Genomic DNA, 72,089 nt, shown 5'->3' with positions numbered 1-72,089 from the left:
GTACATTAAGGCGTGAACTACTAACTGATTATCTCCCCCCCCCCCCCAAAAAAAAACTGATTATTTTGGACATAATCAATCGTTAAAATACTATGATAGTACAGAACTAGTAATAATGTAATCAACCAAACTATTCTGAAGAAGAAACAATCGATGATCTGACAGTGTTGAATCTGGTACAACTCATACTAGAGACTGAGATTGGAACGAAGGGGAATGGAGAATTAGTTAGCTAGAAACCCTAGTTGCATGGTCTTCCCCAGTCCCATGTCATCACCGACAATGACATTTTAAAAAGTGATAAAAAATGATGGATAAAATTGACATATTTTTAGTAAACAAAAGCAGATATCAAACAAAAGGAAAAAATTGCACGTGTAAAAAAAACTGCAGCCCGATTACCGCTTTAGAGACGAACTCATCACGAATGTCGATCTTGAAGTTGTTATCAGCACCGCCATGGCAAAAGTTCCCACATAGCTCACAAGATAAATCCTGCAAAAAAATAGTTTTCTTTTAGTCAAACAAATTTGCAAAAGCTCTATAATTTCACTTTCTATCTGCACTTATTAATGCAAAAAGCTTGTTCATGAGAAAAATTCAGACATTCCCTCTTGCTCTGGGCATCACCGAACTAAGCTTTCAAAGTAATAGGCAAGTCCAACAATACGAGTCAAAACAAAGTGATATGAAGTTATGTTTAGCTGAGAGCAAACCGCAAGCTTTTTCTTATTTTAGGGAAAAAAATTAAAGGGAAGTGAGCAGACCACAAGCTAAAAATATGGGCCACTCCACTACAAAAATAACTTGAAAGTGGCATAGCAATCGGGTGCTCAAAAAAATTCGTGGATAATGGAGAAACAAAGCTAAAAAATGAGTGACTTGATCTGACGCTGTATACCCAATAAACCCAAGCCCAAATTCCCTAAAATTGAAAAATAAAAGGTCATCGCTAGTGTTTTCGAAGGCATGATAGCTCAGTAGAACAACCTTATGCACAAACAAATAGTGGCATCGGGATAACAACAGTGCCTACAACTACAAACAACCAAAAGCACAAAATAGGCTACATTCTCTTGGGGACCTGTCGGTGTCAAAACCGGCGGATCTCGGGTAGGTGGTCCCGAACTGTGCGTCTAGGATCGATGGTAACAGGAGACGGGGGACACAATGTTTACCCAGGCCCGGGCCCTCTCTATGGAGGTAATACCCTACTTCCCGCTTGATTGATCTTGATGAATATGAGTGTTACAAGAGTTGATCTACCACGAGATCGTAATGGCTAAACCCTAGAAGTCTAGCCTATAAGTATATAGTAATGAATCTGTCCTATCCGGACTATGCTCTCCGGTTTATATAGACACCGGAGAGATTTTGGGTTACATGAGGTCGGTTACATAAGAGGGAATCTTCATAGTCGGTCTCCTAGCTTGCCTTCCACGCCAAGGAGAGTCCAATCCGGACACGGGTATTGTCTTTGGTCTTCGTGTCTTCACAGCCCATCAGTCCGGCCCATGGATAACGGGTCGGACGCCCGAGGATCCCTTAGTCCCGGACTCCCTAAGTAGCCCCTGAATCTGGCTTCAATGACGAGGAGTCCGGCGCGCAAAGTGTCTTCGACATTGCAAGGCGGGTTCCCCTTCTTCTGAACTCCAAGATAGTCTTCGGATGCGATGATTGTATCCGGACCTATTACACAGACCATACACAACTGCAGAGAGAATATATCTATACCTAATATTAAAAGACGGAGACTTTCATAGTTCTCCATACGTCATCCTTTTATATCCATTGATTGTGTGTATATCATAAAAATTGATGGCCAAGATTTAAAGTATATAATGTCACGTGTCTAAAGTTATATGTGGACCTAACGCGTACAAAATTGCGTGAATAGGAAGTTGGAAAAAGAAGAGATTTTTTTATGAGTTCAGATCGACATATGTAAAACACGTATATAGTATAATCAATAACCATCAAAATGTCCTAGATAAAAACAACAGAGTTTCCATCCGTACGTTTAGCCGTCAGGCACACAAACTCCCTCCGGTCGTGCCTTTGAGTAATTTTGATAAATTTTTAGGCCACTGGACTGAGCCTTCACGTGGTTGCTTCCGTCGCTCATCTGGGCTGCCACCCGTGCTTAGAATTATGTGGATTTCGTCTTAAATAGTCATACCTCTCTCCCATAATTTTTTTTATCAATTTATATACGTTTATCTAAAAAAATCAATTTATATACATTTGCAGATTGTCAGTAATATCAATCAACCTTCTCAAGAACTACAAACAGACAGCCAATACAGAGGAGATAGCATTCATGGTGAGGCAATGAGAGGAGGTGGGTTTGAGGAAAGAGTAGAGGTCGCCAGAAATTCTGAATCGGGATTTGCCAGAAAATTGACGCCAAAAAATTCTGAAGATTTGCTAGAAAATTGAGGCAGCGCTGGTGAACGAAATAACAAATCCTTGGTTAACATCAATGCAGGACTCACTCGGCCAATGGAGTGGAGTCTTTGGAGACGAAGCGAGCCGAGGAACCAGGGAGGGATCCAGCAGCGGTCATTGACGCGCGGACGTCACAGAGGGGACGGGTTCTGACGGCGCAAATCCTTCAGAAACATCAACACGGGCGCATTGGAGCTTTGAAGACGAAGGGAGTCCGAGGAACCGGAGGGTTCCGACGGGCAGTCGTTGACGCGCAGACGGGACGGACGGGATCCGACGGCCGCTGGTTCTGAATCTGTTCTGGAACGGTGGCGCTCGCGACTTAGCTGTACATCGGGCAAGGAAACGGGCAGATGATGAAACGTGAGAGAGGAGAAATATGGGAATGGGGGCAATAGGAATAGAATGAGCGAGAGTTCAGGAACGTGAATGGATAACTCCCTCAATCTCTGCATGTACACGTGATGGATGTACGTACGTGGCGTCCACCGATCAGAACACACGAGGTGTTGGTAGATTTTAAACGAGGGATTGTGGACTGTATGCTTATATTTAACCTAAATTTCATGGGATGTGCACTCCACCGTCATCATTACCACACACTACCCAATATGGCAAACACTACAATTCCACAGGATCCGTTTTATTTTTCTGCTTGTTCGGACTCATTTGTAACTCAACTTTGGGGCAGATTTAGGTCGAAGCGGACACAAGCCAGACGTCTGTTTGTCCACCCATGTTCGTGCACTGGCCCTTATGGCAGCAAAGTAAATTCAACTTTTCCCCACCTGCCCCTCTTGTCTTTCTCCTTTCTCTCTCGAGCCCTCGGCCCCGCTGCCCCCACCTCCCAGCAGCATGAGGTCGTGCACTCGAGCCGCTCCGTCAAACGAACCAGCTCGTTGACGAGCCCCTCCCGGCTGGCGGCGGCCATGTCGAGGTCCACGCCACGGTGCTTTGTGTGCGGAGCAATTCTCTTTGGCCCGGAGGCGTGAACGGCAACGCGTGCTTCACTATGGCGCCACGCGTCGCCCTGGCCCCATTCGCCCGCCGCGTCGAAGAGCGTTTTCGCTTCACATCCTTGGTTGTGCTCTTGGCCACGCCGTGTGAGTACTCGCTTGCCGCCCCGGTGGCCGCAGTTATTGCCCTGGTGGTTGCGCTGGCCGCACCGATGGTCGCGCTGGCTGTCCCGATGGCTGTCCGGGAACAACGACAGCATGGCCACCGAGCTCCCGGCGCTCGGCGCGCCGGTCCGCATGGAATTCGTGAACCTCTCACCATCTCCCTCATCTCCGGTGGCAGGTGGTGTCGTCCCCGAGCCCCGTTGATGTCATGTCTGTTCCAAATCGTTCCTCTGTGTTTGGTATACCAGATGTGTCCGTCTATCCGTTTGGATACCCAAACCGCAAAAGCAGACAAAGTCCATGTCCATCGGGTACTTTCGTTGGAGTTGGCCTAAGATGGATTGACCACAAAAGCATTGACGCCATTACCGAATTGGAGTGGAGAAATGACTGCGCGGAGTAATTGTAGTTTTTTTCATTTGACGATTGGGTAGGTGGGACGGGTTAATTTTGAATCTAATTTAAATTGATTACAAGATTCCGGTAAGAGTTTGATAAATTCTTAAATAGTTGGGGTTTAAGCATACACCAATCCTTCCAGGCAGAGTAGCTTGCGGAGGGCGGCCCTCATGTCCAACCGGATAAAATTAGCTTTTTAAGTTTTAAATATTCTTTTGTGTTGTCGCAATTTATAATATGTGTGTCATGCCCAAGATTCCTTGCGGTGGAAGCAATCCATCAGGGTTCAACTCCTAGACTTGGCACTGGTACTCGCTTTGTCCTGGATATATTTGAGGCTTCCCAACGATATTCGTTCAGCGGGAGAAGATGTTCCCGTCGACTATGCCGCCGCATATGGTAGTTTCGTCAATCTCAAGATGTAGTGCCGGCTCAGTATCTCGAGGCGCTCAAAGGGGTAAGGTGTGCGAGCAGGCGTGCCTAGGGTGAGTGTATGTGCATGTTTGTGGGCATCTGCATTATATCGTGTTAAAAAAAAAGAGGTGTGTCGTCGGGCGGCCAACGTCATCGCCTTGGGATTGGCAACATTTAAACAAGTTTTAATCAGGTGAATCCCATGAGATTTTGTTTGTGAGTGCAGAGGATAAGTGGCAATACAAATATGATACCTCGTAGTATCAAAATAGAGGACGTGCACATGTGTGTGTGAGGTGTACTCCCACATTTACTGAGTTAGGTGCGTACATTATTTATTTTCTCCCGTTGCAATGCACGGGCATGTTTGCTAGTATATATATATATATATATATATATATATATATATCCGCACTGACGAACGAACTTGTCCGCAATCTTCTTAGGCGCTAATGGTTCGCCATTAGGTTTGAATGCCTCGATACTGTACTTTACGCCCTCCTTCAACTTTTTGTTCGGGCCTCGTTTCGTCCTTTTGCCTGAAGATTTGCTCGATCCGGATGGCTGAAAGAAGAAAGATCGATTCATTAATATATCTTCAACTCATTTAAAACATGCGATGATCACCAGATTCCTGCTTATATAAATATATATACCTCGCCGGTGTTTGTTGTTTCAGGATCAACATGTTCTTCGTCGTAGTTCATGACTTCATCTTCTCGGTCGTCGCGATCGAATATCATATCACCCTCTCCGGTGTTGTTTAGAAATTCGGAGCCGTCAAAATCTTCTTCATTCTGATCATCATCTGGCCCGCGTATGATATCGAACATGGTCTGCTCTCTCTCTCTCTGTCGGTATTGTCCGCCATAGCTTTTGTTTAACTATGCCAAAAGAAATATAAAACAATTTAGTATAATCTCGAATAATAGATATAATCTCGAATACATCGTCTCGAATCATAGATATAATCTCGAATACATCGTCTCGAATAATAGATTTAATCTCGAATACTAGAGAGTAATCTAGGCGGTGGACAACCAAAGTGAAGGAACCATCACTGGATCATAGCTCGGGTGATCTCCCCAAAGAACCTGCCAGGTATTGGAGAACCTGACGTCCATAGCAGCCATGTAGCGATGGACATGCTCGTCCTCCTCCCTGACACGGCAACGTACCACCTCCGGCGGGGCCGGCTCCCTCCGCACCGAAAGTGGCCCACGCGAATGCCACCAAAGGAGATGAGGGTCGACGACGGGACCCGGGGCCGGGTTCCTCACCAAGCGTCGCGCCCCTGAAGGTAGCACCTCCCAGTGCCAGCCCGGTGGAGCCCAGTCCCGGACATGGGTCCTCTGAAGCAGGACGTCGTCGCGAACGGGTCGACGGCGAGGATGCGGGGCAGGCATCGTCGACAACAAATACTATATGCAAATGTAACACTAATTATGCTATCATTGCATATGTCAAAATTCTATATGCTATTTCATACTAATTAAGCATCTATCACTAAAAACAGAAAAAACAACTTCTATACATCCATTAAAAACAGAAAAATAACATTATATAAAAAAATTCCATACTAATTAAACACTAATTATATCCATCTAACATGCATTCATACATATATACTAGTGAAAAAATAATAATCTAAAAAATCTAAACTAATTAAACATACAAAATACGTATATACTAATTAACTTAATTAAGGAAATGTGCGTGTGTGTGTGTTCATGCTTGTGTGTGTGTATGGGCTCGGGGAGGGGCGGCGGCCACCAGGGGCGAGGGATCGGAAAGGGGTTAGAGGGGGAGAGCTCACAGCGGGGCGAAGGCGATGGCGAGGCGACGGCCCGGGGCGTGATGGGGCGGCGACGCGGGGACGGCGCGACGTGGACGGGGACGGGCCCGGGGCGGCAACAGAGACGAGGGCGGCGACGGCGACGGGGGCAGCGACGGGGACAGGGGCGGCGACGGGGATGAGGGCGGCGATGAGGATGGGGGCGGCGACGGCAACGGCGCGTGACGGGGGCGGCGTAGGACGGGGGCGGCGTCGATCGATCGGGAAGAAACAGAGGGGGAGAATGAAATTTTTCGAAGTGTTGTATATATGGAAGGCACCTTTAGTACCGGTTGGAGCCACCAACCGGCACTAAAGGTCTGTTTTGGCTAGCCCAAGCGGCGGGAAGCGACCCCCTTTAGTACCGGGTGGTGGCTCCAACCGGTACTAAAGGCCCCCCCTTTAGTACCGGTTGGTGCCACGACCCGGTACTAAAGGGTGTGCGCTGCCAGGCGAGGGGCGCAGAAGTTTAGTCCCACCTCGCTAGCCGAAGGGCGCTCACACCTGCTTATAAGCCCCGCCGCCGTTGCTGTCTCGAGCTCCTCTCTAAAGCAGGCCTTCTGGGCCTACCTCTGCTACTCTGCCCTGTGGGGCCTATTGGGCTTGCGGGCCTGCATCCTGGCCCAACAACAGGTTGGGTTTCTAGTCGTATACAGGCCGCTGTGGCCCGGTAGGTGGGCTCTTTTCATTTAGTTTTTTCTTTTCTGGTTTATTTATTTTGTTTTATTTATTTTTAGTTGTTTTTTGCTGTATTTGGAGTTTCTTTGTGAATATTTTTGATAGTTTTTAGAAACTTTCAGTTAGTGCCGGTAGTTTTTAAATTTGAATAGTTTAAATTTTGAATTATTTGAAATTTGTGTGAATCACTAGTTTGTGAATAAATTAACTTTAAAAATACATTTTCCAGTGATTCTTTTTTCTTATGTTTAATATTAGTGTGTTTTATCATTATATTCAATTTGGTAATGCTTAAGTTATTTAAAAATGAAATGCCTTTGTAACGGATGAGTTTTCGTCCGAAACCCTGATACTTCGAAACAGATTGTCCATTTTGTACACGAAGTGCATCCAGTTTTTGCGGTAACCCTCTCTACTTTTTTGCACATGCAATGTGGGTGAAATTATGATACCATGCCAACTTTCATCCTTTTCTGAGTTCATTTGAAATGCTTTTCAATTTCAGGGTCATTTAGCTGAAAAAATCAATAAATGCATGAAAGAATTTGCTTGCACATAAAATTTCTTCGCGTTTCAAATGCCAAAACACATAACTAGCTACCCTAACTATTACAGAGATTCCCTCCTGGGTGTGAAACACAGAAGAAAGTGATGATAGTTAAGCCGATCACATCCCAGATCTTTGGGTGTGAAACTTTTTATTCACGTGTGTCCCTTTGCGTCGTAGCCATGGAAAATCTTCATCATTTAACGGGATGCTCGGGTCAATATTCACTGTGAATGGAGCAATTTCATCAAACTTTTCATAATCTTCTGACTTGTCTATCTTGTCATCCACTCCCACGATGTTTCTCTTCCCAGAAAGAACTATGTGCCGCTTTGACTCATCGTACGATGCATTCGCTTCCTTATCTTTTCTTTTTCTTGGCTTGGTAGACATGTCCTTCACATAGAAAACCTGTGCCACATCATTGGCTAGGACGAATGGTTCGCCTGCATACGCGAGATTGTTGAGATCCACTGTTGTCATTCCGTACTGCGGGTCTTCCGTTACCCCGCCTCGTGTCATATTGATCCATTTGCACCGAAACAAAGGGACCTTCAAACCACGTCGATAGTCAAGTTCCCATATTTCCTGTATATAACCATAATATGTTTCCTTTCCCGTCTTGGTTTCTGCATCAAAGCGGACACCACTATTTTGGTTGGTGCTCTTCTTATCTTGGGCGATCGTGTAAAATGTATTACCATTTATCTCGTACCCTTTGAAAGTCATTATATTCGAAGATGGTAACTAGGACAGCAAGTACAGGTCATCTTCAATAGAGGTGTCATGCATGGTACGTGCTTGCAACCAGCTGGCGAAACTCCTGGTTTGTTCACGTGTAATCCAGTCATCAGACCGCTCCGGGTGTTTGGAGCGTAGAAAATTCTTGTGTTCATCCATATACGGAGCCACCAAGGCGGAATTCTATAGAACTGTGTGGTGTGCTTCAGTGAGAGAATGTCTGTCCATATATATTATTTGTTCCCCTCCTAGCGTGCCTTTTCCATCCAGTCTGCCCTTATGCCGCGATTCAGGAACACCAATCGGCTTAAGGTCAGGAATAAAGTCTATACAAAACTCAATGACCTCCTCATTTTGACGGCCCTTGGAGATGCTTCCTTCTGGCCTAGCACAATTATGAACATATTTCTTTAAGACTCCCATGAACCTCTCAAAGGGGAACATATTGTGTAGAAATACAGGACACAAAACGTTAATCTCTTCGCATAGGTGAACTAGGACGTGCGTCATGATGTTGAAGAAGGATGGTGGGAACACCAACTCGAAACTGACAAGACATTGCACCAAATCATTCTGTGACCTTGGTATGATTTCTGGATCGATTACCTTCTGAAAGATTGCATTGAGAAATGCACATAGCTTCATAATGGCTAATCGAACGTTTTCTGGTAGAAGCCCCCTCAATGCAACCGGAAGCAGTTGCGTCATAATCACGTGGCAGTCATGAGACTTTAGGTTCTGGAACTTTTTCTCTGCCATGTTTATTATTCCCTTTATATTTGACAAGAAGCCAGACGGTACCTTAATACTGAGCAGGCATTCAAAGAAGATTTCCTTCTCTTCTTTGGTAAGAGCATAGCTTGCATGACCCTGATGTATGCCGTCTTTTCCGTGCATACGTTGCTGGTCCTCCCGTGCCTCAGGTGTATCTTTTGTCTTCCCATACACGCCCAAGAAGCCAAGCAGGGTCACACAAAGATTCTTCGTCACGTGCATCACGTCGATTGCGGAGCAGACCTCGAGGTCTTTCCAATAGGGCAGGTCCCAAAATATAGATTTCTTCTTCCAGATGGGTGCGCGTCCGTCAGCGTCATTCGGAACAGGTTGTCCACCAGGACCCTTTCCAAAGAGCACCTTCAAATCCTTGACCATATCATGTACATCAGCACCAGTACGGTGGCGAGGCTTCGTCCGGTGATCCGCCTCACCTTTGAAATGCATGCCTTTCTTTCTTACGGGATGCCTGCTCGGAAGAAATCGACGATGTCCCAGGTACACATTCTTATTAGCCAAATATATACTGTCAGTACCGTCCAAACAGTGTGTGCATGCGCGGTATCCCTTGTTTGTCTGTCCTGAAAGGTTACTGAGAGCAGGCCAATCATTGATGGTCACGAACAGCAACGCCTTTAGGTCAAATTCTTCCCCCATGTGCTCATCCCACGCACGTACACCTGTTCCATTCCATAGTTGTAAGAGTTCTTCAACTAATGGCCTTAGGTACACATCAATGTCATTGCCGGGTTGCTTAGGGCCTTGGATGAGCACTGGCATCATAATGAACTTCCGCTTCATGCACAACCAAGGAGGAAGGTTATACAAACATAGAGTCACAGGCCAGGTGCTATGGTTGCTTCTCTGCTCCCCAAAAGGATTAATGCCATCTGCGCTTAGACCAAACCATACGCTCCTTGCGTCATCTGCAAACTCCTTCCCGTACTTTCTTTCGATTTTTCTCCACTACGACCCGTCAGCGGGTACTCTCAACTTTCCGTCTTTCTTACGGTTTTCTCTGTGCCATCGCATCGCCTTGGCATGCTCTTTGTTTCGGAACAAACGTTTCAACCGTGGTATTATAGGAGCATACCACATCACCTTGGCAGGAATCTTCTTCCTGGGGCGCCGTCCCTCGACATCACCAGGGTCATCGCGGCAGATCTTATAGCGCAATGCACCACATACCGGGCAAGCGTTCAAATCCTCGTACTCACCGCGGTAGAGGATGCAATCATTAGGGCATGCATGTATCTTCTGCACCTCTAACCCTAGAGGGCAGACAACCTTCTTTGCTTCGTATGTACTCTCGGGCAATTTGTTGTCCTTTGGAAGCATATCCTTTATCATTACCAGCAACTTTCCAAATCCCTTGTCAGATACACCATTCTCTGCTTTCCATTGCAGCAATTCCAGTGTGGTGCCCAGCTTTTTCTTGTCACCTACGCAATTCGGGTACAACAATTTTTTGTGATCCTCTAACATGCGCTGCAACTTCTTCTTCTCCAAATAACTTGCGCAGTTTCTCTTTGCATCGGTAATGGCCCGACCTAGATCATCAACGGGCTCATCTGATGCCTCTTCTTCAGCTTCTTCCCGCATTGCCGGCTCAGCTTCTTCCCGCATTACCGGCTCAGCTTCTTCCCCCATTGTTGTATCATCGTATTCAGGGAACCCATGGCCAGGATAGCTGTCGTCGTCCTCTTCTTCTTCATTGTCTTCCATCATAACCCCTCTTTCTCCGTGCTTGCCCAAACATTATAATGGGGCATGAAACCGGTCTTAAACAGGTGGACGTGAATGGTTCTTGACGTAGAGTAATTGTGACCATTCTTACAGCGAGCACATGGACAAGGCATAAAACCATCCGCCCGCTTGTTTGCCTCAGCCGCAAGCAGAAAAGTACGCACGCCCTCAACGAACTGGGGAGAGCATCGGTCATCGTACATCCATTGCCGGCTCATCTTCATTACACAACACCGAATAGACCAAATTAATACAAGTTCATACATAAAGTTCATACAACACTTAAATGCAACAAACAAATAACTCTCTAGCTAAAGCATTTAAATGCAACAACAAATACGATCAAGATCGCAACTAAGGTAACGATGGATCCAACAGCATAATGATACCAAGCCTCACTATCGATGGCATATTTTCTAATCTTTCTAATCTTCAAGTGCATTTTCTCCATCTTGATCTTGTGATCATCGACGACATCAGCAACATGCAACTCCAATTCCATCTTCTCCCCCTCAATTCTTTTCAATTTTTCTTTCAAGTACTCGTTTTCTCTTTCAACTAAATTTAACCTCTCGGCAATAGGGTCGGTTGGAATTTCTGGTTTAGATACCTCCTAGAAAAAATTTCTATGTCAACTTGATGGGCATAATTTTTCATAAACACGAAATGCAACTAGTTTTAAAAGAGAATATACATACCACATTCGAATTATAACAAGGACTAGGGCCAACGGGGACGGATATCAAAACCATGGCACTATATGTATAACAAACAACGTACGGGTAAGATAATTATACGAGTAACTATATATCCAAATCACACAAACATCAATTTTTATATAAAATTTCATGAACAAGAGGCTCACCACAAGGTGGTGCCGGCGACGGGACGGTGCGGGCGATCGACGGTGGCTACGATGGAGATTTAGAAGGCACTAAGTAAACCACACCTACATATGCAAACTAAGTGTTATTTTTGACCTCAAATTGCATATAAATCAAATACTAGCACATATATATATCCTCCCAAATTACTAAAATCACAAATTAATCACTATATAAACCAATGCAAGAGCTAATCTAGCAATGAGAGATGAAAGGACAAAGTTGCTAACCTTTGTGATCATTTGAATGGATGAGGGCCTTCAAATCTTGACAAATTTTGGGCAAATTTTGTGATGAACTCGAGAGGAAGAAGGGAAGAACAGAGGAGAGGGCCGGAGAGGGGAAAGGGGGAAGAACAGAGTGCTGGTGGACGAAGGGTTTATATAGGACGACCTTTAGTACCGGTTCGTGGCACGAACCGGTACTAAAGGTGCTGGAGGGGCCCCACTCTGACAACATCCTGCCACCACTCTCATTAGTACCGGTTCGTGGCACGAACCGGTGCTAAAGGTTCGCCACGAACCGGTACTAATGAAAGCGGCCCGGCTATCCGTTGGAACCGGCACTAATGTATACATTAGTGCCGGCTCAAATACAAACCGGCACTAATGTGCTTCACGTTTGACCATTTTTCTACTAGTGATATATGTTATATATATATATATGTGTGTGTGTGTGTGTGTGTGTTACACGAGTTCCATCTGCTCACAACTTTCTGCAACATAGCATCATGCCCGTTCGGGTGTAATTTCGAACCGTTTTTCTTCTGCCATCCCACGTTTCGGGACGCGGTTGATATTGGCACGTCTTGTCGAAGCAGAGATCGTGTCCCCTTATTGTGGGATTCCCATCAATGCGGGCATGGGTAACCCAACCGTGCCGTTTACATGGCCTTGGGGAATAGGTGAATCTTAAGGCAAGCGAGGAGGCGTTTAATGTTTGCTGCCTTTATAAGAGGATAAGGACCCCCTCTTCCTCTTCTCACGCTTTCTCTCCGTCTCCGCCTTCCCGATCTCGAGCTCCAACGCCCATGTTTTCATCTCCTTTCCACTTAAGCAACCATGTCCGGATCTCGTGGTCAGGGCAAGTGGATGGTCTCCTCCCTCAAGGAGGAGGACATTACTGAGCTCCGGGCTACCGGATATTTGGCGAAAGGAATTGCCCACCGCTTGCCGGCCGAGGGACAGATCATCCCCATCCGGAGCCCAACGGGAGGGTAGTATTCCTCCCTCATATCTTCCGCAGGCTTGGGTTTCCAATCCACCTTTCGTTCGCGGGCTAATGTATTACTACGGGGTGGATTTCCATGATCTATCCCCAAATTCCTTCATCAACATCTCGGCATTTATCGTCGTGTGCGAGGCCTTCCTCTGCATCGAACCCCACTTTGGGCTGTGGCTCAAAGTCTTCAACGTGAAGCCAAAGGTGGTGGATGGTCAGCACGCGGAATGCGGAGGGGCAATGGTGAGTAAATTGTCCAACGTCTCCTGGCCCAAAGGCACCTTTGTGGATACGGTAAAGGAGTGGCAAAAGCAGTGGTTCTACATCACAGAACCACGCGGCACCACCTGGGCCGCAGCTGCTGAATTCCGCTCTGGCGCTCCTGTTCGACTCACCTCTTGGGTCGAGAAGAGTCTGGACTAGTGTTCCCCTAACGAGCTGATAGCGCTGCAGACGCGTGTTCAGAGTATGGTAACCAAGAGCGTCAAGCTCGTCGATGTGATCCAGGTGATGTTAGTTCGCCGGATCCTTCCGTGCCAGCTCCCAAGCCGCCCGCTGTGGGAGTTCAATCCGAAGAAGCACCAGACCCTGGTGAGGCTCTTCGAGACTTTGCACGAAGGCGCATGGAAATTGCTCTTTAAGGGCAATGAGAATCCACCGGCCACGGAGTCAGACTGTGGTCACGATTGCACACACCCTGCCAGCAAGGTATGTTATTTCGACCGTATCCTCAACCTAATTGTTTCGAGGATGATTTCTGAGCTTTTGTTATTGCTTTTTCAGGACTGGGTGGAGAGGGCGAAGCGGATCCAGTGTCCGGCTCCGCTGCCTGAAGAACCAGTCATCCCCCGTCTGCCAAAGATGCTGGTGCCAGCGCCATATAAGGTGCCAGAGAAGAAAGCGAAGAAGAAGGCAAAGGGAGCCAAGAGTGGCCTCCGCCACAAGGGTACTTCGGACGTGGTGTCCGAAGACGACGAAACTCATTCCTCTGTCCCTAAGAACAATGACAGGGAAGAGGGGGAGGAGGAAGAAAACAATCCTCCCCCTGAGGAGAGGAAGAAGAAGAGGGCGGCCCCGTCGCATCTGGAGGTGGAGACGCCCAAAAAGGGGAAGGGTGAGGGAGTCCTGGATTAGGGGGTCTCCGGACAGCTGGACTATGTCCTTTGGCCGGACCGTTGGACTATGAAGATACAAGATTGAAGACTTCGACCCGTGTCCGGATGGGACTCTCCTTGGCGTGGAAGGCAAGCTTGGCAATACGGATATGTAGATCTCCTCCCTTGTAACCAACTATGTGTAACCCTAGCCCTCTCTAGTGTCTATATAAACCGGAAGGTTTTAGTCCATAGGACGAACAACAATCATACCATAGGCTAGCTTCTAGGGTTTAGCCTCTACGATCTCGTGGTAGATCAACTCTTGTAATACTCATATCATCAAGATCAATCAAGCAGGAAGTAGGGTATTACCTCCATCGAGAGGGCCCGAACCTGGGTAAACATCGTGTCCCCTGCCTCCTGTTACCATCCACCTTAGACACACAGTTCGGGACCCCCTACCCGAGATCCACCGGTTTTGACACCGACATTGGTGCTTTCATTGAGAGTTCCACTGTGTCGTCACGATAAAGGCTTGATGGCTCGTTCAATCATCGGTAACGATGTGATCCAGGGCGAGGTTTTCCTCCCCGGACAGATCTTCGTATTCGGCGGCTTCGTACTGCGGGCCAACTCGTATGGCCATCTGGAGCAGATCGAAAGCTACGCCCCTGGCCATCAGGTCAGGTTTGGAAGCTTGAATTACACTACCGACATCCGCGGAGACTTGATATTCGACGGATTCGAGCCCATGGCAGGTGCGCTGCATAGTCACGATGAGCATGACCTAATTCTACCGCCGGATAGTGTTCGGGAGATCGCACCTGTGGCTACTCCGGCTTTCAATCCGGAACAGATTGCGCCGTCCAAGGTCAGGTGGTTGGACCCCGCCATGGAGGCCGCACACTCAACGGTGATAGAGCCGAATACTAACCTCACCTCCTATGAGACCCATGTGGCCGGATCCTTCGATTCGTCCCCGGCCACGGGCTCCGAACCTCCTGCGTCCGTGCCTGTCGAATCTGATTGGGCGCCGATCATGGAGTTTACCTCCATGGATATCTTTCAGCACTCGCCTTTCAGCGATGTGCTAACTTCATTAAGGTCTCTCTCCTTGTCAGGATAACCTTGGCCGAACTATGTCCGGCTAGGATGGGATGCGGAGGACGAAGAAATTCGCTGCCCACCCACCACCCACTTAGTAGCCACTGTGGATGATTTAACCGACATGCTCGATTTTGGCTCCGAAGACATCGACGGTATGGACGACGATGCAGGAGACGAGCAGGAACCACCGCCCACAGGGCACTGGACTGCCACCTCATCACACGATATATACATGGTGGATACACCCAAAGAGAACAATGATGTGGAACGGTAGGATGCAGCGAAGGATAAATCCATCGAGAAGCAACCAAAGCGACGACATAAGCGCCGCTCTAAATCCCGCCTCAACATCGATAATAGCGCAGGAAAGAATAACACCCCGGTCGAAACCAAAGGAAACGACGACCACATGGAACCAGCGATGGAGCAGGACGAACCAGCAACCGGCGAACATAGTACGGATCCGCTATCCGAACACGGAGACGCCGAAGATAAAGCTCATCAATCCCCCTCCGGAGAGGAAAACAGTCCGGACGAAGATGCAAACATCATCCTGGAAGATCACTTGGAACAAGAGAACCTCCGCAGAAGGCTTCTTGCTGCACAAACTACGCTCAACAGTAGATGGAACAAAGTGCTTGACAATGAAGAAAAGTATGGTGGATGTTACCACACAAAGAGCTATCCAAAACGCAAGCTGTTGCCCGAATTCGACGATGAGGCCTTAGAGCCCACACAGCCGAAAAATAAGACGGCCAATCGGCCGGATCAACGACCTGGTGGCCGCGATAGAGCGGCTAACAAGGCCGCACACAGGTCAGCACACGATCCACGCAAGGACTTACATCAAAAAGCCGGTGTAACCAAATCCATCTACGGATCTAGAAAGCATGCTCCAACGCACAATCAAAACCAAACACTACAACCGTCTGAACGCCATGATACATCCAAATACAGGGGTGCCGCACACCCCCTATGTTTCACCGATGAGGTACTGGATCACGAATTTCGGGATTCAAACCCGTGAACATAGAGGCGTATGACGGAACAACAGACCTTGGGGTCTGGATTGAGGACTTCATCCTCCATATCCATATGGCTCGCGGAGACGATCTCCACGCCATTGAATACTTGCCCCTCAAGCTGAAGGGACCAGCTCGGCACTGGCTGAAGAGCCTCCCCGAAAATTCCATTGGAAGTTGGGAGGAGCTTGAGGATGCTTTCAGGGCCAATTTTCAAGGAACTTATGTCCGACCTCCGGGTGCAGACGATCTCAGTAACATAATCCAACAGCCCAGAGAGTCAGCTCGGAAGCTTTGGAACAGATTCCTCACTAAGAAGAATCAAATTGTCGATTGTCCGGACGACGAAGCCTTATAGGCTTTCAAACACAACATCCGGGACGAATGGCTTGCCAGACACCTCGGCCAGGAAAAACCGAGGACAATGGCAGCCCTAACAAGCCTTATGACCCGCTTTTGCACGGGCGAAGATAGCTGGCTGGCCCGTAGTAGCACCAGCGACCCAGGCACATCCGAAGTTAGGGATGGCAATGGAAAACTACGACGCAGCAAAAGCAAGCGTCCAAACAATGAAGACAGCCCAGACAATACGATGGTAAACACCGTATTTAGGGGCTCTCAGCCCGGTCAACAGAAAAAGCCTTTTAAAGGCAACAGAGATGGATCGTCCAGCCTAAAGAGGATTCTAGACAAACTATGTCAAATTCATGGCACCTCTGATAAACCTGCAAATCACACCCACAGAGAATGTTGGGTCTTGAAGCAGGCCGGTAAGCTAAACGCCGAACACAAGGGACGGGAGACACCAAGTGAAGACGAGGATGAGCCTCGCTAGAAAAGCACTGGGGGACAGAAAAAATTCGCACCATAGGTTAAAGCAGTCAACATGATCCATGTGACGGAGGGGAGTGGCAAACATGCACTCCAAGACACACGCGCCGTAGAGCCCGTCACTCCTAAGTTCAACCCCTGGTTGGCCTGCCCGATCAATTTTGATCGCATGGATAACCTGACAAGTATTCGACACGAAGGATTGGCTACCTTGGTGTTAGACCCAATAATAAATGGATACCATCTCACACGAGTCCTTATGGGGATAGACCAGACAAAAATTAGCCACAGTAGTACTACCTTCAAGGGAGTAATACCGGGCCCAGAGGCCCCCTGCACGGGCTCTCTATTACTAGATGTTGTATTCGGTTCTCCCGACAACTTCCGAAGCGAAAAGTTAACCTTCAACATAGCTCCATTCCGAAGTGGCTATCAAGCACTACTCGAAAGAGCGGCTTTTGCTTGTTTTAATGCAGTACCGCATTACACTTCTCTCAAGCTTAATATGCCCGGTCCATGGGGCATCATCGCCATTAGCGGAAAGTTCGAACTTTCCTTACAAGCGGAAGAGTGTGCGACGACTTTAATAGCCGAACACTAAATGACCCCTCCAACTAGAATAAAGGGTCGGTCGACAAGACCGCGGGCACGGCTAGACGAGTCCGGTGCATTACTAGCTATAATAGCTTAGATAAAACCCGAGATTGGTTTAATGGTTATACCCCCATAGACGGCACCATGGGCTTCCTGCGTGTAATCAGGGCTAGTTCGGCTCAACTTAACTTATCTTAAATTTTAATGGTTCATTAAGAATAACCAATTTTTTCTCTTTCTACACTCGGACTTTGGGCTGGATTTTTATCTTTTATAGATGATAAATGTGCTACGCCCTTTCAGGATACGGCGCAACGGAGACACAAGCGCAGACGTGCAGCAGGGCCCCGCTCAAAGGTTTCTCTTTAGATTAAGACCCTGTGTAAACCTTTCTTACTGTCTCTTGTTGCTTCGCACCCTCCGGATACTTATACACAACCGAGAGGGATTCTGGTGTTATTGGCATTTCGCCACGTCAGACTAATGCTCGTACCTGGAACTTCAGTGTTCATTATCGAGGGTGTTTCTCAGCCTAGTATATGTTGTAAAGTCTGAATACCTTAGGGAGTGTTCGGCGTCGCGAGTTTGGCCTTATATGCATCAGCTCCGAATCATGTCTTTGGTCAAATGTTGGGTTTGCCCGGCTCCCGCGTTTTGCTACCTTACGTTCCGCTCTATCGGCTAAGGTGGCACCGGGAGAACTACTGCGATTGTTCCCTGGTTCATCCGGACGAGCACCTCAGTAGAGAAAGCCGAAAACTGACTGTCATGATAAAGCGCGAGACTGGTCAACCACTCGATGACTTAGCGGAATCTTCAGGATTCCTCCGCATTAACGAAGGGTCGTTTCCCGGTCATGTACGTACGTGCCCCGTATTCGGACGAGCGCGGAGGTACCAGGGGCTATATAGTAGCCCCACCGTCAAACTCCTATGGCTAAGTGAAAATGTTAAGCAATATATTCCGATTTCCTCATTCACTACGCTATGATGTCTACTACACAACCTTCCTCTTGAAGACGTTGTTGGGCCTCCAAGTGCATAGGTTTGTAGGATAGTACCAAACTTCCCTCAAGTGGATGACCTAAGGTTTATCAATCCGTGGGAGGCGTAGGATTAAGATGGTCTCTCTCAAGCAACCCTGCAACCAAATAACGAAGAGTCTCTTGTGTCCCCAACACACCCAATACAATGGTAAATTGTATAGGTGCACTAGTTCGGCGAAGAGATGGTGATACAAGTGCAATATAGATGATAGATATAGGTTTTTGTAACATGAAAATATAAAAACAGCAAGGTAGGAAGTGGTACAAGTGAGCGTAAATGGTATTGCAATGCTAGGAAACAAGGCCTAGGGTTCATACTTTCACTAGTGCAAGTTCTCTCAACAATAATAACATAATCGGATCGTATAACTATCCCTCAACATGCAACAAAGAGTCACTCCAAAGTCACTAATAGCAGAGAACAAACGAAGAGATTATGGTAGGGTACGAAACCACCTCAAAGTTATTCTTTCCAATCAATCCATTGGGCAATTCCTATAAGTGTCACAAACAGCCCTAGAGTTCATACCAGAATAACACCTTAAGACACACATCAACCAAAACCCTAATGCCACCGAGATACTCAAATGTCACCTCAAGTATCCGTGGGTATGATTATACGATATGAATCACACAATCTTAGATTCATCTATTCAACCAACAAAAAGTACCTCAAAGAGTGCCCCAAAGATTCTACTGGAGAATCATGATGAAAACGTGTGCCAACCCCTATGCATAGGTTCATGGGGGGAACCCGCAAGTTGATCACCAAAACATACATCAAGTGAATCACGTGATATCCCATTGTCACCACAGATACGCACAGCAAGACATACATCTAGTGTTCTCAAATCTTTAAAGACTCAATCTGATAACATAACTTCAAAGGGAAAACTCAATCCATTACAAGAGAGTAGAGGGGGAGAAGCAACATAAGATCCAACTATAATAGCAAAGCTCGCGATACATCAAGATCGTATCAAATAAAGAACACGAGAGAGAGAGATCATACACATAGCTACTGGTACATACCCTCAGCCCCGAGGGTGAACTACTCCCTCCATGTCATGGAGAGCGCCGGGATGATGAAGATGGCCACCGGAGAAGGATCCCCCCCTCCGGCAGGGTGCCGGAACGGGTCTAGATTGGTTTGCGGTGGCTCTGGAGGTTTGTGGCGGCGGAACTCCCGATCTATTCTCGTCTCTGGAAGTTTTAGGATATATGGGTATATATGGGTGAAAGGAGTACGTCGGTGGAGCTCCGGGGGGGGGGGGGGGGGCGGGGGGGGGGGGGGCGCGCCGGGGGGGGGTGGGCGCGCCCCCCACCCTCGTGGGCACCTCCCTTCTTTCCTAACATGCACTCTAAGCTTTTCCGGTAGCTTTCCTCCCGAAAATAACTTCTCCAGTTGGTTTCATTCTGTTTCGACTCCGTTTGATATTCCTTTTCTTCGAAACACTGAAATAGGCAAAAAAACAGCAATTCTGGGCTGGGCCTCCGGTTAATAGGTTAGTCCGAAAACTAATATAAAAGTGGATAATAAAGCCCAATATTGTCCAAAACAGTAGATAATATAGCATGGAGCAATCCAAAATTATAGATACGTTGGAGACGTATCAGGCATCCCCAAGCTTAATTCCTTCTCGTCCTCGAGTAGGTAAATGATAAAAAAGATAATTTTTGATGTGGAATGCTAGTTGGCATAATTTCAATGTGATTCTTCTTAATTGTGGTATGAATATTCAGATCTGAAAGATTCAAGATAAAAGTTCATATTGACATAAAAATAATAATACTTCAAGCATACTAACAAAGCAATCATGTCTTCTCAAAATAACATGGCCAAAGAAAGTTATCCCTACAAAATCATATAGTCTGGCTATGCTCTATCTTCGTCACACAAAATATTTAAATCATGCACAATCCCGGTTTCAGCCAAGCAATTGTTTCATACTTTAGAATTTTCAAACTTTTTCAACTTTCATGCAATACATGAGCATGAGCCATGGACATAGCACTATATGTGGAATAGAATGGTGGTTGTGGAGAAGACAAAAAGGGAGAAGATAGTCTCACATTAACTAGGCGTATCAATGGGCTATGGAGATTCCCATCAATAGATATCAATGTGAGTGAGTAGGGATTGCCATGCAACGGATGCACTAGAGCTATAAATGTATGAAAGCTCAAAAGGAAACTAAGTGGGTGTGCATCCAACTCGCTTGCTCATGAAGACCTAGGGCAATTTGAGGAAGGCCATCATTGGAATATACAAGCCAAGTTCTATAATGAAAAATTCCCATTAGTATATGAAAGTGACAGCATAGGACACTCTCTATCATGAAGATCATGGTGCTACTTTGAAGCACAAGTGTGGTAAAAGGATAGTAGCATTGCCCCTTCTATCTTTTTCTCTCATTTTTTATTTTTTTATTTGTGCCTTTTCTCCTTTTTATGGCCTCTTTTTTTCATCCGGAGTCTCATCCCGACTTGTGGGGGAATCATAGTCTCCATCATCCTTTCCTCACATGGGATAATGCTCTAAAAATGATGATCATCACACTTCTATTTATTTACAACTCAATGATTACAACTCGATACTAGAACAAAGTATCACTCTATATGAATGCCTCCGGCGGTGTACCGGGATATGCAATGAACCAAGAGTGACATGTATGAAAAAATTATGAACGGTGGCTTTGCCACAAATACTATGTCAACTACATGATCATGCTACCAATATGACAATGATGGAGCGTGTCATAATAAACAGAACGGTGGAAAGTTGCATGGCAATATATCTCAGAATGGCTATGGAAATGCCATGATAGGTAGGTATGGTGGCTGTTTTGAGGAAAGTATATGGTGGGTGTATGATACCGGTGAAAGGTGCGCTGTATTAGAGAGGCTAGCAATGGTGGAAGGGAGAGAGTGCATATAATCCATGGACTCAACATTAGTCATAAAGAACTCACATACTTATTGCAAAAATCTACAAGTCATCAAAACAAAATATTACACGCATGCTCCTAGGGGAAGGGTTGGTAGGAGTTAACCATCGCGCGATCCCGACCTCCACACATAAGGAAGACAATCAATAAATATATCGTGCTCCAACTTCATCACATAACGGTTCACTATACGTGCATGCTATGGGAATCACAAACTTTAACACAAGTATTTCTCAAATTCATAATTTCTCAACTAGCATGACTCTAATATCACCATCTTTATATCTCAAAACAATTATCAAGCATCAAACTTTTCTTAGTATTCAACGCACTCAAAAGAAAGTTTTACAAATCTTGAATACCTAGCATATTAAGATTATTAAGAAAATTACCATGCTATTTAAGACTCTCAAAATAATCTAAGTGAAGCATGAGAGTTCATCTATTTGTTCAAAATAAAACTACCACCGTGCTCTAAAAGATATAAGTGAAGCACTAGAGAAAATGACAAACTACTCTGAAAGATATAAGTGAAGATCAATGAGTAGTCGAATAATTATGTAACTATGTGAAGACTCTCTAACATTTAAGAATTTCATATCTTGGTATTTTATTCAAGCATCAAGCAAAGCAAAACAAAATGACATTTTAAGGATAGCACAACTCAAGTGAAGAAGCAAAAACTTAGGTCCAACCGATACTAACCGATAATTGTTGAAGAACAAAGGTGGGATGCCTACCGGGGCATACCCAAGCTTAGATGCTTGAGACATCTTGAAATATTATCTTGGGGTGCCTTGGGCATCCCCAAGATTGAGCTTTTGTGTCTCCTTAATTCCTTTCATATCATGGTCTCCCTAAATCTCAAAAGCTTCATCCACACCAAACTCAACAAGAACTCGTGAGATAAGTTAGTATAAACCAAAGCAAAAACCTTATCATTCTCTACTGTAGAAAATCACAAAAATTATTATTCAACATTTCATACTAAATGTCTCTGCATATTTAATACTCCTATCCTCAAATAGAATCATTAAACAAGCAAACATATGCAAACAATGCAAACATAACAGCAATCTGCCAAAACAGTACAGTCTGTAAAGAATGCAAGAGTACCAATACTTTCCTAGCTCCAAAAATTATGAAGGAAACTTCTCACTGTAGTAAATTTATCATAGCTCAATATGCAAAAGGTTTCAACGTTATATCACATTCTGACTTTTCTAGGGAATTTTTGCAACAGCGGTAAACTTTCTGTTTTGAAACAGCAACATGTATACTTGCAAAATAAGCATGGTAAAGGCTATCCCTGACATTTTTATTGAAAATAGAGATGCAAAATACTATTTTAAATAACAGCAAGCAAATACTAACAAAAGAAAATGACGCTCCAAGCAAAACACATATCATGTGGTGAATAAAAATATAGCTCCAGGTAAAGTTACCGATGAACGAAGATGAAAGAGGGGATGCATTCCGGGGCACCCCCAAGCTTAGGATCTTGGGTTTCCTTGAATATTACCTTGGGGTGCCTTGGGCATCCCCAAGCTTAGGCTCCTGCCAATCCTTATTCCATAGTCCATCGAATCTTTACCCGAAACCTGAAAACTTCACAACACAAAACTTAACAGAAAACTCGTAAGCTCCGTTAGCGAAAGAATACAAAACACCACTTCAAGGTACTGTAATTAACTCATTATTAATTCATATTGGTGTAATATATACTATATTCCAACTTCTCTATGGTTCATACCCTCCGATACTACTCATAGATTCATCAAAATAAGCAAACAATACATAGAAAAGAGAATCTGTCAAAAACAGAACAGTCAGTAGTAATCTGTATCAAACGTATACTTCTGAAACCTAAACAATTCTACCAAATTAGTAAGACCTAGATAATTTGTTCATTGATCTTCTGCAAAAAGAATCAACTGCAAAGCACGTTTTTGTGATTTATGAAAACTAATCTCGTGCGCACAAAGTTTTTGTTTTCTGCAGCAGAATCAAATAACTTTTACCGTAGGTTATCCTAACAGTCTTACTTGGCACTTTATTCAAACAAAAGCTATAAAACATGATTACTACAGTAGCATAATCATGTGAACACACAAAAACAGTAAAGGTAAATATTGGGTTATCTCCCAACAAGCGCTTTTCTTTATTGCCTTTTTAGCTAGGCATGATGATTACAATGATGCTCACATAAAAGATAAGAATTGAAACATAACGTGAGCATCATGAAGAATATGACTAGAAAATTTAAGCCTAACCCACTTCCTATGCATAGGGATTTTTTGAGCAAACAACTTAGCATAGGGAGGCAAAACAAGCATAGCTTCAAAGCTTTAAGCACATAGAGAGGAAACTTGATATTATTGCAATTCCTACAAGCATATGTTCCTCCCTCATAATAATTTTCAGTAGCATCATGAATGAATTCAACAATATAACCAGCACATAAAGCATTCTTTTCATGATCTACAAGCATATAAATTTTACTACTCTCCACATAAACAAAAATCTTCTTATTCGGAATAGTGGTGGGAGCAAACTCAACAAAATAATTATCATGTGATTGAAAATTAAGATGAAGATGACAAGTTTCATGGTTATCATTATTCTTTATAGCGTACGTGTCATAACAATAATCATCATAGATAGGAAGCATGCTTTCATCATAATAAATTTGCACATCAAAACTTGGGGGACTAAAAATTTCATCTTCATCAAGCATAGCATCCCCAAGCTTGTGGCTTTGCATATCATTAGCATCATGGATATTTAAGGAATTCATACTAACAACATTGCAATCATGCTCATCATTCACATATTTTGTCCCAAGCATTCTATGTAATTCTTCTTCTAGTACGTGAGCACAATTTTCCTTTCCATCATTTTCATGAAAGATATTAAAAAGATGAAGCATATGAGGCACCCTCAATTCCATTTTTTTTGTAATTTTCTTTTATAGACTAAACTAGTGATAAAACAAGAAACTAAAATATTCGATTGCAAGATCTAAAGATATCCCTTCAAGCACTCACCTTCCCGGCAATGGCGCCAGAAAAGAACTTAGTTGACGGGGTGTGAGTACCGCTTACCTAGCCTCCCCGGCAACGGCGCCAGGAAAGAGCTTGATGTCTACTACACAACCTCGTCGGACAGCTAACGTTGTTGGGCCTCCAAGTGCAGAGGTTTGTAGGACAGCAACAAATTTCCCTCAAGTGGATGACCTAAGGTTTATTAATCCGTGGGAGGCGTAGGATGAAGATGGTCTCTCTCAAGCAACCCTCCAACCAAATAACAAAGAGTCTCTTGTGTCCCCAACACACCCAATACAATGGTAAATTGTATAGGTGCACTAGTTCGGCGAAGAGATGGTGATACAAGTGCAATATAGATGATAGATATAGGTTTTTGTAATCTGAAAATATAAAAACAGCAAGGTAGGAAGTGGTAAAAGTGAGCGTGAATGGTATTGCAATGCTAGGAAACAAGGCCTAGTGTTCATACTTTCACTAGTGCAAGTTCTCTCAACAATAATAACATAATCGGATCGTATAACTATCCCTCAACATGCAACAAAGAGTCACTCCAAAGTCACTAATAGCGGAGAAAAAACGAAGAGATTATGGTAGGGTACGAAACCACCTGAAAGTTATTCTTTCCAATCAATCCATTGGGCTATTCCTATAATTTTCACAAACAGCCCTAGAGTTCGTACTAGAATAACACCTTAAGACACACATGAACCAAAACCCTAATGTCACCTAGATACTCCAATGTCACCTCAAGTATGCGTGGGTATGATTATACGATATGCATCACACAATCTCAGATTCATCTATTCAACCAACACAAAGTACCTCAAAGAGTGCCCCAAAGTTTCTACCGGAGAATCACGACGAAAACGTGTGCCAACCCCTATGCATAGGTTCATGGGCGGAACCCGCAAGTTGATCACCAAAACATACATCAAGTGAATCACGTGATATCCCATTGTCACCACAGATATGCACGGCAAGACATACATCAAGTGTTCTCAAATCTTTGAAGACTCAATGCGATAACATAACTTCAAAGGGAAAACTCAATCCATTACAAGAGAGTAGAGGGGGAGAAGCAACATAAGATCCAACTATAATAGCAAAGTTCGCGATACATCAAGATCATGCCAAATCAAGAACACAAGAGAGAGAGAGAGAGATCAAACACATAGCTACTGGTACATACCCTCAGCCCCGAGGGTGAACTACTCCCTCCTCGTCATGAAAAGGGCCGGGATGATGAAGATAGCCATCGGAGAAGGATTCCCCCCTCCGACAGGGTGCCAGAACGGGTCTAGATTGGTTTGCGGTGGCTCTGGAGGTTTGCGGCGGGGAACTCCCGATCTATTCTCGTCTCTGGAAGTTTTAGGATATATGGGTATATATGGGTGAAAGGAGTACGTCGGTGGAGCTCCGGGGGGGGGAGGCACGAGGCAGGGGGCGCACCCCCCACCCTCGTGGGCACCTCCCTTCTTTCCTGACGTGCACTCCAAGCTTTTCCGGTAGCTTTCCTTCCAAAAATAACTTCTCCAGTGGGTTTCATTCCGTTTCGACTCTGTTTGATATTCCTTTTCTTCGAAACACTGAAATAGGCAAAAAACAGCAATTCTGGGCTAGGCCTCCGGTTAATAGGTTAGTCCCAACAATGATATAAAAGTGGATAATAAAGCCCAATATTGTCCAAAACAGTAGATAATATAGCATGGAGCAATCAAAAATTATAGATACGTTGGAGACGTATCACGCTACCACCTCCTCAATGGACCAAGACGTTGAATCAAGCGTGAACACGCGTTTTTTTCCAACACCCCTGCATTATATGCGTGGGGGCTGAAGCCGACGACTGCAATCTTTCAGGTTACATATATATATGTACATAAACGGCCGCACAGGAGGCATCATAATACTTTCAGGCAAAAGTATAAACACAGCCTTTATAATTCAAACCACATTGTTTTTACAATTGGGATACATGTCACTAAAACATGATACACTTCGAGCACTGAGCCTCTATTAAACGAGCGCCTTCTAGGACTTCTTCAAAATAATGCTCGGCCGCTACCCGGCCTACGTCCGAATTCTGAGTTGCAATAGCGGTGGCATTCATCTCTGCCCAACATGTCTTGACAAGGGCAAGAGCCATCCGCGCACCCTCTACGCGCGCCGACCTCTTCACAGCAAATATGCGCCACAGCACCAAGGAATCGTTGCACCAAGCTAAAATAGCTATTCGGCCTTTGTCCTTCCGGCCAAAGATGATCCAGAATAGACCTCATGGCAAGCCCGGACAACCTATGGAGCTCGGCCCATTCGGCCATTTGCTCATTTAGCAATAGCGGACGCACTGGAGCATTGCACTGCGACCAGAACAGCTTCTCCGCTTCACAATCTTCTTCGTCTATGAAATACTCGGTTGCATCAGCAGCACTCGCTGCCAAATCCAAGTACGCGTCCGCAGAACTCCATAACTGATCCATAAGGGCATACTTAGGATCTCCGAACTTCGTCCGCAACAAAAATGGCTTCCCAGCCGCAATATCTCCGGCTTGACGTAGCTCCTGCTTCGTCGCTCTGATTTTAGAGCGGGCTTCCTTGGCTGCTACCCTGGCTTTCTCGAGGTCCGCCGTCTTTTCTTGGTTTTCCTTCTTAAGAAGCTCATAACGGTCGGCGACATCTTTCAAATTAACAGCCATCTTGGCTATTTTTTCTTTGCTCTAACAATGCACAGCCTGTTCGGCTCTTAACTCTTCGACCTCCTTCAAGGCGGCCCCATCGCTATTCCTGGCTTGTTACTTGGCTCAGGCAAGTTCCGCCCGAAGGGTCTCCACGGCGGCATCTCCATCTGCAGTCACAAACATATTAAAGATACTAGCATCAAGCTCCTCTTATTATGTGTTGATCACTGGAGAAATCACATACCCTGTGCCTCGTCGAGCCGCTTGTCGACAAGCACGATGTCGGCATCTGCCGCATCAAGTTGCCGCTTCAGCTCGGCAAATTCACCAGTCCGGCTAGCCACCGGACCTTCAGCCACCTGCACATAATGGCGGCATGATTATTACCTGGGACTATGATCCTTTGTTTGCTGCCAACTTCAGCAACCAGAGTCTTAGGGGCTACTATCTGCATATGGCACACTTAGCGTCTGCGGTACCATCAAAAACATACACTACTTTGCGTACCTCAAAGCCTTTCAGCAGACTCATAAAAGCTTCATGCAACCTGCTTTCGGCGGATGAAATCCTCTGAATCACCGTACCCATTAGCGTACGATGCACTTCTGAGATAGCCGCTTGCTCCAGAAGATCCTTCAGTGCGTCCGATCTCACACCGGACGGTTCCGGACTCCTTCTGTTACTCTCCTCAGGAGCCGAATACTAAGGACTTCGGTTGGCCAAGGGATCACCCTTTGTCCTTAGCGGATCAGGAGAAACCCTTCATGACGACACTTCAGCGTCGCCTGCCTCATGAGGTGGGGTGTCGTGGGGAGGTGTTTTGCTCTCCATCATCTCCGGAAGAAGATCCCCCGAAGATGAACTTTGTCGATAAGGGCTACGATCCGAACTGCAAATATATGCTTCAGTTATTGTCCTCAGAAGTAAAGCAGGATGCTTTTACTATTAAGTACTTTATGTTTACTTACAGCTCGGTGGAGGGCAAATCCCCTTGCAGACACCGTGCGGCAAGGGTACCCCCCGAGGCAGGACCCTCTGGCGAAGATTTCTTCCCCCGTTTGGAAACTTATGTTTCCGGGTCTTCAAAGGCGGTCCTCTTCCTTCCTTGGGGAGAGGGAATTTCAGATTCTTCTCCCCGGTTATCCTCCTTCGCGGAGGCGCTAATCCCCCCGGTTTGGATGAATAATGAGTGAGGCCCGCTTTCAACCTCTTTATTCCCCCCTTTATCTTCCCCTGAGCGTGCCTGATAAGGTGCCGGCTCGAGCATCCTGGCCAGTACTGGGTCTGCTAAGCCTTCGGGAAGGGGGGCCAAACACCTGATCATCTTCGCCTTTGTTACCCAGTCCTGGTCAAAGAGCGACTTTTCAGAATGATGTTGTGATAAATAAAGACAGCATATTCAGCCACGGGATTACTTACTTGGGTATCTGGACGATTGCAGCTCAGACCCGCATCCTCGGTGAGGTCCGGACATCTTATTTGTGGTCCAAAGAACAATTTGTACATCTCCTCGAGCTTCATGCCGAGGAAGTGCTGAATAGCTCGCGGTCCTTCCGGGTTGAACTCCCACATTCGGAGGGGTCGACGTTTGCAAGGTAGGACTCGACGAACTAACATGACTTGCATTACCTTTACCAGCCTGACATCTCCCTCGAGGAGATCTCAGATGCGATTCTGTAATATCGGCACGCCTTTTGCTGGCCCCCAATCCAGCCCCTTGCTGATCCATGACGTTAGTTGTGGAGGGGGCCTGAGCGAAAGGTAGGGGCGGCCACCCACTTGGTACCCCAGGGAGCTGTTACATAAAACCACTCCCGTTGCCATAAACTGGACACCTCCGGGAAAAAGCAAGGCCTAGCCCTCAGCGGAAGTGAGAGATGAATACAACGCTCTCGCCAGGTTTCGGAGTGGGAATGACATGCCCTCGAGCAGGCAACCTATGCAGGATTTCGCTAGTCAAATACCTAGCCTCTCGTAGCTTTTTGATGTCTTCCTCTATGACAGAGGAAGGCATCCACCGACCTTCAAGGTTGGATCCGGACATGTTGAGGGTATGAAGCGCCTGACCTGAGCTTTGGGTGTTGAAACTCGAGGTGGGAGGATTCGTTTGAGTGCGAGTAAGGGGATGAATATCAAGCGTCCTCCGCGTGGCCGTTTGTGACTTGCCTAAAATCGAGAGGTCATACCAGCGGGCACGATTGGGTTACCCACGTCTGTATTGATGAGAATCCCGTAATAAGAGGGACACGATCTCTGCTTCGACAGTATGTGCCAATAAAACCGCCTCGCAACATGTGCAGGCTCGGAAAAAATGGGTCTTCATGACCAGGCCATGGCAATACGTCACATTATGAAGAAGCTATCAGCAGAATAGATTTGTGGAAGTATTATTCTCTCTACGGTGCTATGTGGAATTTATTTTGTAGAGTCGGACACGATTCTTGTGTTCAAAATCTTCTATGGAGAATTCGGAGGAAGAATCCGCCTTGCAATGCCGAACACAATCTGCGCGCCAGACTCATCGTCATTGAAGGCTGGTTCAGGGGCTACTGAGGGAGTCCTGGATTAGGGGGTCTCCAGACAGCCGGACTATATCCTTTGGCCGGACTGTTGGACTGTGAAGATACAAGATTGAAGACTTCGACCCGTGTTCGGATGGGACTCTCCTTGGCGTGGAAGGCAAGCTTGGCAATATGGATATTTAGATCTCCTCCCTTGTAACCAACTATGTGTAACCCTAGCCCTCTCCGGTGTCTATATAAACCGGAAGGTTTTAGTCCATAGGACGAACAACAATCATACCATACGCTAGCTTCTTGGGTTTAGCCTCTACGATCTCATGGTATATCAACTCTTGTAATACTCATATCATCAAGATCAATCAAGCAGGAAGTAGGGTATTACCTCCATCGAGAGGGCCCGAACCTGGGTAAACATCGTGTCCCCCGCCTCTTGTTACCATCCGCCTTAGACGCACAGTTCGGGACCCCCTACCCGAGATCTGCCGGTTTTGACACCGACAAAGGGCGTTCCGGCGGTCAACACCACGTGGGACGTTGACAGTAGTCCGGAACGACGCCCCCGCACTAAGCCCTAGGCCACATCGTAAGTGATATGGCTTTATTTATGCGCATCCAGCCCTTTCTCTCCGTTATCTTGATGTAGTTAACTGTACCATTGCAGTCCGGCCCGTGACCTAATCCAGTGATCCTCGTCTGGAAGTTCGTTGGCTCCGTCGAAGATGGCGAGCTAGTCGCCAGCGCCTGCTTATTCCCCCGGGGCCGGGATGACACCGAAGTGCTGTCCCGGAGGGCTGATCTGAGCCGGGGGGAAGCCCAGTGAGGGAGTCCTGGATTAGGGGGTGTTCGTGTAGCCGGACTATACCTTCAGCCGGACTCCTGGATTATGAAGATACAAGATTGAAGACTACGTCCCGTGTCCGGATGGGACTTTCCTTGGCGTGGAAGGCAAGCTTGGCGATGCGGATATTCAAGATCTCCGACCATTGTAACCGACTCTATGTAACCCTAACCCTATCCGGTGTCTATATAAACCGGAGGGTTCTAGTCCGTAGGACAACTTCATCAACTCCATAGACAACAATCATACCATAGGCTAGCTTCTAGGGTTTAGCCTCCTTGATCTTGTGGTAGAACTACTCTTGTACTACCCATATCATAAATATTAATCAAGCAGGACGTACGGTTTTACCTCCATCAAGAGGGCCCGAACCTGGCTAAAACATCATGTTCCCTGCCTCCTGTTACCATCCGGCCTAGACGCACAATTCGGGACCCCCTACCGAGATCCGCCGATTTTGACACCGACATTGGTGCTTTCATTGAGATTTCCTCTGTGTCGTCGCCATTAGGTCCGATGGCTCCTTTGATCATCAACAACGATGCGGTCCAGGGTGAGACTTTTCTCCCCGGACAGATCTTCGTCTTCGGCGGCTTCGCTCTGCGGGCCAATTCTCTTGGCCACTTGGAGCAGATCGAGAGCTACACCTCTGGCCATCAAGTCAGGTTTGGAAGCTTAAACTACACGGCTAACATCTCTGGAGACTTGATCTTCGATGGGTTCGAGCCACGGCCAAGCGCGCCGCACTATCTCGAGAGGCATGATCTAGCTCTGCCTCAGGGTAGTGTCCTGGAGGCCGCACACGCATCAGTCCAGACATCTAACTCGGAGCCTATTGCGCCAATGGAGGACGAGCGGTTGGACGCCACCTCGGGGGCTGCGATCTTAAAGGCGATTGAGCCGAACGCTAGCCCCGCACTCTGCATGATCCGTGACTCCGAGGATCCGGACTCCTCCCCGAACTCCGAACCCCCCGCACCCCTGCCAATCGAATCTGATTGGGCACCGATAATGGAGTTCACCGCCGCAGACATCTTTCAGGACTTGCCTTTTGGCATCATCCTGAATTCTCTTAAGTCTCTCTCTTTATCAGGAGAGCCCTGGCCGGATTACGGTCAGCGAGGATGGGATATGGACGATGAAGAAATTCAAAGCCCACCCACCACCCACTTTGTAGCCACCGTCGAAGATTTAACCGACATGCTTGACTTCGGCTCCGAAGACATCGATGGTATGGACGACGATGTAGGAGACGAACAGGAACCAGCACCTATAGGGCGCTGGAAGGCCACCTCGTCGTATGACATATATATGGTGGATACTCCAAAAGATGAAGATGGCGATGGAACAGTGGGGGAGGAAACCCCCATGAAATAGCCAAAGCGCCGGCGTCAGCGGCGCCGCTCTAAATCCCGCAAAAGCAAAAATGGTGATTCCGGCACGGGAGATAATACTACCCCGGACAGTGCCGAAGAACACCCACCTCAGCAAGATTCGGCACAGGAATATGGAGAAGCCAGCCCTCATGAGAGAGCGGCAGACCAAGAGGTTGAGGATGATAACTATATGCCTCCCTCCGAAGACGAGGCAAGCCTCGATGACGACGAATTCGTCATACCATCAAACCCCGCCGAACAGGAGCGTTTTAGACGCAGGCTTTTAGCCACGGCAAGCAGCCTCAAGAAAAAGCAGCAGCAGCTTAGAGCTGCCCAAGATTTGCTAGCTGACAGATGGACTGAAGTCCTTGCGGCCGAAGAGTATGAACTCGAATGCCCCTCCAAGAGTTACCCAAAGTGCAGGCCGCTACCCCGATCAGAGGAAGAAGCACCTACATCACCAGCGCATGACATGGCAGACCGGCCACCTCGCGGCTGCGACAGAGAGGTCTCTCGACCCTCCACCCAAGCCATGCCCCGACGCCACTCAACTAAGGCACGGGAAAATGCGCCGGACCTGCGAGACGTACTCGAGGACAAGGAAAGACAAACAAGATCGATCTACGGATCGCGCAGGTGCCCTACGGCACGTGACGATGATCCTTACTCCGGATACAACAAATCCGGCCGGGCCGAACACAACAGACATAGCTCTTTCGAGCTACGTCGTGATATAGCCCAGTACAGAGGCGCCGCACACCCGCTATGCTTCACGAATGAACTAATGGAGCATAAAATCCCAGAGGGTTTCAAACCCGTAAACATCGAATCATACGATGGCACAACAGACCCGGCGGTATGGATCGAGGATTATCTCCTTCACATCCACATGGCACGCGGCGATGATCTACACGCCATCAAATACCTCCCGCTCAAACTTAAAGGACCGGCCCGGCATTGGCTTAACAGCTTGCCAGCAGACTCAATCGGTTCTTGGGAGGACCTGGAAGCCGCATTCCTCGTCAACTTCCAGGGCACTTACGTGTGACCATCGGATGTCGACGACTTAGGCCACATAATTCAGCAGCCAGAGGAATCGGCCAGACAATTCTGGACACGGTTCCTAACAAAGAAAAACCAGATAGTCGACTGTCTAGATGCAGAGGCCCTAGCAGCCTTCAAGCATAACATCCGCGACGAGTGGCTTGCCCGACACCTGGGACAGGAAAAGCCGAAATCCATGGCAGCCCTCATGAAACTCATGACCCGCTTTTGTGCGGGTGAAGACAGCTGGCTAGCTCGCAGTAACAACTTATCAAAGAACCCTGGTAATTCGGACACCAAGGACAAAAGTGGCAGGACACGTCGGAACAAACAAAAACGCTGCGTTAACAGCGACAGCAATGAAGACACGACAGTTAATGCCGGATTCAGAGGCTATAAATCCGGTCAGCGGAAAAAGCCATTCAACAAGAATACTCAGGGCCCGTCCAGTTTGGACCGAATACTCGATCGCTTGTGCCAGATACATGGCACCCCCGAAAAGCCAGCCAATCACACTAACAGGGATTGTTGGGTGTTCAAGCAGGCAGGCAAGTTAAGAGCCAAAAACAACAAGGGGCTGCACAGCGACGAGGAGGAGCCCAAGCCGCCGAACAACAATGGACAGAAGGGCTTTCCCCCACAAGTGCGGACGGTGAACATGATATACGCAACCCACATTCCCAAGCGGGAGCGGAAGCGTGCGCTACGGGACGTATACGCGATGGAGCCAGTCGCCCCAAAGTTCAACCCATGGTCCTCCTGCCCGGTCACTTTTGATCGGAGGGACCATTCCACTAGCATCCGTCATGGCGGCTTCGCCGCATTGGTTCTTGACCCAATCATCGACGGATTTCACCTCACAAGAGTCCTCATGGACGGCGACAGTAGCCTGAACCTGCTTTATCAGGACACAGTGCGGAAAATGGGCATAGACCCGTCGAGGATCAAACCCACAAGAATGTACAGGCTCAGTAACACTTGACGTGGTCTTCGGATCCCCGGATAATTTATGAAGCGAAGAGTTAATCTTCGATATAGTTCCGTTTCGCAGTGGCTATCACGCCCTGCTCGGATGAACCGCATTCGCAAAATTCAATGTGGTGCCGCACTACGCATATCTCAAACTCAAGAAGCCAGGCCCTCGAGGAGTAATCACGGTCAACGGAAACACCGAACGCTCCCTTCGTACGGAGGAGCATACGGCGGCTCTCGCAGCGGAGGTACAAAGTAGCCTTCTTCGACAATTCTCCAGTCCAGCCATTAAAAAGCCAGACACTGCCAAGCGTGCCCGGAGTAACCTACAGCAAGACCGCCTGGCACACTCCGAGCAAGCGTAGCAATGCGGCCCCAACCCCAGCCTTCGCGACCTAGCGAAACTAGTACCTCGCGTACATAACTACGCCCTTGAAATACCATGGGCACAGGGGAAGGGGCACAATAACGGCATAGCCAAAATACGGCTTAAAACGTACTAGGGGCTGCCGGATTCTTTTTTCAACTTTTTCTTACTTTCAGGACTCCATACTTCGGACGACCTGTTCGGCAATTCGACTGCCGCACAAACGACGCAAGATCCAGGAGGCAGACAAGCCATGCCGCATTATGGAACTCCCAGGTGGTCTCTGTTACGAGCGGTATACCTGTTTTGAATACAACTCCGCGGCCTGCCCCTGGTCAGGACATACTAAATAGTCCAATATATTTTTGCTTGTCGCACCACTTGTATCATTCGGCTTTGATAAATAGCCTCTTTATAAACAATGCATAGCTTTCTGCCTATTTTTTGCATTATCATCTTTTCATATATATGTTTATGACATGTTGCACCCGTACACTGTGGTACGGCAAAATACGCCAGGGGCTTTAGTACCCATTAATATGACGTGAGAAGTCCGTACACTTTCATAAGTGCGGCACCCCGAACTTATAGCACTATATGCATCGGCTCCGAATCATGATTTGGGTCAATAGTTGGGTTTGCCCGGCTCCTATGTTTTGGTGCCTTACGTTCCGCTATATCGGCTAAGGTAGCACTAGGAGAACCACTGCGATTGTGCCCCGGTTGAGCTGGGTTAAGCACCTCAGTGGAGAAAGCTAAAACTGACTGTCATGATGAGGCGAGAGACCGGTCGCTGTTCGAGAGGTTTTTCGAGTCCCTAAAGGCTTATGCCGCTTCGAGCGAGGAGCTGGATAACCCCAGCCAAGGCGTGGATAGCGCCCCGAACTCGGTCCTCCGAACTAGGGGCTTCGCCGAAATTTAAAATTATAAAGTTCTATGGCTAAGTGAGAGTGTTCAAGCATTATAGTCCGATTCCCTGGTTCGTCGTGCTGAGCGCCTCCCTCGAAGGACCCAACCACGGGAAAAAGAGCGCCCAGGATTATCACCGAACACCCCAGCAATAGTGGCATGGGGGGCAGAAGCCGACGACTGGCCATCTCTCAATTTTTGATAAACGGCCGCACAGAAAATAATATTTTAAATTCAATAAGCATTGCTTAGCGCATATGAATAACTTTTCAGCGCACAGGATAAACACGAGCGAATTCATTCAAAAATTACATCCTTGTTGCACTCATCTGCCACAAAGCGGGCACCTGCAAGAACATCCTTATAGTAGTTCTCCGGCTTGCGATGCTCCTTCCCCGGCGGCGGCCCGTCCGTCACAAGCTTCTCACTGTCCAGCTTACCCCAGTGCACCTTTACACGGGCAAGGGCCCTACGGGCACCTTTGATGCAGGCGGAGCGCTTGATGACCTCGAGCCTTGCACAGGCCTCCACCAGCCGCCGCACCAGCCCGAAGTATCTCCCAGGCAAGGCCTCTCCGGGCCACAGCCGAACTTTGAAGCCCTTCATGGCCTGTTTGGCCGCCTTGTGGAGTTCGACCAGCTGTTTCAGCTGGTCGCTCAAGGGCACAGGGTGTCCGGCCTCAGCATACTGAGACCAGAATACCTTCTCCGTCAAGCTGCCCTCTTCAGCACGGTAGAATGCGGCGGCATCGGACACGCTGCGGGGAAGATCTGCGAAGGCCCCTGGAGAACTCCGGATTCGGGTAAGTAACAAGTAGTTTACTTTTATGTTTCTGCTTTGCATAAAGAATGCCTTACCCGTTGCTATCTTCTTCATATCCTCCAACTCTCGGAGAGCCTTCTGGGCTTCGGCCTTGGCAGACTTGGCAGTCTCAAGGGCCATCGCGAGCTCGAACGCTTGGGTCTTTGAATCAAGCTCCAAACTCTCATGTTTCTTCATGAGAGCCTGAAGCTCTTGTTGCACCTCGCCGACCTGAGACCCAAGTTTCTCTCGCTTGGTCCGCTCCGCGGCCGTTTTCATTTTCGGCCTCGGACAGCGCCTGCTTGAGGGTCGCCACCTCAGTAGTGGCCCCTACAATAAGCAGTACAATCCTGTTATTTTTTGCAATCATGCCTCTCTATAGGCACCTTTTTATAAGGTATTTCTTACCTTCTTTCTCCTCGAGCTGCTGCTTGGCACGGCCGAGCTCTTGCTCGGACCGCTCGATTCCCTGTTTTAGGGTATCCATCTCTGCAGTCAGTGCGGCGGTGGCTAGCAGCGAAGCCTGCATACGCATATTGACTCCTTTATTAGACTCCTGTGAAATTTCATAGATCCTCTATTCGGCTTTTCTTTCCGAACGCCAAACAGAGCATCAGGGGCTACTGTCTATGCGGTAATATTTTTACATATTTTTACTTACCTCGAAGCCTGTTAGGAGGCCAGCGCAAGCTTCATTCAGCCCGCTCTTGGCGGACTGAACCTTCCGGATCACCGTACTCATAATAGTACGGTGTTCCTCGTCGATGGAGGCACCTTCAAGCACCTCCAGCAGATTGTCCGGCGCCTCCGGTTGGACGGAGGCTGCCGGCTCAGAAGGCTTGCTCCTCTTGGAAGGAGTTCGCCTGCCACAGTCCGGAATCGTTGAAGATTCCGGCACGGTGTCCGGCTTAAGGCCGGACTTGGAGCCCTGGGGGGTCTTGTCCCCTTCACTCCTGGGTCCGGGAGGTCGCCTTGCGGCTCCTCCAGGACCACCTCCTCCTGCCCCGGAGCTTGATGCGATGCCACTTCGGCGTCATCCGCAGTGTGGGGGGAGACAGCGGGCGGAACAGAGTTCACGTCCGATGAATCCAGGGAGCCGCTCGACGACTCGTTGAGTGCGGCCCGGGGCGGGCTGCATGATTATATTCGACATTAGGGGAAGCTGTGCAAGAAAGGGAATATCATGAGTTACTCTGGTATCTGAACACTTACGATTTCGCCGGACGCTTGGCCCTGTCCGGCCATTCCTCTTCGCCCTCTTTGGCGTCAGGGGCGTAGTCCGGCGGAGGGGTCTTCCTTTTTCTAGACCCCTCGGCCTCCCCCGTTGGGGCGACCTTCCTCTTCTCTCCTCCCTCCACTGGAGAGGGATAGTCTTCTTCTTCCTCCTCCTCATTCTCACGGGAGGAGGGCTCCTCGGACTCGTCAGATGACGGGTCCGACACCACCACGTTACGGGCACTCTTTCGAGTCCCCGTGGTCTTCTTCTTCTTGACCTTCTTCTCCGGCACCACATAAGGCGCCGGGGCCAGCAGCTTCACCAGTAAAGCTGGGGCTGGATCTTCGGGCAACGGAGCCGGACAGTTAACCGGCTCGGCTATCACCCGCCAAGCCTGTCAGAGGAAAGGGAGTTTAGATCCCGCATAGTGTCAAACTATGAAAAAAAGCTTAACATCCTGTGAAGGGTGTAGATGGCATACCTTGCTAGCGTGACACTGCGAGCTGTATCCGCGGTCCTCGGAAGCGGATGCGGGAGCCTCGGCGCCCTTGAATAGCACCCTCCAGGCGTCTTCATACATCGTGTCGAAGAGCCTGTTGAGAGTTTGGTGCTCCGCCGGGTCGAACTCCCACAGATTAAAATCCCGTTGTTGGCACGGGAGGATCCGGCAGACAAGCAGAACCTGGATTATATTAACAAGCCGGACTGGCTTGTTCACCAGGGACTGGATGCATGTTTGCAATCCGGTCACCTCTTTCTCGTCACCCCATGACAGGCCCGTCTCTTTCCAGGACATAAGCCACGTGGGGGGTCCGGATCGGAACTCAGGGCTGCGGTCCATTCCGGATCGCGTGGCTTGGTGATATAAAACCACCCGGCTTGCCATCCCTTTAGGGTCTCCACGAAAGAGCCCTCAAACCATAGGACGTTGGCCATCTTGCCCGCCATAGCGCCTCCGCACTCCGCCTGGCTGCCGCGCACCACCTTGGGCTTGACGTTGAAGGTCTTGAGCCAGAGGCCGAAATGGGGGCGGATGCGGAGAAAGGCCTCGCACACGACGATAAACGCCGAGATGTTGAGGATGAAGTTTGGAGCCAGATCGTGGAAATCCAGGCCGTAGTAGAACATGAGCCCCCGGACAAATGGGTGGAGTGGAAAACCTAGTCCGCGGAGGAAGTGGTGGAGAAACATGACCCTCTCATGGGGCCTTGGGGTGGGGATAAGCTGCCCCTCTTCGGGAAGCCGGTGCGTGATGTCCTTGGCCAGGTATCCGACCTTCCTTATCTTTTTTACTTTACCCTCCATAGCGGAGGAGACCATCCATTTTCCTCCCACTCCGGACATTGCTGGAGAAGGTTGAGGTGGGATGTGCGGGCTTTGGCGCTGGAGCTCGGGTGCGCGAGGGATGGATAGGCAAGGGAGGAAGAAGGCATAGGTAAAAAGGGTAGATCCTTATCCCCTTATATAGGCGGATGCGGTTATGCGTCCCCACCTACCTAATAAAACTCACTTGCCTCCCGAGCGCCGTGATAAATGGCACGGTTGGGTTACCCACGTCCGTATTGATGAGAATCCCATAAAAAGGGTACACGATCTCTGCTTTGACAAGACGTGCCAAGGAAACCGCCTCGCAAAACATGCTGAGGAGGGAAAGTAAAAACGATTCGAGTAAAGGGCTTGGTTGTGGTGTGATGGCGCACTGCAGAATACGTCAGCAGATTTGATTTGTGTTAATATTATTCTCTCGATGGCAATATGTGGAAGCTTATTTTACAGAGCCGGACACTACTCTTGGTGTTTACAATCTTCTATGAAGGACTTGGAGGAGGAACCCGCCTTGCAATGCCGAAGACAATTTGCACGCCGGACTCGTTGTCATTGAAGCCTGGTTCAGGGGCAACTGAGGGAGTCCTGGATTAGGGGGTGTTCGGGTAGCCGGACTATACCTTCAGCCGGACTCCTGGATTATGAAGATACAAGATTGAAGACTACGTCCCGTGTCCGGATGGGACTTTCCTTGGCGTGGAAGGAAAGCTTGGCGATGCGGATATTCAAGATCTCCTACCATTGTAACCGACTCTATGTAACCCTAACCCTATCCGGTGTCTATATAAACTGGAGGGGTTTTGTCCGTAGGACAACTTCATCAACTCCATAGACAACAATCATACCATAGGCTAGCTTCTAGGGTTTAGCCCCCTTGATCTCGTGGTAGATCTACTCTAGTACTACCCATATCATCCATATTAATCAAGGAGGACGTAGGCTTTTACCTCAATCAAGAGGGCCCGAACCTGAAAAAAACATCGTGTTCCCTGCCTCCTGTTACCATCCGGCCTAGACGCACAGTTCAGGACCCCCTACCCGAGATCCGCCGGTTTTGACACCGACACCCAGGATGCTATCTGGGAGGCGCCACGAGGCGAAGCCTCCCTTGCTAGACACATGGAGGACACGATCCCCATGGGGACTGGTGAAGAGGGCCGCACCCATCTTGGCCCTCAGCCGAATACGATTCCGGAGACCCATATGGCTCCGGAGTCAGGCGGGCAGCCCTCTTCCGCCGGTGGTCCCTGTCCATCCAGGGGCGCCGGATAGCCTGATGCACTAGTAGAAAAAGGGTCAAACGTGAAGCACATTAGTGCCGGTTTGAATTAGAGCCGGCACTAATGTGTACATTAGTGCCGGTTCGTGGCGGCGATCAATAGTACCGGTTCGTGGCGAACCTTTAGTACCGGTTCATGCCACGAACTGGTACTAAAGAGGCTGCATCAGCCTGCGGTCAGGCTATGGCCCCACCATCACCATTTAGTGCCGGTTCTTACCATGAACCGGTACTAATGAGGTTATGGCAAGCTGTTTTTAATCCCACCTCGCCAAGAGAGAGGCAGTATGAGCGGTTTATAAGCCGTGAGTGCACAAACAATGATGAAGAGTTGCAATGCTCACCTACATGTTGATTAGCTTCAAGCCTTGCGGAATAGCATAGATTGCACTGAGCTATGTGCAGTGCAGTCTACACTATTCCGAATGGCTTGAAGCAAATTAACCAGCATTGCACCTCTTTTTTATTTTTAATAACTTATTTAAACTCCGGACTTATTTTGTGTTCAGTATGCAGCATTTAAAGCGACGTCATCAATTTCCAACATGTTCTGACATCATTTGTTGTTTTTCGTTCATTTACCTAATTGTTTAGAGAGCTAAATGACCGTGAAATTGAAAATCACGACAAAATGAATCCTGAAAATGTTGAAACTTGGCATGGTATCATCATATCACTCGCCTAGCATGCGCGAAAGAGTAGAGAGGGTCACGGCAAAAACTGGACGCACTTCGTGTACAAACTGGACAAACTCTTTCCGAGTATCAGGGTTTCGGAGTCCGGAGTGGGTACTAATGTGCATCCCACCAATCAGGAAGAATCACACGGATCGTGTGTTTCTTTCTAGCTCTTGCGAGTCGTTGGATCAAGGGTGTGTTTCTTCCTAGCTCATGTGAGTCGTTGGACCGAAACTACCACAATCACTTTGTGAGCCAGACGACCCTGTATATAGCTAGCCCACCTCTCGCCTTCCCTGCATAAGTCTTTCAGTTCATCGACTACATACATCTACCAGTTCATCGACTGCATACACCTACCAGTTCATCGACTGAATACAAATCATTCGGATTCGCCATCATGCGTCCAACCGTGCATTTGATATGCATATATATGCATCACGAGCCACGGTTGGGTTGTATGATGGCGATACCGATTGGTTTGTTCTAGTTCCGACATAAAAGGTTTGATACAAATTTTTTTGTGACATAAGAGCTATCTCTCCTCCTACCTATTTTAGTTACACAACTACCTATTTGTGCCAAATTTTCACTTTTGCTGTTGCTCTTGCATCATAAGCATCCATGTTAACTAGACTTGCAAGTAATGCAATTTAACCAAACTATCTTGTGATCTTCGCCAAGAGAGAGGCAGTATGAGCGGTTTATAAGCCGTGAGTGCACACACAATGACGAAGAGTTGCAATGCTCACCTACATGTTGATTAGCTTCAAGCCTTGCGGAATAGCCTAATTGTTTAGAGAGCTAAATGACCGTGAAATTGAAAATCACTACAAAATGAATCCTGAAAATGTTGAAACTTGGCATGGTATCATCATATCACCCGCATAGCATGCGCGAAAGAGTAGAGAGGGTCACGGCAAAAACTGGACGCACTTCGTGTACAAACTGGACAAACTCTTTCCGAGTATCAGGGTTTCGGAGTCCGGAGTGGGTACTAATGTGCATCCCACCAATCAGGAAGAATCACACGGATCGTGTGTTTCTTTCTAGCTCTTGCGACTCGTTGGATCAAGGGTGTGTTTCTTCCTAGCTCATGTGAGTCGTTGGATCGAAACTACCACGATCACTTTGTGAGCCAGACAACCCTATATATATAGCTAGCCCACCTCTCGCCTTCCCTGGATAAGTCTTTCCGTTCATCGACTACATACATCTACCAGTTCATCGACTGCATACATCTACCAGTTCATCGACTGAATACAAATCATTCGGATTCGCCATCATACGTCCAACCGTGCATTTGATATGCATATATATGCATCACGAGCCACGGTTGGGCTGTATGATGGCGATACCGATTGGTTTGTTCTAGATCCGACATAAAAGGTTTGATACAACTTCGTTTTTGTGACATAAGAGCTATCTCTCCTCCTACCTATTTTAGTTACACAACTACCTATTTGTGCCAAATTTTCACTTTTGCTGTTGCTCTTGCATCATAAGCATCCATGTTAACTGGACTTACAAGTAATGCAATTTAACCAAACTATCTTGTGATCTTCGCCAAGAGAGAGGCAGTATGAGCGGTTTATAAGCCGTGAGTGCACAGACAATGACGAAGAGTTGCAATGCTCACCTACATGTTGATTAGCTTCAAGCCTTGCGGAATAGCATAGGTTGCACTGAGCTATGTGCAGTGCAGCCTACACTATTCCGAATGGCTTGAAGCAAATTAACCAGCATTGCACCTCTTTTTTATTTTTAATAACTTATTTAAACTCCGGACTTCTTTTGTGTTCAGTATGCAGCATTTAAAGCGGCGTCATCAATTTCCAACATGTTCTGACATCATTTGTTGTTTTTCGGTCATTTACCTAATTGTTTAGAGAGCTAAATGACCGTGAAATTGAAAATCACTACAAAATGAATCCTGAAAATGTTGAAACTTGGCATGGTATCATCATATCACCCGCATAGCATGCGCGAAAGAGTAGAGAGGGTCACGGCAAAAACTGGACGCACTTCGTGTACAAATTGGACAAACTCTTTCCGAGTATCAGGGTTTCGGACTATACAAAAATAAATAATGCAGAAAATAAAAAAACTATACAAAAAAATTACTCAAAAATAAATAGAAGAAAATAAATAATGCAGAAAAGAAAAAACTATATAAAAACTAATCAAAAATAAATAAAAGAAAATAAGTAATGCAGAAAAGAAAAAACTATATAACAAATTTGTTGGCGCACTGCCCTGTGGGTCTACCAGACCTAGGGTGTGCAAATGCAGGCCCAGGAGGGCCAGCAGACTCACAGGGCAGCGCGCCCTAATTAATTAGGCCCAGAAGCCTGCTATATAGAGGAGTTCGAAGAGGTAGCCGCGGTTGGGTTTATAAACCAGTGCCGCTCCCCTTTGCCAGGCGAGGTGGGACTAAACTTTGGGGTGGCAGCGCAAGGCTTTAGTACCAGTTGGAGCCACCAACCGGTACTAAAGGCCCCCCCTTTAGTACCGGTTGGTGGCTCCAACCGGTACTAAAGGCCTATTTTCGCCAGGCTTTTAGTACCGGTTGGAGCCACCAACCGGTACTAAAGGCCCATCCTATATATATAGCTCTTACGAAAATTTCAGTTTCATCCCCACTTCGTCTCCAACCTCCGCCGCGTGCGCCGCACGATCCCGTCGTCGCCGCCCGTCGTCCGTCGTCATCGTCGCTGTCCCCGCCGCCGCCCGTCGCCGCCGCCCCGAACGCCGCCGCCGTCCGTCGCCATCGCCGCGGCCGTACGTCTCTCTCTCGCTCCCGCACACACATACACACACATACATACACACACATACACACACACACACCGGCGCCCCCGCCCCGTACGCCGGCGCCCCCGCTCGTACGTACGGGGCGGCGGCGTACGGGGCCGCACACACACACACACGCATACACACACACACGCATACACACACACATACACACATACGTACACACATATACGTATATATACACACACATGCATACACACACATACACACACACATTTTTTTTACTTATTTTCTGTTTTTTAGAAAAGTTAATTAGATGATCGAATGTTAGATTAATGTCGAATGTTAGATGAATTAGCTAGCTAGATAGAAAAATTGTCGAACTAGAGATTAGAACTAGTTGAATAATTAATATAACTAGTTTATTTTTAGTAAGAAAATTTAGGTATATGAGATTAGAACTAGTGGAATAATTACTATAACTAGTTTATCTTTAGTGAGAAAATTTAGGTATATGAGATTAGAACTAGTTGAATAATTAATATAACTAGTTTATTTTAGTAAGAAAATTTAGGTATATGAGATTTGATGATCTAATTAAAATATTATTTGTTAATGAGTTTTTCTGTTTATTTAATTTTTTATATATTTTGAGTTTATATAAATGTTAGATTAATGTCGAATGTTAGATGAATTAGATAGAAAAGTTAAATATATAGTAATGTCAATTGAATATATAGTTAGATATATTAATGTCAAATGTTAGATGAATATATATTTGGCTAGATATAGGTGTTTAATGTTAGATGAATATATAGTTAGATATATTAATGTCATCTGACGACGAAAAAGATTTTATTTTGTGCGAACACTGTGAAGACCAGCGCGGCCTGTGCGACCAAAATTTCCTTGTTGATGGTAGGCGCTTCAGCATCAAGCTAGATGAGACATTCGAAGTTGATACAGTAAGTCACTTTGTCAATTATTATTTGAATGCAAAACTTATGCTTCATTTGCTTCAACTTATAATTTTATATTTTCACTATTCTACTAGCGCATCCCCTGCCATGCAAGAATTTTTGTCTTGGATAAGATAGGTTTTAGTGCTATAGATGATATGGAGGTAAAGAGAGTTTACTTGAGGACGGAGCATGGGTATACTTTCAACGTCAAATTATATAATGGAGACACATACACCCATTTTGAATGCAAAACTTGGCAAGCACTATGCAAGGCTTATGCATTTGAGCCTGATATGGTTATCACCTTTGATATTCGTCCGGAAGATGATATTAAAGGTAATATAGACATCTGGGTCGATGTGCAAACGCCTCCAGTTCTACCATTTGGTGAGTTTTTCTCAACCATGCATGCATATGTTTATGTCTTTCATACAGTTTATTCAAAAATAGTTGACAACTAATTTGTATTGTCAGCTTATTTCGGTTCAAGCAAACATGTCCGGCGCTTGGTACACAAGACCTACTACTGCCCCGGGGCTCAACTAAACTGCGAGTAGATAAGTCATTATGTTTCATGGTTTGAGGATCTTAATACTGTCAAGACAATTTTTTTTCCTAAACTTAGAAATGTTAGTACTCAAAACGTGCGACCAATGGTGATCGTATTGAACTACGGTCACATCTATAATCAAAAGATGGTAATATTTTAAATATTTGTCCTTAATTAGTGCATCTTTTGCATACATTATTTTTGAAGCTAAACTTTCATTGCTTAGTATATTAATTACTATACGATGTTGTTCAACAGGGACTTCCGATGACAGTTGTGCCTCAGTGGATCGAGACAAAAGGTCGCATGTCAATGGTTAGCTTACGACCAAGATTTCCGACATTGCACATGAGTGCATTCAGGATTTCTGAAAGCGAAGAATGCTTAATAGTGAAAGATTGGAGCAAAATTGTTAACGATCGCAGAGAAGTACTAGGGGGCAGTAAGGAGAAGCGCAACCCAAGATTAGGAAACAGATTCATCTACATGCTCCAGTATGATGAATCAGGAGAGCTATACATGTTCTATGCTATTCTACCTGAGAGGGAGCAGCAGGATCAGTAGCTACTAGTTCATGCTCTTAATTAGTACTTGTCTCATGTCCGTGTCCTGAACTTCGATCTTGGTGACGATTATGTTGAACTTGATGATATCTTTGCTTCTGTTACAAAGTGAATGTTTCCTCTTTAAGCTAGCCAGCGTTGATGATGATTAGATAGCTAGCGCGGTAATTACTATGATGATTAAATAGTGGTAATTAGACGACTACGATGATTTTTAGCTAGCTAGAGTTTATTTATTTATTAATATGCGATGATGATGATGATGATGATGACTACAACTCATTATAACGTAAAACAATCCTAAATTAAATTGATAACACAAATTTAATTGAAAAATACAAAATAAAACAAAAACCCACAACCATTTAGTACCGGTTGGTGTTACCAACCGGTACTAAAGGGCTCCCGGCCCCCGGAGCTGGCTCGTGCCACGTGGTTCCCCTTTAGCACCGGTTCGTGCTGAACCGGTACTAAAGGGGGGGGGCCTTTAGTGCCAAAAGGTTAGTGCCGGTTCCATAACCGGCACTAAAGGGCCTTACGAACCGGTGCTAATGGCCCGTTTTCTACTAGTGATGGAGGTGCTATGAGGCGCCTCAGTTATGGACGAGCACCGTGTCCTTATGAGCACGGTGATCGAGAAGGTTCAGTCCGCCAAGACTAGACTGAAGGAAGCCTGCAGCAACCTGTTGACAGGTTTCGAGGTAAGTGAGAGAGAAAAAAACCTATAGTCAGTAGCCCCTGAGACACTGTCCGGTGCTCGGTAAGAGGAACTGGACGGAGGATCAATCCTCTAGAGTAGGAGACTAACGTGATATGTGTGCATGAGCAGGCATCGCTGTTGGCCGCGACCTCGCATGCTGCCGAAGTTAGAGTGCGGCTGCAAGAGAAGCAAGGTAAGTAACGTCTTGCTGTATGTTCGGAAAGCGGAGACGTTGTGTATTGACTGTAATGTCGAAATGTATGCAGGGGCCGCGACCGAGGTCGAGGCCCTGAGGAAGGCCCTAGGCGTGGCCGAGGAGAAGGTTGTCCAGCAGCAAGCCGCCCGTAAGAAGCTCAAGGCCAGCGTCAAGGAAATCCAGCAGGAGCTCCAAGATGCAGTAAAAAAATGTGAGACCTTGGAGAATGATGTGTCGGCTAAGGAGGCCGAACTCACCAAGGCTCGTCAGGGCGCGGAAACCGCGCGGAATGAGGCCCAGGCCGTCATCCAGGAGATCACGGCGGGTAAGGCTTTTAAGATGCAAAGCAAGTATGCGGAGAGGCAGTACTTTTTACTAACTCGGATTCGGAGTTCCCCAGGAGCTTTTGTGGATTTAACACGCAGCGTATCGGACGCTACAGTGTTCTACCGAGTCGAAGGAGGAGGTTCTATGGAGAAGCTATTCTGGTCGCTGTATGCGACGCCGGAGCATCCCGTGTCCTTCACCGATCAGCTGAAGCAGCTGGTGGAGCTGCACAGGGTGGCCGAACTAGCCATGAAGGATTTGACAATCCGGCTATGGCCAGCCGAAGCTATACCCGGCAGCTACTTCGGACTCGTGAGGCGGCTGGTGGATGCCTGTCCGTGGTTGGACGTACTCAAGCGCTCTGCATGTATTGAAGGAGCCCGTATGGCCTTCGCTCGCTGGAAGATGTGGTGGGCGAAGATGAACGCTGTTGAAGCGGCCAGCGGGCAGTCGGAGGGCATGGAGCACAGCACACCCGAGAAATGTTTTGCGGATTTCATAGAAGGGTCTCGACTTGTGGCTGCTCAATGTTCGCATGACATTATTTTTGAATGAATACATTCGTGTTGTCATTTGCCTTGTATTATAAAGACAAAGCTTTATTGTGTAATGAAATTTCGTTATGCTTTAAATTGTTTCCTCCTGTGCGGCCGTGTTATATGCAATCTGAGGGTTGGCCAGTCGTCGGCTTCTGCGCACACGTAATTAGTACGGAGGTGTTCGGGATGGGATCTAAACAATCTTGATCCAATTATATGGTCCTCTGGGGAGTTGTTTAGCGCAACGAACAAGGCAATCAGACTATACGGCTTGAACGCCCTCACTTAGCCATAGGTGTTTTATAGTTAAGCAAGTGTGCAGCCCCTGGTCCAAGCCAGGGTGCTGTTAGCATCTGATCGGGGAGTACCGATCATTCGCGTAACGCGGAAGAAATCTCCAACGATTTTGTGCACCTCGAACAGCTGACCGGCTCTCGCCGTATCATGACAGTCAGTTTTTGGCATTCTCTACTGAGGTGCTCATCCGGTCAAAGCCGGGGCACAATCGCAGTAGTTCTCTCTTTACTACCCTAGCCGATAGAGCAGAACATAGGGTACCATGCACAGGACCCGGGCAACCCAACTATTGACCAAAGACATGATTCGGAGCCAATACATATAATGCTAAATTCGGGGTGCCAAACTTATCTATAAGAAGTGTTCGGACTTTGCTGCCGTATTATGGGGCGGTGGTGAGCCCCTGGCGAGTATGAGACGTACCAAAGTGTACGGATGCAATTGATAAGCAAATCGAAATAAAATGATTTAAGAAGCGAAAGCCACAGAAACTGGGCCGCAAACCATTTTCATTATAACAGTATGGATACGTCAAGGCATATCTTGTACAAATGGTGTGATAAGCATCCTGGCTATTTGACATGCCGGAATAAAGAGGGCGCAGCATGCGGGTCCTGAGAAATAAGTAAAAAATACTGTCAAGAATAGCGTATAAAGTTTACCCTACATACCTATGCTGCTTGTCATCTTTGTATGCCGATCCTTAAAAGGTACTGCTCAGCAGGCCCGTTGGAAAAGGAACCTGGAAAAAAAAGGAAAGTTGAAAAGTATGTGTGAGTCCGGGGCCAGTCAAGCCGAACTGAAGATCCCGGGTTAGCTTCTGCCTCCGTCGATGTCCATGGGATTTTGAGTGTGTAATTATGTATGTGTGGTATGAATACAACGTCTTCATTGGGACGGTGGCCAGATTGCTAATCGAGCTCTTTATGAGCCACGCTGTCCTGCTGTAGAGTAGTCCGGAACCTCTTGATGGTGTCCAGGGGCTTGGCAGCCGCACTATGGTGCTGCTTGAGAAGGCCGCAATGTACCTCTGCTGCTAGGGCCGCGGTGTGCTCCTCTGTTCGGAGGGAGTATTCCGTATCGCCGTTGACTGTTATGACGCCGCGTGGACGGGGCATTTTGAGCTTGAGATAAGCGTAGTGTGGCACTGTGTTGAATCTAGCAAACGCTATTCGTCCGAGCAGTGCGTGGTAGCCGCTGCGGAACGGCACGATGTCGAAGATTAACTCCTCACTTCGGAAGTTGTCCAGAGAACCGAAGACCACTTCCAGCATGATTGAGCCCGTACAGCGGGCCTCTATGCCTGGAATGACTCCTTTAAAGGTAGTTTTTGTTTGTTTGATTCGTGATGGGTCGATGCACATCTTCCGCACTGTATCCTGATAGAGCAGGTTAAGGCTCCTGCCACCATCCATTAGGACTCGTGTCAGGTGAAATCCATCGATAATTGGGTCGAGGACCAGTGCGGCTGAACCGCCATGGCGGATACTAGTTGGGTGGTCTCGGCGATCAAAGGTGATCGGGAATGATGACCACGAATTGAATTTTTGGGCGACTGGCTCTACCGCGTAGACGTCCCTAAGCGCTCGCTCACGCTCCCTTTTGGGGATGTGTGTAGTGTATATCATGTTTACCGTCTTGACTTGAGGGGAAATTTCTTCTGCCCCCCTGTGTTAGTCTACCGGGGCTCTGCGTCTTCGTCCTCACTTTGTGATCCCTTTTTCTTTATATTCGGCATTTAACTTGCCAGCCTACTTGAAGACCCAACAATCCCTGTTGGTATGATTGGCTTGTTTGTCCGGGGTGCCGTGAATCTGGCACGGACGGTCAAGTATGCGGTCCAGGCTGGAAGGTCCTTCATTGTTTCGTTTGTAGGGCTCCTTCGTTGGCCAGACTTGGAGCCAGTGAATCCGGCATTGACTGTGGTGTCATCGGTGTTGTTGCCATTGCTTCGGCGATTATGTTTATTGCGCTGAAGCTTGCCGGTGCTGTTTTTTTTCCTCGGAGGGGCCTGTCTCGCTGGCTGTGTTGTTACTATGAGCCAGCCAACTGTCCTCACCACCGCAAAAGCGGGTCATGAGCGCCGTGAGGGCCGCCATGGACTTCAGCTTTTCTTGGCCGAGGTGGCGTGCTAGCCATTCGTCACGGATGCTGTGTTTGAAAGCTGCTAAGGCCTCAGTGTCCAGACAGTCAACAATCTGGTTCTTTTTGGTTAGGATACTAGTCCAGAATTTTCTGGCTGATTCTCCAGATTGTTGAACTATGTGGCTTAAGTCATCGGCATCTGGTGGACGGACATAAGTTCCTTGGAAGTTATCGAGGAAGGCCTCTTCTATGTCCTCCCAGCTGCCAATAGAATTTTCAGGCAGGCTATTAAGCCAGTGCCAAGCTGGCCCTTTATGTTTGAGTGGGAGGTATTTGATGGCGTAGAGGTCATCTCCTTGAACCATGTGGATATGGAGGATAAAATCCTCGATCCATACCGCAAGGTCGGTTGTGCCGTCGTATGATTCCATGTTGACAGGCTTGAACCCCTCGGGGAATTCGTGATCCAGCACCTCGTCTGTGAAGCAGAGAGGGTGTGCGGCGCCTCTATAGCGGGCCGCGTCGCGGCGGAGCTCTGATGGAGTCAGTCTGCGTTATTCAATCCGGGCGTGGTTAGGTTTCTCACGTCCGGGTAGGTAGTCGTCTTCGTACCTCGAGGAACGTCCTCACGATCCGTAGATCGATCTTGTATGTCCTGCTCTACTGTCCAGGGTCTGTCGGAGGTCATACGTGTGACCCCGAACTCTTCTGTCTTTATTTTTGCGGGGCGGTTGGGCAGGCTGCTATTCGGCTTGAGTTGCCGCTTTATCCCGACCGCTTGGTGGCCGGTCGGCCGCCCTCTCTCGACCACGTGGTGGTCGTTCCACATTACGTGAGGGAGATGTGTGCTCCGGTGCCTCCTCATCGAATTGAGGTAGCAGTCTGCGTTTCGGGTAGCTCTTGGATGGCGCTTGAGGCCGTATTCTTCTGCTGTCAAGACGTCAGTCCATCTGTCGACGAGCAAATCTTGTTCAGCTTGAAGCTACTGCTGTTTCTTTTTCAGGCTCCTTGCAGTGGCTTTGAGTTGAATCTTAAAGCACTCCTGCTCCAGGGGGTCCTCAGGCACGATGAAATCTTCGTTGCCGAGGCTTGTCTCCTCTTCGGAGGGTGGACAGTAACTATCGTCCCCCGAGTCATCTTCTATGGCCTGCTCATCAGGGCTGTCTTGCATGTCGTCATGTTCTTCCTGTTCGGATGCTGCGCCGACAGGGTCTTCATTGTTTTCAGCGTTGCCCGGAGTGCTATTCTCTCCAGTACCGGTGTTGTTGTATTTTGAGCGGCGAGGTTTAGAATGGCGTTTGGGGCGCCTGCGCTTGGACTGCGTCTCAGGAGGTTTATCCTTATCTGGCTCTTCTTTGTCGTTGTCAGATCCTTTAGGTGTATCGACCATGTACATGTCGTACGAGGAGGTGGCCATCCAACGTCCAGTGAATGGCGGGTTTGGGGCCTCCTCTTCTCCAGCATCGTTGTCCATACCATCGATGTCTTCGGAGTCGTAATCGAGGTCGTCCGTTAGTTCTTCGACAATGGCGATGAAGTGGTGTTGACACACGAACACGTCACGTGTACCCTCGACGCCGGGGGTGATGCACCGCAGCTCACGTCGAAGGATACCCGACCGACAGCGCGATACGCAAGACAGTCGGCGGGCGCTTTTTGCAGACCCGAAACCTCGCGCACCCGGGAGGGACCCCGTCAGGGATTACGGCGGCTATGGGCTGCCCTAGGTCGATTCGCTCGCCCCTAGATCCTCGGGATTCGCAGCTCTCAAACACGAAGAACAGCAAAGAACGAGAGAGAAAAACGGTGGAGAGATAAAACGTAGGCTGAAAAAGTAGTATATTGATTTGTTCGATTGTGTGTTGTTTTAATCGGCCGTCACCCTCAACATATATAAGAGGCGGCTGGAGTTCCCGTACAAGCAAAGGATTTATCTAGGCTTTCCTTACAAGAAAATTACATCAATTCACGTCCAAAACCCTAGTCAAATTCGGACTAATTTTATCCAAACTTTCCAAAACTGTTCGGTTTAAACTGGCTGCACTTTGAGGGTCCTTTTTGTGGTGACAAAAGACCTCGGATGGAAAAGAGCACAAAAGCAATCTTGACTTTTTTGACGAGACGAACATCTTTCATGTTGAACGTTTTTTCATCAGAGGTCATCTCGAGGGTCAAATCGCTTGCGCAAAACAGCTAATTATTCACGCAACTCATCAGACATACCCACATGTGTCTGGTTCCGGGCGTCATATTTTTGCTTGCTGGAGGGTCTCGTTGTGCGGGCTCTAACTTTTGCATATGACCATGGATTGAGACGATCTTTATAACAAAACCGATCGTTTTGACGAGACGAAGATAACTCGTGTAGAAACCTTTCTCTTATGAGGCCATCTTCGGAGTGTAATCAGCCGAATAGTGTTCTGGATAGTAAATCTCAGTACTTCAAACACAACTTCGGCCTTAGAGATGAGACCGGATGGTGATGGCCCAAATATCGAAGTTTATCCTTTTGATGACACGAAACTCTCTCAGTTTGAGAACTTTTCCATTTGAGGCTATCTTAATAACCTTTTGAGCTCATCTTCAACTTCTGGTCGATTGACTCTGACAGCCTCCACCCCGGCAAGCTTTCCATCTCGGCAAGCTTTTCATACTGGCAAAGTTTCTACCCGGCAAGCTTTCACACCGACAAGGTTTCACCCCGGCAAGGTTTCCACCCGGCAAGGTTTCCACCCCGGCAAGCTCACAACGGCAAGCTTCCACGCCGGTGAGTTCTGCGTCGGAAAGTTTCCACGCCAGTAAGGCCTCCATCTTGGCAAGCTTTTCATGCCAGCAAAGTCTCTATCCTGGCAAGCTTCATTCAGCCGGCAAAGGTCGAATGAATCATGCAACCCATCAGACATGTGTCTGGTACCTCGCGCCATATCATTGCAATCTGTATCTTGCCAAAATCAGGTGTCAACAAGTGGGTGGTGGGTGGGAAGCGAAATTCCTCGTCGTCCGCCTCTAGCTCGAACCGGATATAGTTCGGCTGTGAGTCCTTCTCCAAGGAGAAGTTTTGTAAAGAGTTTAGCACGTCGCCCAATGGTGAATGCTGGAAGATGTCTGTGGCGCTGAACTCAAAGATCGATAACCGATGAAGCTCGGAGTTCGCGGGCGCGAGTGGTTCGGAACTTGCAGCCAGATACGAGTCCAACGTTCCGTTAACACAGATGTTGTATGAGGCTGAGTCTGCGTGCGGCTCCAACGCTGCGGACTTTATGGCCTCGAATGGCGCAATCTCCTCCGGCTTTATGGTCGTTGAAGCAACAGGAACCATCTCCTAGATGTGATCCGATGACAGATTTAAGTCATGTTCATCGGGGCGAGCGATCGCCGCGGTCTCAAATTCGGTGAAGACCAAATCTCCACGGATGTCCGCGGCGTAATTCAAGCTTCCGAATCTGACCTGACGGCCAGGGGCGTAGCTATCGATCTGCTCCAGATGGCCAAGGGAGTTGGCCCATAGTGCGAAGCCTCCGAATACGAAGATCTGTCCGGGGAGGAAGGTTTTTCCCTAGACAACGTCATTACTGATGATCGAAGGGGCCATCGAACCTTTCATCGAAGACACAGTGGAACTCTCAATGAAAGCACCAATGTCGGTGTCAAAACCGGCGGATCTCGGGTAGGGGGTCCCGAACTGTGCATCTAGGATCGATGGTAACAGGAGACGGGGGACACAATGTTTACCCAGGTTCGGGCCCTCTCTATGGAGGTAATACCCTACTTCCTGCTTGATTGATCTTGATGAATATGAGTGTTATAAGAGTTGATCTACCACGAGATCGTAATGGCTAAACCCTAGAAGTCTAGCCTATGAGTATATGGTAATGAATCTGTCCTATCCGGACTATGCTCTCCGGTTTATATAGACACCGGAGAGATCTAGGGTTACAGGAGGTCGGTTACATAAGAGGGAATCTTCATAGTCGGTCGCCTAGCTTGCCTTCCACGCCAAGGAGAGTCCAATCCGGACACGGGTATTGTCTTCAGTCTTCGTGTCTTCACAGCCCATCAGTCCGGGCCATGGATAACGGGCCGAACGCCCAAGGACCCCTTAGTCCAGGACTCCCTCAGGACCCAAGGACTGTTAGAATCCAATATCCAAAAGTCTTCCGTCGGCAACAACTATGCGGGTGGAGGTGAGGTGAGGGAAGCTACCCGATGGGAAGAAATTTGTTAACTAGGATATTCCTATACAATGTTAATTACAAAGATTACTCTCCTGAAGGAGCAGAATTACTGTGATCTTCCGACTCTAAATACATTGTCATTTGTTAACAGTTATTTTTGTCACATTTCCTTTTAGAAATTCGTGCATGAGGGGGCTAAACAAAAAAAGGGCCTGGTCCAGCACAAATCAGATACTGGTAACGGCGCTGTCAGACATGAGCAATAAACATAAAACTTCAGCCTACTGAACTATGGATATTTTACAGACTCAACGCAACAATGCCGCACAAAATTCCAGGCGATACATTTTCCAGGTACATAATTGCGAGAACAGGCACCTTAATACGGAACATGCAAAACAAATCAAAAATGGATAAGATTCTAGGGTACTTATCAAGTTTAAACAAAGATGGAAAAAGAACAGCCACAACTTCATGGTTCTAACTTCAGGAAAAAAGGCCAAAGAAGAATAAAGTATCACAGCAATGTGTGAATTCATATTCAGGGGAAAAAGATAGGCGCCGTAGTTACTCGAACAGATAAACACCCATATACTAGGAAAAAAGAACAAACAACAGAAGTGCTGCTGAATGAACTCCACAAGCACACCCGTATATTTTCTTAGTTTCCCCACTGCAAAAAATAACTTCCATGTTCTCAAATGGAAGCGTTATATTTGAGACTCTAAAAAATGAATGACTGACATAGTCTGTAAGTGAAGATGACAAACTGGGTCCTAGAAGTACATATATGACACATGAGAGTAAAAAAATGGAAAAGGCACCTCTGTCTCCTGCCTATACATATCTATATATATGAGCTAGAAGTACATGTATGTACAGACTCTAAATTAAAAAACTGAATGCTAGCTGATACATTCAGATTTATAAACAAAACAAACAAACAAAAAGTCTAGATTGCAATATGGGTGCTATGTGCTACATACAGTTCCACAAACAGGAATCTAAAAAAGATGAGCATATAGATACTATTCAAAATAACAGCAGGCTCTGTAACTAATATAATTACTATTCAGCAGCTATATGTAGATGCACAACTACATACAGGGCAGGATCTATACCTAGGGACACAAGCAAAAAACATTTAATTTCTCTCTAAAAAGAGGGAAAACTTTGTTTTTGCCACTCTAGTTTTTGCCCACTTTGCTTATGCCAGACATTTCACTTTTGCCACTCTTACCTTTTGACAATATATCACTTTTTCCATTCCGTGGCAAAAGCAAAATTTTCAGAGTGGCAATTGTGATACATTGTCGAAAGTTAAGAGTGGCAAAAGTGTAATAAATAATTATCGTTTTTGCCATGGAATGGAATTTGTGATGTATTGTCAAAAGCCACGAGTGGCAAAAGTGATATGTCAAATTCTAGAGTGGCATAAGCAAAGTTTTCTCCTAAAAAAACGTGTGCAGTCCACACTCAAAAACATTCCTCCTAAGGTAGGTCGCTCGTATAACCCCCCCCCCCCCAGGTTAATGATGAACTAACTCAAGACAAACAAACAACAGAGGAACAAACCCTAGAATGCAAAAACAAATCAAAAAAAGGACAAGAAAAGGAGTCGAACACTCACTCCGCTGGCCTCCCCTGACATGTCTCTCGCTAGAAACCCACCAAGTCGTTCCACGCTTAGCTTGAAATCAGATGTGAGAGCACGGTTCTCGGGGAGAAACAACCGATGGGAAGGGGAAGAGAGCCGAGGAGAGTGACAACAGCAGCACGGATGGACCTTTATTAGCATAGGGTTAGACCGTTCGCATTCTAAAGCACGACCCAAAACAAACAAACAAAATGCGGAGGCCCAGCCCACAACAAAACAACTCGCTCCCCCGTGTGTCGCTCCCGGCCCGACAAACAAAACAACTCGCCCCCCAGGACGAAACACAAATCGTGGAGCGGGTCGATCGGACGCTCAGAAAAGTGAATTAGACCAATTTGTTTCTCTGCTGAATGAGTTTTAACAAATCCGAACAATAATAATGTAAGCACCTTTTTTATTTCTTTCATGTTTTCTCCTCCTTAATTTGTTCGTGTCCACAAGGGAGGCTCATTTTCTTTCCTTGGTTACATAATGTGATGATGATGTAGAAAGTTGACAGTCTTAGCAAGCTGCCCGATCACCTACTACTCAACATATTGGAGAGGGTTGAAACGCTAGATGCCTTGAGAGCCTGCATCCTGTCTAAGAGGATTCTCAAGCTTCCCCCCATGCTTTCGCTGCTTGATATAGATATTGGTTCCCTTACGCGTTACCTCAAGCCCGATGTCGACACTTTTAATCGTATTTTTCACTACAACATTGTTGTGGCTGCTATCACGGACAAGTTTTTTTTTTGAAAAATGGAAGCGTACCCCTGGCTCTGCATCATGATGATGGATGCAGCTATCTTATTAAAAGTTTGCAAAGTACCACAAAGTCGTTAAAGTATTACAGCTTGCAAGTGGAGCAAAAATAAAAAATCAAAGTTCATGCTAACAATCACAACCGGAATGGCAATAAGAAGGATAAGCTCCCTAGACTCCTATCATGTTATGCGAGCGCCATCCGAACCGGTTGAATTTAGCCCATGCTAACATCTCCCACTGCTTGCACCCAGTAACCAAAGGCTCCCAGGATTCCATAGGAGTGAGTAAGGACCACGTACGGATCTAAGCTGTAGCTCTGAAGATGACCTGCAAGAAAGTTAAATTGTGTTGTTTGTTAAATATCAAATCATTGCTGCAATTCCATATAGCCCACAAAAGCGCACATATTCCAATCCGAATATGAGCCACAGTAGTATGTTCAACCCCATTTAACCACATTCCAAACAACGATGCAATGTCAACTGGAGGAATAATGTTGAAGGCTATATGAATCGTTCTCCGAAGCAATTTGGCGAGTGGGCATTCAAGAAATAAATGTTGTATTGTTTCATCATGATCACAAAAGCAACATCATGGACTACCTACCCAGCTCCTCTTGATTAAGTTGTCCTTTGTAAGAATTACTTGTTTGTGGACAAACCACATAAAGATCTTAATGCGCAAAGGAACCTTAATCTTCCAAATATGCAACGATCTCGAGATTGGGCCAGAATTAATCAAATCCATATAAAAAGATACTTATATCTCGAGATTCGACTGTAGATACTTATTATGCAAAATCTGTGCCCACATGCCCTCCGGCTTTGTCTCTAATCTATAGAGCCATTTTCTCATAAGACATTTGTTCTTGATTTCTAAGTTCTCAATACCGAGACCGCCCTGGTCTTCTGGTCGGCAAATAATGTCCCATTGTGTGGACGGTATTTCCTCTTGGCCTCATCTACCTGCCAGAAGTACCGAGATCTGAAGAAATCAAGTCATTTCCGTACCCCTTTCAGAATTTCAAAGAACGATAATAGGAACATTGAAATACTAGTCAGTACTGAGTTAATCAACACTATCCGGCCTCCATAAGACATAAGCTTACCCTTCCAGCAGCTAAGATTTTTTTCTATTCGATCTTCGATACATTTCCATTCTTTATTAGATAACTTACAGTGGTGAATTGGTATGCCCAAATAATTAAATGGTAAAGAACTCAATTCACATCCAAACAATTGTCTATATGTGTCTTGTTCTTCTTTGGCCTTCCCGAAGTAGAACAACTCACTTTTGTGGAAGTTTATCTTTAAACCAGACAATTATGCGAAGAGACATAGTATAAGTTTCATATTACGCGCCTTAGCAATGTCATGTTCCATGAATAAGATACTGTTGTCAGCATACTGTAGAATGGATACTCCTCCATCAACCAGATGAGGAACTAACCCCTCCACTTGCCCATGCTGCTTGGCCCTGCCAATAAGAATGGCCAACATATCGGCCACTATATTAAACAAGAGAGGAGACATGGAATCTCCTTGTCTCAAACCCTTGTGTGTCTGAAAATAATGACCGATATCATCGTTAACCTTGATTCCGACACTACCCTTCTGGACTTGAGAACCCACTTGGTTCCGCCAGACCTCAGTAAATCTTTTCATGTGCATTGCCTGCTGTAGGAAAGGCAATTTAACTTTATCATACACCTTCTCTAAATCCACTTTGAAGATAACCCCATCTAGCTTCTTCGAATGAATTTCATGTAGCATTTCATGCAAAACGACCACCCCTTCAAGTAAATGTCGCCCTGGCATGAATGCTGTTTGGCTCGGTTGTACCACTGAATGCACGATCTGTGTCAATCTATTGGTACCCACCCTTGTGAAGATTTTGAAACTCACGTTAAGAAGACAAATTGGCCTGAATTGTTCAATCCGAATTGCCTCTTCTTTCTTAGGGAATAGCGTAATCATGCCAAAGTTAAGATGAAACAACTCTAAATGACCATTAAAGAAATCATGAAATATAGGCATAAGATCATCCTTAATAATATGCCAACATTTCTTATAGAATTCAGTAGGAAACCCATCTGGTCCTGGTGCTTTATTCGATTTCATTTGTGAGATTGCATCTAGAATCTCCTTCTCCGTAAACAGAGCAGCTAAAATACCATTCTCTTCTACCTGGAGCTGAGGAATATCTCCAATTACAGATTTGTCTAGGGCCACCGTACTTGCTTCCGGATGGCCAAACAGTTGTTTATAGTAGTTAGAGATATAAGCTTTTAGGTTCTCATGCCCCATAATTATCCCCTCGTCTTGTTCAAGATGAATGATTTTCTTCTTCCTATGTTTGCCATTCGCAATCATATGGAAAAATTGTTTATTGTTATCCCCTTGGACAACCTTAAGCACTTTGGCCTGCAGTGCTCAGTTGAGCTCCTCTTCTCTAAGAAGAGCTCATAGGCCTTGCTCAGCTTCGGACTTGGAGCTTTGCTCATTCACCGTAAGCAGGTTACTTTCAGCTTTTAAATCTAAAGCTTCGATCAAACGAGTAAGTCGCTCTTTTTCTTTTTTGTAAAGCCCACTTTCGTTTCTAGCCCAAGCTCGCAAAAACTGTCTCAAATGTCGGATCTTATTTTGCCATCTCTCAAGACTAGTGCTTCCACTAACAGGAATTGCCCATTCGCGTGCGATGATCTCCAAGAAGTTTTCTTTCTTGAACCAACTAAGTTTGAAAGAGAAAGCATTCTTCTTCGCAACGTGCGTAGCCTCTCCCGAGTCTACAAGCAGTGGTGTATGGTCCGAGATTGCTCTTTGCATCGCATGAACCGACACCAAAGGATATTTTTGTTCCCACTCCACACAAGCAAGTACCCTATCCAACTTCTCATAAGTCGGAGTGGGCAACGAGTTGGCCCCAGTAAATTGTCTACCGATGAGTTCAATTTCTCTCAAATTAAGAATCCCGAGATCCCCATCCGCGAGCAGAGGGTCAGGTTCTGTTTGAGGCAAGATGAATGTCTGTCCATCAGCCAAGCCGTCGGCCGCACCATGGCGACCCAAAAGAAGATCGACGTCGCTGAGTTTGTGGTCCTCACGAAGAAGACTTCTTGGAGACGCACTCAACATGATCTCCTCTCCTTTCCCAAGCGGTTCAATACTTGGCTTGGTGATTGCCCACTTGTGTTTACTGGTCTCACGCAGCTGTGGCTGCGCAATTTGAGGTTTGGTGAACCGGACATCCACAACATCCTCAGCACCTGCAAGCGCTTGGAATCTCTGCATCTCACCCATTGTGATGCAGGGGTCCGCTGCGTGCTTCAAGTACAACATGCTCAACCTATTGCGCTCCGCATCGACTATGGGGAATTTGAAGCCATCCAACTCAACTGTCTACCAAAACTCCAACGTGTCAAATATGTTGGTTGGTCTTACCAAGAAGATCCCCTGATTTTTCTTCTGTCCCGCAGCTTTCAAAGCTAATCCTTGGAAAAGTTGGTGTTAGTTCGACTAATAATATTTAGTTAAGTCAGCTCCTTGCTAATGTACCTTGGATAAGCGACCTACGTCTGGATTTTCAAAGTGAAAAGGTACTCACTAGTCGTCCATATATGTCTCATTCCTTTTTATATATGCTTATAATAGTAATATTAATAACTTAACGAAGTCCCTTTTCTAGCTCTTGAGGGTGTAATGTAATTTTTTTGCAGTTTGTACACAATTATAATTTGCTTCTGCTGTGCCAGATTTGGGTTCTACCTGAGTGCCCCAAACCGCTTGCACCTGTGCTTGGCAAGCTACAGATTGCGAATCTGGATAATCTTCCTCAAGAATGCAATATTGATTGGACCATGTTCATTCTTGAAGATGCAAGCTCCCTAAAGGAGCTATGCATCACGGTGTGGGATCATTGGTGTGAAATGGAGACAAAAAAGGATGTTCGAAGGAAAAAGGGTTACTGTGAGAAAGAAAACGTGGAGTGGCAACCATCCGCTGTTCATTTTAAGCACAAGAATCTGGTTAAGCTCACCATCTATGGCTTCCAACCTAAGGAGAACTTTGTGCAATACATAAGGCGGGTCATGGAAATTACGGTGAACATGAAGGAGATATATCTGCATGACTGACGGGTGTGCGAGGACTGCGGGGACTTGGATCCCAATATCAAGGTCTGTCCTTCTCGATATCCATGGACCACTGAGGAGAAGGATATGTTGAGGGAGGAGATTACTAAGGAGTTCCCGATGGCTTCGCCTGATGTGATTCACTTCAGGTCCTAATTAATAATTGAAGAATAAAATCTAGAGTCCATGTAATCATTCATGGCATATGTAGTCTTATTTGTCAGAGTGCTATGTAGCTGCAAGGAGCTTCTGTGCTCCCTCCATAATTAAGTAGTCACTGCATTTGTTGATGCATACCAAGTACTTTTTTACTTGTGGTTGACATAGACATACCTCAAGCAGGTATCCAATGTTGAGATGCATTATTACTTATTAGCCTGACATATCCAGTATATGTGACTAGAATGTTCAAATGGTAGAAATGTTTGCTTAAAGTGCGCTGCAAAATATAAACTTTCTTGCTTTTGATCAAGTTCTCTCAATTTAGTAAGTGGTAAAGATTAAATTTAGGTCTGCATAAGGGAACTCTTATCGACTAAGTAATGTTAATTGCATGCATGGAAATTTTTGTTTTGTTTGTTTCCTAAAGGTCTGTTGTTGTGCTCACCTTAAGTGCCACAGCCAAGGTGGATTTGCATGTTGAGGCGCTTCTGCTGCCACCCCTGAGGTGCTCGGCATTTTGCCTCTAGAACTAGGACTAGAACTAGAAGTGATTGTTTGTCTGGGGCGCACCGTGGTTTTGGTCGACCTTGAATTGTTGACTAGGTTGTTTTCGTGGTCTATTTTTTCAGGAGCTCCAGCGCCACCATCTTGCAAATCATCGGAAGGTGGGTGTTTTGTTCTCATTCTGTTTGTAAAATCTGATTTCATATGTGGAATTTTTCCAGTAGTACTTCCTTCACCCATAGCATCTGTCATACCTTGATAACTTTCATTCAGAACATAGTTCTTCTTGCTTCAAAAAATGATAATACTGCAGCACAGTAACATGTTTACGGGCTGATGAAGAAGAAGAAACTCACCTAGGATTTTGATGCCAACATGAAAACCTGGATCACAATATGGAAACGACAGTGGATACTAAAGAGGCATAAGTGATGGATTCAAATAGGATATATGCTCTAGCTCTCTAGAAGTATCTTCAGCTATAAGATCAAATTTATGACATTGAGGCGTCAATTCATCAACAATGAGAGCAGCAACTTCAGAGACAGTAGGACCAGAATATCTATTCCCATGAGCTGCATCTTCAGGTCCAAAAAACTGAATGTAGTTCAAATTTGAATTATGCACATAAATCCATTCAAAACTCAGTTAATGCATAAAAATGTCAAAACGAACCCTGAAAAATCACAAAAATTGATACAACACTCCTGTTGTTCTACGTTGACACAAGAAAAAAATTGAAAGCAATAAGAGGCAATGGATATCGTTTCGTCCCCAATTGTGGTACGTTCCCTAGCGAAACCATCATGCTTGTTGTGAGAAGCTCTGGTTTGTGAGAACCATATACCCAAACCTGCCCCAAATGGGACAAAAAATTTACCATGGCATGTTGATGTCGCTCCATGATAGCATGCCAAGTTTCATGAATTTCAGACGATTTTTGGTTTTACTAGAATTTTAAAACCAGGCATCTCAATGTTTTGCCAGCAATCAAAAGTGCCCTGGTGTTTGAAATTCATTCCGATTTCTTGCATGGGACCTAACCATGCACCCTAGGACACATATTTGATTTTTCAACCAATTTATATGCACTAGAGCATGTGCATGTAGTTATAATTTGAATTATGCACATAAATGCATTGAAAACTCAGTTAATGCATAAAAATGTCCAAACGAACCCCGAAAAATCACAAAAATTGACACAACACTCTTGTTGTTCTATGTTGACATGAGAAAAAAATTTGATAGCAATAAGAGGCAATGGATATCGTTTCATCCCCAAAGGTGGGACGTTCCCTACCGAAACCATCATGCTTGTTGTGAGAAGCTCTGGTTTGTGAGAAGCATATACCCAAACCTGCCCCAAATGGGACAAAAAATTTACCACGACATGTTGATGCCGCTCCATGATAGCATGCCAAGTTTAATGAATTTCAGACGAGTTTTGGATTTACTAGAATTGACACAACACTCCTGTTGTTCTATGTTGACACAAGAAAAAATTTGAAAGCAATAAGAGGCAATGGATATCGTTTCGTCCCCAAAGGTGGGACATTCCCTAATGAAACCATCATGCTTGTTGTGAGAAGCTCTGGTTTGTGAGAAGCATATACCCAAACCTGCCCCAAATGGGACAAAAAATTTACCACGGCATGTTGATGACACTCCAGGATAGCATGCCAAGTATAATGAATTTTGGACGAATTTTGGATTTAATAGAATTACAAAAGCAAGTACATTTACGTTTGCCGGAGAGGCACAGTGCCGTGTTGTTCGAATTTCATCCCCATTTCTTGCATGGGAGACAAGCATAAACCCATGGACACATATATGATTTTACAACCCATGTTGGTGCACCAGAGCATGTGCATGTAGTTTAATTTTGAATTGTGAACCTGAAATGGCTAGAAAACCAATTTAATGTATAAAATGCTCAAACAAACCCTGAATAATTCCAATTATTTTACGACACACATATAGTTGCATGTTCACTCCAGATAAAAGGTCTAGCAATTCAAACACCGTCCATTGCCGCTGCGACCCCATTATGTTATTCAAATCAAGTAGATCGCATGCGGTTTATTATCACCAACCGTGTGAGATGCAGCATAAAATATCCTCGAGCACCGTTGTTTTATAGTACACCTATGGCTTACGCGAGAAGGTGCGTTGGTTACAGTCCACAGCAGGCGTCTCAAGCACACTAGCTCGCTCCCCAAATATCATTTCACTGTTCAATCGTCGGCGGTGAAAGATGGGCACGTGGACCCGCTTCTTGAGGGCAACTTCGGTGGCCCACTCCGGCAAGAGCGCAACCGCAGCCGCCATGCGCGTGCTAACAAGGTGCATGAGCGCGGCCGTAATCTGCGACCGGGCGGTAAAGGCAGCCCAAACGGCCGATGTTGCTTCTCAGGTGGCGGCAGCAACATCTGCCTCGGGGATAACAACTGGCGAGAACGATACAACAGCTGTCCGTTCCACAGTGGCAGCCTTAGCCCTGATGGACCACGACCATGTCGAGGCCGCCCACGCTCACCTCCTGGCGGTCACCGCAAAAATCGAACGAAGCTTCTCCGACAACGGTCAGCAACCCACGGCCGAAGAGCTGGAAATCGCCGAGAGACTTCGAGCAGCCGTCCGTTCCTCCGTCGCATACCTTGCAACGACGGAGCCCGTCCAAGCCCAGATCGCGTCTGCCCATGCCCAGCTCATGGCGGCCTTTTCCAAAGAGATGGCGGTCGCGGATGGCGAGATGCTTGCCGAGTATGGTGCGATGGATGCCATGGAGCCCCTTCTCCAGGAGACCGTCGGGCGCGAGCTGGACATGGAGGCGGCGGCGGAGATCGACTAGTACTAGCCATAGTAGTACTCTTTGTTTTGTTTAATTAAGAGTGCCGATCTTTAGTTTGTTAGAGTAATGTTTAGGTCAGCTAGCTCTGTTTAATTCCTGAACTTGCTTGATTAAGAAGTGTGGTTATCTTGTAGTCTCCTTTGTGTACCCAAATTATGCAATGACGTGGATGACCACTATAACCATGGAAATTCGAACCAAAATTTTTGACGTTCAAACTCATCACACACGGGTTAAGCTATCTGAATCATTTGTGATGTTCACATATCGTACACAGTTCTGAATAAGGGACCGTGTCTGATGACACTTTGTGCGCCAGTTTTTTCACTGAAGCGATTCCATATTTTCGGCTTCCACGGAAATATCTACCTCCACGCCCCCTCCCCCTTACCAAAAGCCACATTTCCCATGTTTCCGCCTTCCTTTCCAAGTTGAAACCTTCACTCCTTTCTTGCAGCGCCGCCTCCTCGTCGGCGACCCTCCTTCACGTTGCTCGGCCTCGTCTATCCAGGCAGGTAATTCACACCCGACCCCCATTGTCCTCCCCCTTCCACATCCCACATGCCCCGACCACCGGCGTGAGCGCGACACCTTCCACCCAAATCACCAACCCCTCCAACAAATAAGCCCTGCCCTAATCCATGGTGCACGCAGTACAGCCATGATCTCAACGAGCATTTGGTAGTGGAGAAGAAAATCGCGGTCGCATGCGGATGAGGTCGTGATGCCGACCCCCAGATCTTGGAGGAGCACCTTGCCATTTGCTAGCTACACCGATTAAGCATGCTTTGTTTACCCGTTGCGTGTGCTGCTCCTGCCTTACCTTCACAAATTCTAGTAAATTGTGCTATCTAATTTTACCATGCAATCTGTTGCTCTAGTGTATATTTTCTATATGTCATGCAGTGTGGTGCTCACTTATTAACTGTTTTGTTAATTAGTTACCATCTTCAGTTAACTGTCTAGTTCAATTCTACAAATGTATGTTCAATTCTTCAGGCAGCAATTTTGTATTGTCTTCCATGTGAGAAATAAATCGAATTTATCTTTACAAAATACATGAGAAAAGAATACAATTGCTATATTTCCAAGTTGTCAAGCATGCTTGGTTTGGTTATACATTGTGCAATGTGGTGCTTAGTTAACGTTTGGTTCATTTGTGTTGTGGTGTTTAGTTAACTGTTTGGTTCAATTCTGCAATGCGATGTTCAATAGTTGTGGGTGCATTCTGTTATTATATACCATGTGAGGAATAAATTGAATTTGGCTATAGTAAATACATGAGAAACAAATACAATTGCTACAATTGGCTGTAGTTAACTGTTTGGTTAACTGTCTGATCTTCTATTAGGAGTATGTTATATTGTGCAATGTGGTGCTCAATTAATGTTTGGTTCATTTGTTGTGGTGTTTAGTTAACTGCTTGGTGCAATTATGCAATGCGATGTCCAATTGTCGTGGGTAGAATTTTGTATTTTTGTTCATGTGAGGAATAAATCGAATTTGGCTGCACTTAATACATGAGAAACATATACAAGTGCTATATTTCCTAGTTGTTAATCATGCTTGGTTTGGATAAATGGGTTTTCCATGTGGCTTGAATTAATCTGATGAATCTGCAATGTGCTTATTTTTCATCAACATATTTTACTGATAGCATGCGAACCCTTAACCTGATGACCAACTACCTTATATGTGTTGTAGGGAAATAATGGGAAGCACTGAGGTTTACAATCGAGGTTAGCACGTGCATGGTCCGTTTTCTAATAGCACATTATTGTGCAATTGCAGGAACCATTCTAATATTTTGGTTTTTAACAATTTGGTCTTGCACATGTAGGTCCCACTATTAGAGGTTTTGACCCACTGTTCGACCCTTTTTGCATATGGGGAAATGAGTTGTCCATGAATATCAATCAAATCAAGAAACTCAGAAAAGATTGTTAGGATAAAGAAATTAGCGACAAAAAACAACAACATCATTGTCTACACAATGAAGAAGACATCAGATCACTACAAGATGGTACTAACTATTATACCTTGCTTTTTTTATTCCTTTTCCCCCATTTCCAATATAGAGAAGATATTTATGCACATCCTTGTTTTCAGGCCTTTCCAAAGTAGTTCACTGATGATTACCTCTCAAACCACCTCTATGGTCAGGAGGCGAGGAAGGTTTTCATACAACACCCACGGTTCAATGTTGAAGTGTTCCCGAAGAGGACAAAGGAAGGATGGTCAATCATTCATAGGCACTGGCCTAAAGTTGCAAGGACCTTCAACATGAATGAAGGCTCAATATTCGCCTTCCACTTCAGCAGTTTTCCAGATGAGATGCATCTGTCTATATACCGTACGGTGCTAATTTCAAAAGGTTCTACATGTTGTATGTGAAACTTGGTGCTGGTGCAGTTGTGTAATGGGGTAGCTGAGTGCTGAAGCTATATCATGTTGTACTCTGATGTATTTCAATTATGAAATTATGCTTCCTTAATATGGAAATGAAAATATATTATGTGCTTAATATGAATGTCAATTAGATTAATAAATGGATTATTAATAATAGGGCAATTAGCCTGGTAATGGTGAATTAGCCTGCTAATTGGGTTTTTCTATTGCAAACAGTTATAGAAAAAATACCTTGGGCTATGACATCAGGCAATGCACATGGTTTCTAGGAATAAACCGTGTTGGATCAATGCACAATCACACATGACTTTCTGTTGAAAACTGTTTGCGTTAGCCCACCTTGCGCAAATGTTTACCACATAAAAACTGTGTGTTATGGACAGCCTTTGCCACACAGTTTCTTCTACGGACCGTGTGTGATACATTGAATAACGCATATGATTTAACAGGAAAAATTGTGTGTGATGTACATGTGAACGGAAAATTTTTGCTTGGAGCGACTGTGTGGGATGTACATACGAACGGAAACGTTTAGCGAGGACTGACTGTGTGGGATGTACTTGCGACCGGAAACATTTTCGCCTGTGTAATTGTATTTTTTAGCTGTACTGTATATATTTCTGTATTTGAGCGCTCGTCGGTCGCATACGACCTCATTTTGCGGAGCGTGTGTGCCAGGAGGGCATATCGCCGACAGTTTCTGGGTCGTGTGGGAAGGACCCCCCCTATCGCCCACACTCACTAGGCAATGGTTCCAAATGCCGTCGCGGAAAAAAACCATTTGTATAGAACCGATGCCCACCAGTATTTCTTCATGTCAAAATACATATTCCTTCGACTATGAGATTATGCAACTCCCAGATACCGGAGGAATGGCTTGTGTGGTATCAAACTTCACAATGTAACTGGGTGATTATAAAGATGCTCTACAGGTATCTCCAAAGGTGTTTGTTGGGTTGGCATATATCAAGATTAGGATTTGTCACTCCGAGTATCGGAGAGGCATCTCTGGGCCCTCTCGGTAATGTACATCATAATAAGCCTTGCAAGCAATGTGGGTCAGTTGCGGGATGATACATTATGGAACGAGTAAAGAGACTTGCCGGTAAGGAGATTGAACTAGGTATGAAGATACCGACGATCGAATCTCGGGCAAGTAACATACCATTGACAAAGGGAATAACATATGTTGTCATTACGGTTTGACCTATAAAGGTCCTCATAGATTATGTGGGAGGCAATATGAGCATCCAGGTTCCGCTATTGGTTATTGACCGGAGAGGAGTCTACATAGTTCTCGAACCCATAGGGTCCGCATGCTTAACGTTCCATGATGATTTTATAGTGTATATATGATTTGGTGACCGAATGTTGTCCGGAGTCCTAGATGAGATCACAGACATAATGAGGAGTCTTGAAATGGTTGAGAGGTCAAGATTTATATGTAGGACGATAGTATTCGGACACCGGAAGTGTTCTGGGGGTACCGGGTATGTATCGGGTCATCGGAAGGGGTTCCGAGCACATCCGGGCAAAGATATGGGCCTTATTGGGCCAAGGGCGGGACAGACCAGCCCCTAGTGGGCTGGTGCGCCCCATATATGCCAAATAGGAGGAGAAGGAAGGAGGGGAAGAGAGAAAGGAAAGGGGAGGATTTGGCCTCCCCTTCCCTTCTCTCCCCCCTCTCTTTCCATCCCCCTCCGACACTTTTGGAAGGGGGGAGGCCGAATTGGACAAGGTCCCCAACACTACAAAAAAATACACTTCCGTGATGATACGTGTTTGTCACGGTAGGTCACGTTTTCTGTCATGCATGTACATCCATGACAAATTTATGAAAGAATCAAGATAGTTATACATGTGCTGTCGTAGAAGTGTTCCATGACATTACCAAAATTACCATCACGGAAGTGTCCACTTCCATGACGATAAATCACGCGTCATGGAAGTGCTTTCGTCAAGGGTGACCGACACATGGCATCCACCGTAACGGGTTGCCGTTAAGCTATCGGGTCTGGTTTTGGATCCGATAACCCGTTAACTACCCGAACCAATGAGGATTTTCCACGTGTAAAATGGTCATTGGCCGGAGGAAACACGTGTTGGCTCACCGTTGGGACAGATGTCATCCATTCATTGGACAGGAGGTACCTATGATAGGTCGACACATGGCACAGCCCAACAGAGGCAAATTCTGGTGAAAAGGCCGGCCCGTTTGACTTGGTCAAAAGGTAGTGGTCCGGCCCACGGAAAGCATGTTTCTATATAGCCCATTTACGGCCTGCTAACTTACGACCTGTTATGGCCTATCGGAATTAAGCCTAGTAGCTTCATCTGGGCCGTCCAATATGGTTCCAACCCGTTGTAACTTCTGGCCCATGTATGCCCCATGATGTCTTTCGGCCCATACGAGGCCATTTGTAACTCTTGGCCCATTAACAACCCGTAGTGAATCTGGCCCACAATGAACAGTGTATCGCTTCATACCCACTAACGGCCTATTATTCCATTGGCCCGTTTTCAAACCCATGTTATCTTTCATCCTTCTCAGGGCCCATTTATTCTTGGGGTTATTTCCAGCATTCAGTTACTTACGACACGTTACTGGCCTTTTCTGCTTGTGGGCCAAATTCGGCCTTGGTTACAATCGGCCCGTTTGCGGCCCATTAATCCGTTGGGCCGTTTTCATAGCATCATCAAATACGGCCGATTAACGACGGCCCGTTATTTGTCGGCCCATGAACGGACGATTCCAAACCTAGCCCGTTTACGGCCCATAATGTGCTCTGTTATTGGTCCATGTTTGGCCGATCGATCATACGACCCGTATAAGGCCCATTGATGCTATGGACCGTATAAGGCCCATTGATGCTACGGCCCTTACAAGGCCCATTGTTTCTACGGCCCGTAGGAGGCCCATGGTAACTACAGTAAATATGTAGCCCATGGTTATTGTGGCCTAGTTTTAAAAAAATAGGTTATTACGGCCAAATCGTGGAAAAACAACTCCACTGACTACAAGCAAACAAATAAATAAGCAGTTACACATAAATAAGCAAGCAACTTACGCTAGGCTATCACGGCTATTACACATATTACATCCACTGGGCATAAAAGTTCGCCACCAGTGCAAATATAGGGAACAAAGCAGCATATCATATACACTGGTTGTCAAAGTTGCCGACTAGTGCAAATAAACACCGCGGTAAAACAAGTCCAGAACTGAAACCACTTCAGAAGATCTCAAGAAACAATATCCTGGGTACCCATAATGCTCGCAAGATGCTTAGCAAGCTTATTAACTTTCTCTTGTTTGGCGCTTAAATCCTCCAGCGCTTGCTGTTGCGCCAAAAAGTATGCATCTGAATTCTGCAGGGACTTCCTTAGTTCTTCAGCTTCCTGTCGTAGCACATCTGATTGATGTCTTTCAACTTGAAGTTGAGACTCAAGAAGATGAACTGATTCAGGCAGCGAGTTCGAAGAGCTTGTGCCAGCAGTAGTGGCCAGTAACTCGAACACTACATCAAGGCATGACTTTTGGGTTCTCTCACTATCATCAAGATAGTTTTTATCAGCTTTCTTGGAGACCAATAGGGATGTCTCACTATCTTGAACCTTATCTGCATTACTTCCTTTACCATTGCATAACGGGGTACTGTTCTCCAATATTTTGTCCGCATTCTAAAAGAGAAACAAGCAGACACATCACAGGTTTACCATGTTGTATATGAAACTCATTTTGGTAAATCAGTTTAGTAGTAAAGTGCACAGATAACAGCATGAAACAAACATATATCTATGTACCATAGTCACTTTATGGTCTATATCATTCTAGTTTTTGTTGCAAAATCAAGATAGAGACACAGTTCAAATAATATTTGTTCAAGACAAAGCAGAATAGACAGAATATAAGTGTGGGAAACTATAGAGCAATAACAACACTTGTAATATGCATGACATGAGAACATAACTGTTTATTCAACTGAAACTGAAATCAACATAGAGCAAGTTACAAAAGCACACCAATTAAAGAAACATGTTTAAAACATACCTGTTGCACCATTGGAGTTTCAATTCCATCCTTCAAATTTGAAAATAGTTGGTATGCGTAAATACAGTGATGCAAGAGCAAAGGAGTATGAACCATAGCTACAGATCCTGACCTGAGAACAATTCTTCTTCCCCTTTAAGAATTGAGTTAGGATTCGGAGTGGTGGTCCTCGTGCTTTGGGCACTGCAGTTACCTTACTAACTGATCATGTTTGGGTGCTCTGTGGTGGAGACCGTGCTAGGTTACTATCTGCTGGGGTTGGGGTTAAAAGGGGAGAACTCGTTCTCGGTCCAACTGGGTAGGGGTACAATCTGCAAGAGTATGGGTTATGTGTGGTGGGGCTGGTTCTTGGGCAAGTACAACCGTGGTTCTATCTGCATCAACTGGTAACACTATCTTTTCTGAAGACCATGTTGTTACTCCCTTAGATACTTCCATCACCCTCTCCAATTCAAATGGCTGATAAACAAGAAATGTAATTGAATGTACAGACATTGGATGATAAGACAGGTGCAATGGATAGTGGGGAATAAAAGAAGGCATTAAATAATTCACAGTTATGTTTTCTAACCAAACAGGATAGCATGCCACAATTTCACCTATATGATGGCTAACTAAACAGGATAGCATGACAAAATTTCACATTATGATGGCTAACTAAAAAAGATGGAAATACATAGTTCAAAATATGATGAATATGTAAACAGGATGACATGATATAGCTATATAATGTGTTTATTAAATAGGTTGGCATGCCATAATTCACATACATGCCACCTATGGAAACATGATAGCAAAATATAATTCACTGATAGAATGACATAATTCAAAATATGATGACTGTAAACACTAAACAGGATGAGATGATATAACTATATGATGTGTTTATTAAATGGGTTGCCATGCCATAATTCATATACATGCTGTGTATGTAAACATGATGGCATGATATAATTCAAATATATGATTTATATAGTAAGCAAGTAAACAGATGGTAATCCATATATGATGTGAAAACTAAGCAATGCAAGACAGCATGCATGACATGGGTAATATAACCCTGCCAAGTTTGAGCATAGACCTCAGGGGGGAATAGGACTGGTCATCAGTCTCTGAATCTTCCTTTGAGGAGCTCTCTGTAACCAACAAGATGTCTGCATCAACAGGTAGCATTGTCTGCTCTGAATACCTTGTATTCACTAAAGATACTTCCATCACCGCTTCAAATGGCTGATGCACAGGAAGAGTAGTTGAATATACAAATGTTGTTGACAAATGGAACACGTAATATAAAAAAATGATAGCATGATATAATTCACATACATGATGATTGGCTAAACAGCATGGCATTGGATAATTCACATATATAATACCTTTGCAACAAGATAGCATTGCATAATTCACATATATAATGTCTTGCAACAAGATGGCAATGCATAATTCACATATATGGTAATTAGACACTAAACAGGTGGCATTCACACAAAGCATATCTAAACTAATCAAATGACATAGCAATGCAAGACACCATACACACGATATGAGCAACATAACCTTGCCAAGTTAGAGCATACACGGGAAATAGGACTGGTCATTTGTCTCTGAATCCTCCTCCGAGGAGCTATCCGTAACAAGCGACATATGTGCTTCGTCAGATAGCATAGTCTACTCTGAAGACCTTGTTTTCACTCCAGAATTTTCCATCACCGTGTCAAATGGCTGATGCACACGAAGTGTAGTTGAATGTACTAACATTGTTGACAAATGTAATACGTAATGAAAAAAAGGATGCCTGAAATAATTCACATATAAGATGACCGGATAAGCAGGATGGCATTGCAAAATTCACATAAATGATGTCTGGCTAAACAAGATGGTGTTGAATAATTCACATAAACAATGAATAAACTAAATAGATGGCATTCACAC

General features: G+C 46.0%; 1 pseudogene; it reads left to right on the top strand.

Annotated features, from left to right (window-relative positions):
- The first annotated feature begins 13,275 nt into the window (after window positions 1–13,275).
- Window positions 13,276–60,354, top strand: LOC125506631 (annotated as a pseudogene).
- The last annotated feature ends 11,735 nt before the right edge of the window (window positions 60,355–72,089 follow it).

This window comes from Triticum urartu, chromosome 5 (assembly GCF_003073215.2).
Source record: "Triticum urartu cultivar G1812 chromosome 5, Tu2.1, whole genome shotgun sequence".
NCBI classification, from domain to species: Eukaryota; Viridiplantae; Streptophyta; class Magnoliopsida; order Poales; family Poaceae; genus Triticum; species Triticum urartu.
This window is presented reverse-complemented; position numbering and strand designations above follow the sequence as displayed.